This window comes from Oryctolagus cuniculus, chromosome 1, assembly GCF_051225735.1.
Source record: "Oryctolagus cuniculus isolate XC-2025 breed Fujian yellow rabbit chromosome 1, ASM5122573v1, whole genome shotgun sequence".
In the NCBI taxonomy this organism is placed as follows: Eukaryota; Metazoa; Chordata; class Mammalia; order Lagomorpha; family Leporidae; genus Oryctolagus; species Oryctolagus cuniculus.
Genome location: NC_142867.1, coordinates 11,198,328 through 11,251,668, shown reverse-complemented (window position 1 = coordinate 11,251,668; position 53,341 = coordinate 11,198,328). Strand labels below are relative to the sequence as shown.

The 53,341-nt window shown below is 45.6% G+C and overlaps 2 protein-coding genes across 2 annotated transcripts; both read left to right on the top strand.

Moving 5' to 3' along the window:
- Nucleotides 1-7,658: 7,658 nt before the first annotated feature.
- On the top strand, nucleotides 7,659-15,692 carry LOC149128286 (pepsin II-4-like). The gene is made up of 9 exons (XM_089308189.1): nucleotides 7,659-7,805; nucleotides 8,200-8,359; nucleotides 10,121-10,238; nucleotides 10,718-10,836; nucleotides 11,431-11,630; nucleotides 13,734-13,850; nucleotides 14,345-14,489; nucleotides 14,588-14,686; nucleotides 15,371-15,692. The coding sequence occupies exons 1-9, from the start codon at nucleotides 7,750-7,752 to the stop codon at nucleotides 15,518-15,520; spliced, it is 1,164 nt and encodes a 387-aa protein (XP_089164315.1). The 5' UTR covers nucleotides 7,659-7,749; the 3' UTR covers nucleotides 15,521-15,692.
- A 13,288-nt stretch (nucleotides 15,693-28,980) lies between these two features.
- LOC100328620 (pepsinogen III) lies at nucleotides 28,981-36,696 on the top strand. Its single transcript, NM_001171079.1, is given in 9 exon segments — nucleotides 28,981-29,065; nucleotides 29,414-29,573; nucleotides 31,432-31,549; nucleotides 32,578-32,696; nucleotides 33,373-33,572; nucleotides 34,483-34,599; nucleotides 35,120-35,264; nucleotides 35,363-35,461; nucleotides 36,369-36,696. Coding segments are annotated over 9 exon segments (1,164 nt in total). The 5' UTR covers nucleotides 28,981-29,009; the 3' UTR covers nucleotides 36,519-36,696.
- Nucleotides 36,697-53,341: the final 16,645 nt, after the last annotated feature.

Here is a 53,341-nt window from a genome sequence, read left to right as displayed (position 1 = left end):
TTAATTAGAAGTAAACAGGTATGATTCTATGTCAATAAAAACTTACTTTTCATTAAAGGAAGCTCTTATTAGGAAGTGGCATGTAGCAAACACAGCCTAAGCAGTGTGGGTTGGGAAAAGGAGCTAGGCTCTCTAAGTCCTCTCTCTCTCTGTCTCACTCTCTCAGATGTATTCATTTGTTTTAGAGGCAGATTTACAGAGAGCAGTTGAGACAGAGGGAGGCCTCACTCCCCAAATGGCTGCAATGGCTGAAGCTGGGCCTATCCAAGGCCATGAGTTAGGAGCTTCCTCTGGGTACAGAGACCCAAGCACTTGTTTCATCTTCCACTACCCTCCCAGGCCATCAGCAGTCAGTGGGATGGGAAGTGGAGCAGCCGGGACTTGAACTTGTACCCATATGCGATGCCAGCACTGAAGGGGAGGCTTAACCCACTATGTCACAGTGCTGCTCTTTGAGTCCTCTCCTTGCACCTGTTTCCCAATTTGGAGGCAGGAGAACAGACCACAAAAGAGCACTAGAAACTGAACTTACCAGAGCCTCTATTAGCCCACCTGCAAAACAGAGAGAGCAGCAGCATCTGTGGCCAGACACTGCTGTGAGCTTTTAGTGAGATAACACGGGCAAAATGCTCCAGACACACCAGAACATTGGCTACCAAATCGACTTGAGGGCTCTGGGAGTGTGATGGTGACCAGCTTGCCGAGGAGTGTACTCCCATTATAATGAAGTAAAATCATTAAAGGACCCACTTCTTAACCTAATGGATTCTGGCTTGGTGGTGGTCTCCAGCCCTGGAGCTCAAGCAGGAGTTCATCACCCAAAGAGCGGCAGAGTTGAGCATAAACAGAACAAACCTTTCAAAGATCAAAGGAATTTAATTGGCAAATTTTCTAAGAGGAATTTCCAGGTATCTATCAACAACAACAAAAAAATTCCCCATTTTCCTAAAAATTTACAAAGTGTAAAATCAGCCTCACTGAAGGTACTTTATGCTCATAGCAAATGGAAAGAGTTGAAATCCTAGCATCGAGGGCACATGGGGAAGGGGCACCAACCCAGGAGTTTCCTCTCCCTAGGAGCCCAACCCGGACTGTGCCATGGGCTCAAGGAACTGATCCTGATGCCCCTGACACAGTCACTGCCCTATACACACACGGTCCAGGTGAGCACTTGGTTGTTCACCACCTTCCTGCCCTCTTAGTTGCAGCCACAGAGGCACAGGACACAGGGGCCTGTGAAGGCCATGGCCAGCAAGGGAGCCTTGGATAGGGTAGCTGGTCTCATTCTGGCTTCACTCACCCTGGCATACTGAATAGTACTACCCATTAGGGTGAAAGGGTAGGGACAATTGATGGGGCAGTCCACTGGTGTATAGGCTTTTGAGTCCAGCTGTGGGACACAGAAATACACAAAGTCCTTGCTTATGGCAGTTGATGGACACAGAGGAAAGCACAGATGAAGAGCCTACGGGTGCCTGTAAGAGCAGCCAGGTCAGGGGAGATGGGCCCACAGGGTGCAGGTGTCAATCAGTGAGATCCATCTTCCCACTGGCACATGCACCCCATGATTGCAGGGTCCTGGCCCTGTCTGTGATGTCCCCTATCAGCAGGTGCCTGTGGAACAAACGCATGAACTGCCCGGGGAAAGTGAGCACCAAACACCCAGGAGAAAGAGGGGCCCAGGAGTTAAGTTCCCCAAAGCATTTGTCTGTGAATAAATGAGCCAACATACAGCAGGCCCCTTGGAGGCCACATGCATGAGAGCCCCGTGTTTCTCAGTCTCTCTGTGGACCCGGCCCCTTTCCACATATATAGACAGCTGGAGAGATGCAGCATCACCATTTCCCATTTCATCACAGCGGGGAACAAGGATCTGTTTTCATTTTTCCAATTAAAATTATGCTGGTGCCAAACACACTTTTTGATGCCGAGAGGCAGTCTGGTATAGGGGTTAGAAATGTGTTATGGGACTTCCAAAAGTTCATGGAAGGGAGAGCCTGTTTTAGTTCTTAGTGTTTGGCTTCCAATTTACCTTCATGTTTGTGTACCTGGGAAAGCAGCAGATGATGGCCCAGGTGCTTGAGCCTTGTCATCCATTTGGGAGACCTAGGTAGCAATAAGCTCCAACTTATTTTTTGCATTCTTTCCATGAAATTTAATTTCATCCTCATGTCAGTAAATTATTGATTATATTGTTGTAAACAAAATATGTACATAATTTCTTCTGTGTATGGTAATTATTTAAAGTACTAAATAGGACATAATTGTACTCAAGTGTTAAATTTTAATACATGATCATCAAAATGTAAAATAAAGCATATAGAAGTTTAAAAGTCAAAATTATTTTTCATGTTTTAAAAAAAGTAGTTTTCTTCAAAAATATGCAGCCAGTTAGATTGAAATTACAGCCAAAGTTGTAATTATAAGGCCCAAGCCATGCTCCCCTCTTTTGGAAAATGAACAGTTCAGCTGATTAAAACATTTATCCTAGGTAAACATCCTACTAGTCCAAGTGATCAATTTCAGTTCACAACTGATCATACTGATAGGTCTAAGAGTCAAAGGGATCACATAAACAAGACTAGTGTCTGCAAATACTAACCGATAGAATTAAAAAGGAGAGAACGATCCAACATGGAAAGTGGGATACACAGCAGACTCACAGAATGGCAGATGTCCTAAACAGCACTCTGGCCTCATAATCAGCTCTTAAGGCATGCACATCCAGCTAAAAAGCCCATGAGAGTATTTCAGGCATGGAAAGCCAAGACACTGTGGGGAAAAAATGACCTAAATGAAAGATCTCTGTGAGTGAGGTCCCAGTGGAAAGAATGGGCCATCAAAGAAGGAGGTACCTTTCTCTGAAGGGAGGAGAGAACTTCCACTTTGACTATGACCTTGTATAAATAAGATTGGAGCTGGCGAACTCAAAAGGCTTCCATAGCCTTGGCAACTCATGAAAAGAGCCTAGGGAGATTACTGATGCCATAAACAAGAGTGTCAATTGTTAAGTCAATAACAGGTGTCACTGTGCCCTTACTCCTCATGTAGGATCTCTGTCTTTAATGTGTTGTTCAATGTGAATTAATGCTATAACTAGTGCTGAAACAGTATTTTACACTTTATGTTCTGTGTGGGTGCAAACTGATGAAATCTTTACTTAATATATACTAAATTGATCTTCTGTATATAAAGATAATTGAAAATGAATCTTAATGTGAATGGAATGGGAGAGGGAGCTTGAGAGGGGAGGGTTGCCGGTGGGAGGGAAGCTATGGAGGGGAAAACCACTGTAATCCATAAGCTGTACTTTGGAAATTTATATTTGTTAAATAAAAGTTTTTAAAAAACTATGCACATATTTTGAAACATTTTTAGTGAAATAGATGTCTATTTATTCTATTTATTCTATTTTTCCATGAACTTGTTGAATTCCCCTCATGTTATGTGCACACTTGAACCAAAACAAAAGGGCCTGTAAATGGAATCCTAACACCTGCCTGCATCTCTGCCAGAGCAGAGGGTTTGGGGCTGAGAAGCAGAGAACACAGTGTTCCTGTGTGGTTGGACGATGGTGCCCTGAGCTAAGACCTTGATGGAAAGCTCTGGGTGATGGTGTCGCAAGCCTATCAGCTCCATAGCACCTGTCACACTTACGTGCTCCATCTCTGGCTTGCCAGAAATGGTTTGTTCAACCTCATTCTTTTGAATAATCTGATATGTTCATGGAACATTGTTGAACACCTGGGCCCTTGGCATGGGAGGCCTGCATTAGACTCTATGCCCAGTGCACCACAAGACCAGGCACTGGCACACTGAGTGCCAGGTAGGGCTAATGGCAGGGTAAACGTTCTTGTCTTATCTCTTTGCTGGGCCAGCCTGGTACAGTGAGATTACACAGCTTCTTTGCTACCAGCACTGGATCAGCCCTGGCTTCTGATCAGATGGCCCAGAGTCAGGATTCCCCTCAGTCTCTCAAGAGTTTAGGTAAAGGGGACATGAGGACAGCTTTTCTTGGCACCCCTGAGCTGGCCATCACAGAATGCGCAAAGTCCCAGTCACACTGGGAGGACTGGGTCCTGGTGAGGGGCCCACAGTGGATGGTGAAGTGAGTGCAGAAGGATAAAAAGGTGACCCAGATGCCAGAGAGAGTGGCCGGGTTGAAACTCAGGCTTACAGTAGCTCTATCCTGAGGGATGATTTCCACGGGCATAACCCAATGACCAAGGACCTCCTACCATGCCTCAGTCCTAATGGTTCCACCTCCTCCCAATAGCACCACCTTGGGGACCAGCATAGAACACATGGGAGTTAGGGGGTATTCAGCACCCAAGGGTTATCCAAATCATTTCATGGCCATCCTAGAGAAAGTCTGCCCTGCTCCTGGAATTGGTCCCTAAGCATGCCAGCCTCCCCCGGAAGTCAACATCTCTCAATGGGAAGAACTGATTGCCTTTCCAACCCAGGAGCATCCTTCAGTGTGACCCACAGCCCCTCCAGGTGGCAAGGTGAGAGGGTCCCTCCCTCTCCCCACACCATGCTCCTTAGCTCTTTTGCATGCAGTTTAGAACCCAGTGGCTTAACACAGAGACCCAGAGCCAGTCTTGGAGTCAAATTTACTTCCTGATCATTTCTCTTCCTTGCATTCCTAATTTGCCAAACCCTGTACAAACCCTGTTCACATTACTACAGACCCTTCTGTGCCAACCTCCACATGAGAGAGCATCTCTGACATCATTTTAGACATTCAGGTTATTTCCAGGGTCAAGATTATTTCAGTACCTCCAGTCACGGTGGTATTTTGACTCAAAGATTCACAACAAAGTAGTAAATGCCATTCAGAGGTGAATTCTCAAGTCCAAAATCCCAGTAGACATCGCTGGGAGGGGGCACACAGGCTGTTGCCCCAGGCTCGGTTTAGGCTGCACGTGGAGCCAACCCTAGAGAAGATGTTCCCTACCCCATTCCTTACTCCACACTCTGTGGATTCAAGCAAAGTTCCTGACTCCCAGATAGCACGTCCAGTTGAAATCACTGGAAGACAAGATTCGTGTGCCTACTGTTTTCAGTATCAGGTGGAAGAATATTCCCCAGTCAGATCTGATGTCCAGCCTATAATACAAGGGAAAGCTGTGCAACTGCTTCACAGGCAGCATTCCCTAATGTACTCACAAAATTTTATCTTATGCCATCAACCACCACTTTCCAGCCTGCAGCCTCTTGCAGGACTTCATCACCAGGTTCTGGATTACAACACTGAGAAAGGGAAGAACTTCTTGCCCAGAAAGACATCATATCTGTTTCCATCGGGTCTTCAGCTAAAGGAAACCCAACTTCTTCACCTAAATCCTATCTAAATACTCCACCTTCCACATCCTACCCAACACACTAGTGAATGTTCCAGTCCCATGGACTTCTCCAACCTCACTGAAAACCAAGAGACTCTAGTATTTCTGTCCATTGTTGCTTTGATTAATCTGCCTTGTGGCTGCACCAGACTATGTCAGAGCAGATTTCTCACTGTAATCTTCATCTTCTGAATTCGTATAACTCCTCCAAGTGATTGGAGTTGTCTAAAGTTAGGTGACCTGAAGAGTTCCCTTGGGTGCATCCCGCCTTCCGGTGTTGTTAAAACCATGATTATAGAGAAAGGATATGGATTTAGAGTAAGCAACCTGAAATCAGTTTAAATGATGCCAATAGTGTTGGTGACATCAAAGCATTACAATCAGAGGACGATGGAAACAGGGCCCTCTTTCCTCCATCGGGACTCATTGCAGGGTTGACCATGCCACATCAATGTCACAAAGCTTCTTCACAGCCTGTTTGATTTGGTGCTTGTTGGCCTTGACATCCACAATGAACAATGTCATGTGGTTCTCTGTCTTCATCGTGGCTGACTCAGGATCGCAGGGACTTGAGGAGGGTATCCATGGTCCAGGTCCAGGTTGTTCCTCCAGGAGGCAGTCTTTCAGGGATATCTGGGAAGTCTCCAGAGGCACAGTGTCTTGGGCAACACACATGGTTAACTGGTACACAGTAGCCCTTTGTGCTTCTACAGAGAGCAACAACCGGGGTATGGGAGTTTTGCACCTCCTTCCACATTCAGGGAACCAGCTCTCTAGGGCTTGTATCCAACATTATATTCCAATGGGATTCTGACCTCCAGCAATTGACTTAGACAGAACTGCTGCTGACACCAGAGCTGACCACGCAGTCATTGAAATCACAAGTTCTCATCTACATTCAGACTCTTTCCCTTCCCACACCCCGAGACTCTGGATTCAGGGCCATTCTCCTTAAACCCACTTCACTGACATCAAGCCTGTGTAGACAATGGCCACACAAACCCTCACTCAGTCACAGACTCAGTTTCTCACACGGCCCTTTCCCAACACAGCTCACAGCCGACGTCACATATGCGGGCACTTTCCCCACTCCCAACAACCAATTCTGCAGCAACTGACATGAGCTGGGTGAAATCTTGTTTCATTTATTGGTTCTGGGCCTATTTCCCTGGAGAGAGCATAAAAGCTCATTAGAAAGGCCAAGTCAACAGCATTGCCCCACTTTTGAGGCAGGAATAATACCCACAAGCTACAAATTGGGGTTCCTATGGACTAGTCTTAAATTTGCTTAATTTGCTGAGTGTCTTATGGGACTAAGGAACAGACTTTGCAGCACATTTTAAAGGACAGAAATGGCCATCCAGATGAGGAGATGTGGATGGTAAGGACTGGATGGGCCCTGAAAACATGCATTTGATCCTGAGAAGTTGGGTGCCCCTCCCAGTACATGAATAACTTTCTGCTTGACTTTATTTGACGTCCTCCTGACACGCTGTCTGGAAGTCCTGTGATCCCTGTGTTGGGGGAGGTGTGTGGGGACTTCATTTCATGGGCACGATTGCTAATAACTGGGGTGGGAATGCCACCATGGACTCTTCAGCCTTCCTTTCAGATGTGCCTGTGGCAGGACCCCTCATTGTGCAGTGAGGACCTACTATGGGATAATCACAGAGGAGAGACTTTCATTATGGCCAGCTGAAGGCAGGGAGATTGGAGTTCCTATGACCCAGCTTGGAGAAGAGAATTCTAGTTTCCGTGCCTTGAAGAGGAAGTGATGAGCCAGGAAACAGGGACAAAAACCAAATTTACCTGCACACACACAGATCCCCTACTGTCATACCTGTTTGAAGACATCTGCACAAGGAAGTGGATCCTGCTCCCCAAACCACTGACTGCCCACAAGCTCTGAGGTGGCAGATACAGAAACAGCACCCATGGCTAAGTTGGGCAGTTGTTCCTTAAGGGCCCCAACCATCTATGGAACTGGAACAAATCAGGGTGCACTGAGCTCCTGCAACATAATTTCAGTGCTGTGTTCTGTGCACTTCTGAACAATTCTGTCAAAACACTGAGCTTGGAGAGCTGAACGTGAATACATCTCATTCTAAAAGTCATAGCCAATACTCAACACCTGGTGGGCCCTGGGCAGTGCACTCCAATGGAAGGATGCGGTGTTAGTGGAAAGCTACTCCACGGGCCAATTCTCAGGACGTGACTCCAGGCGGGATTGTCTTATCAGGAACTGTTCTGCTTGGAGTGTGTCCCAGGTGGCACTAAGACACTGATAAGAGCTATTATAGTCAGAATTGGACCATGAGTATATAAGCAGTGGTTCCTGTCCGTTGCTGCACACCTTCCACTCGTCCTGCCTTCCCCACTGACTTGGGAGCCAGGAGGAACCATGAAGTGGCTGCTGCTGCTCGGCCTGCTGGCACTCTCTGAGTGTGTCATCCACAAGTGAGTTTGGGGTTGGGCAGTGGTAGGAGTATCTCAAGGGGCAACTTCCCAGCCTCCTGTCTGTCCTGAATCTCTTTCTCTTCTTCCCTGGGATCCAACTTCTTGAGTCCTCCTGGTATCTCTCTCTGCCTTTATGAGGAGGCCACACTGAGGCATGGTTTACAGCCCAGGTCCTGAGTGCAGCCAGGGCTTGGTTTTAGCCCCGCCCCTGGCCAGCAGTCACTTCTCTATGCGCACTATAAGGTAATAGATGGGAGCTTCCCCCCTTCCTTCCTTCCCTTCTGTGGAACCAGGTTCCTCACCTTTCTTGGGTTTCTGTAGCACCCTCTGAGCAGATTCCTTGCCCAGTTGTCCTTCCTCCTGTAAACATGCCTGCACCAATGCTCTGCCCCAGGGTCCCCCTGGTCAGAAAGAAGTCCTTGAGGAAGAACCTGATTGAGAAGGGCTTGCTGCAGGACTACCTGAAGACTCACACCCCCAACCCGGCCACCAAGTACTTCCCCAAAGAGACCTTCGCCACGGTGTCCACTGAGAGCCTGGAGAACTACCTGGATGTGAGTCATGGGCAGGTGGAAGGGGCAGCCCCAAGGACTGAGCCAGAGCATGAACAGGGAGCTTGGGTGACAGTCAGAGACTCCACCTGATCTCAGGGAGACAACAGTAAATAAAGTCATTGTTGGGTGGGGGAGAAAGACGACCTCACTTGGTCTCAGCATCTGGTGAGAAGCAAGACTAGGATGTGGGACACCAAATGATAGTGTCACTCAGTGAACCAGTGCCTTGAATGACAGAGATGACTCCTGGGAGCACTGAAATAAGAAAAGGGGTTTCCAAGTGGTTGAGGGACTCCAGAGAGCAGGAGGGCTCATGTAAACCTGTGGGCACAGGGAGCCAAGTACCTTTGGGGAAAGAAGAACAGAGTTCATGAAAAGGGTGGAGAAGAAAGGAGGGTTCAAGTGAGTATGAGGGGCCATGGGTGGGGCAGACCACAGAGAGGCCAGGGCATGAGCTTTAATTGCCACAGATTGATTTCAATCAGTGGGGAAATGCAATCAGATTTTAGTCTCAAGACCTCTTTTTATTTGGGATGCTTGGCACATACTGACCACCAGTAGACACCATGTGTCCTCTGTGTGAACAGCACACAGCCAAGGGCAAAAACACCATTACCAGTGGTCAAGGCTTCACCTGCAGGATCCACCAGACCTCTGCTAATGGGGGCTCTAATGCCTCCTGACCTGGTGATCTTGGCCAAGTCATTTACATTTCCTGAGCCTCAGGGTCCTGTCCTAGAGAGCTGACCCACTCACAGCCATTATCCACTGCAGCTGGGGCTACAAGTCATTAACACCATAGAGATGCTGGGAGTGCTCAGCACAGCCTGCAGGCCTTTGGTAGAACTCAGAGATATCGGCCCATTTATTCATTTCACATATATTTACTAAGCACCTGCTAGAGGCTGACACATTCTGAGATCACAACAGTGAGTGAGCCAAGGGCCTGAGGCTTTTATACAAGAGAACAACCAGACTGACAGATGAAGTGAAGTAATGAGACGGTCCACAGAGTAAAATGTATTATGTAATTAATTGCGCCAAAGCGATAAAGCAACACAGAGGAGCGGGCAGAACTGGTTGAAGTGGTAGGGCAGACTTTCTGGCAGAGCTGGCATTTGATGAGAGTGCCAAGTGATTCATAAGGAGGAAGCCAAGGGGAGACCCCGAAAAAACACTTTCCAGCTAAAGAATGGCCACTGCAAAAGCCCTAGCATAGGAAGGAGCTTGTTCTGGTCTGTGAAAGGCACAAAGACCAGGGTAACTAGAGCAGAGCTAGCCAGGGGGAATGTGGTGATATTGAGAATAAAATCACTGACAGGTCCATTTTTTTGAAATCTGCGGTCCACAGTGACGTTTGGGAATAAGAGATTTCCATTGGTTCTCATGCTTAAGTGACTTGTGTGTCTCCTTATCAGCAACTATTGTACAAGCATGTGAGGCCTGACTGGCTGGGTGCCCACAGGGTATGCTTCATCCTTTGGGAAGATCTACTCTGTAGAAGGTTCAGAATGACACAGGCAGGGCACTGGCTAAGAGGGTGTAAATGTGCTTAGCAGAGAACAGTCAGAGGCAATCAGGGAACAACCGGAGAAGACTTCAAGGAGGGAATGGAGGCCAGGACTGGGCTTTGAAGGAGGGTGCACTGGATGAGGAGGTTAGAATAGAGGAGATGATGGAGAGTTTGACTGAGGAGCTGGCCCCCAGGGAGGATGGATGGGGTGACCAGGTGCTTGAGCTACACTGTCCTGACCCCTGCAGGCTGAGTACTTTGGCACCATCAGCATCGGAACCCCCCCTCAGGACTTCACCGTCATCTTTGACACGGGCTCCTCCAACCTGTGGGTGCCCTCCACCTACTGCTCCAGTCTTGCCTGTGGTGAGTACCTGGGCCTGCCTGGCCTGCCTGGCCTTTGCTGCCCAACACCAGCTGACACTGGGAACCCTGACCACTCAGGGACTTCTCACAGCTCCAACTTCAGCCTGCTGCAGCCATTCAGACATTCACACAAGATGCCTTCTCTGGGCAGTTACTAGGATCAGTGTTTGGGACACGTGCTCTGTGGGATGAAAGGATGAATAGATGTGCTCAGATGGATTTGACCGTACTGGCTGCTGTACTCAGGGTTTGCTGGAGGAATCTCTGAAGGACATGGAGTAGCCTGGGACTCTCCACCATGACATGGTGTTGACAACAAAGTCAGGAGAGGACCAGGGTTCTAAAGGTCCTGTTGGGGCAAAGGTCACCTTTCTCCTCCAAACCCCAAACGAAGCCAAGAAACCCCATCAAAAAGGCATAAAGAGCCCACTTGCTTGCTTGTCCTTTGGAGGTTAATGATGTGGCTTCTTGCTTTGCAGCCCTCCACAAGCGGTTCAACCCTGAGGACTCCTCCACCTACCAGGGCACCAGTGAGACTCTCTCTATCACCTATGGCACTGGCAGCATGACTGGCATCCTGGGATACGACACTGTGAAAGTGAGCACCTGTGGTCCCTGCCCCCTCACTCTGCCAGTCCTAGGGCCAGCTTCCAGGGACATGGGGAACCACAGTGAATCCCCCAGAGTAATCCTTTCAGCAAGATGGGTTAAGAGATCATACGAGCAAACTAACTAGGTGGTGCAAGGGGTGATATGGCAAGACTGTCACACACCCTTGGGCTGAACCTTATGTAGATAAGGGGAGTGGTATATGTAGATAAGGGGAGTGGTATCCGGAGCATTCGGCCAATCGCAATGCTGCATATCATGGAGGAATCAGGGATTGGTGACAGAATGGCTAAAATGGCTAGTATCTTCTCTTCTGCCACCGCTCCATAGTCACATGAGCTCCACAAACCCCACAGGGCATGGCAGTGTCACACTGTAGCTATCTGGACATCAGCTCCAGGACCTATCCACTGGGGACCCTCAAGCATTCAGATAGTCCCTCTCTTGGCCTCCCAGCCTGATGCCGGGAATGCTGACTCCTTCAGGAAATGAAGCAGGATTGCTCTGCTTCCAGGACAAGAGATCGGCAGTGTTCTGTTGACAAGTGTTCATGGTGGACATCATCTCTGTCCCCCCTACACAGGTTGGAAGCATCGAAGACACCAACCAGATCTTTGGCCTGAGCAAGACAGAGCCCGGCCTCACCTTCTTGTTTGCTCCCTTCGATGGCATCCTGGGTCTGGGCTACCCCAGCATTTCTGCTTCTGATGCCACACCTGTCTTTGACAACATGTGGAACGAGGGCCTGGTGTCCCAGGACCTCTTCTCTGTCTACCTGAGCTCGTAGGTTGGCTATTTGGGGCCTCTCCCACATGGACCATTTTCACCTGGTCCAGGAAAGAACTTATCCAGGGCTGGGTGGGCTGGGGAGGATTTTAGAAGAATGAAATTTTCAAAGTCGGTGTCAATGTCTGGAGAAAAGAGTCTTTGGGCAGTAATTTTGCCAACTCTCTCTCCCTCACACACACACATTCTTTCTCTCTCTCTCTCTCTCTCTCTCTCTCTCTCTCTCTCTCTCTCCCCTCTCCCTCTCTCTCTCTCTCTCTCTCTCTCTCTCTCTCTCACACACACACACAGACACACCATCTTCATGCACCGTTATTTACCAGCATATGTCCTTGTCCCTGGACTTGACTTAACTCCAGCGTCCCTAGCCAGTTGCTTTCTGGAATTGGTTCCCTCATAATTGGCCTTTAAAACATGCCAAGTAGAGGGAAACTGCCTAAAGAAGGGCTCAAAAATCACAGCAAAATATCACAAGACTTGATTGTGACTTAGGAGGGGACTTCAACGATTATGGACAAAGAAATTCAAAGATACATTTAGGGAGTGGTGAAGTCTCTGCTCAGGTACCCACATTCCATGTGGAATATTTGGTCTGAGTCCAGATGCCACTGCTTGTTCTTCAGCTTCCTCATGCTGAGCACCCTGGTACAGTATGTGGTGACTAGGACTCGGGTCTCTTTCCCCAACCTGGAAGACTCAGACTGAGTCCTGGTGCCTGGTTCGAACCTGAGCAAATGGGTACAGTTGAGGACATCTGGGGACTGAACAAGTGGATGATACTTTTCAGTCTCTCCTTATCAGTCTGCCTTTCAAATTAAAAAAAAAGTTTACAATAGAACAAATATGCTTAAATCCAGGCATAGTTTTTTGTTAATTTAACACTAATTTTCCTTGAAAATTTTGCAAACCCATTGACTGCACAGATTCCAAAATTTTTAGCACTGATATAAAATTCCTTTAATGCTATTTTTCTAGGAGCTTTTTGATGTACCCTCATATATCTTGAACACTGAAATCATAAAGTAATGCGACAAGCTTCTTTTTTATTATCCAAATGTAGGGTCAAAGAATGAACAAAGAATAGACCAGGTAGGCTTTGGCTGAGTAGACTTTTACGCAGGACTCAAGGCTGTCAACAACTTTCTCTACCACTCAGTCTTCTCTTGACACTGCTGGTCACCATTCATGTTTTCCCTCAGGTAGTAACTAATCTGCTACATGCTGACTGCACACTCACGTGTTTACAGCAAAGCTTGGTGGGTTAAAGTCAGTGGAATTGTGTTTCATAAATGGCCAGTCGTTGACTAATTTCTTATTGCCCTCTATATTTGCAACCTTACCTACCAGAAATGGTGGAGATTTAGAAAATGGATTTTCCAATAACAAAGCTTCCAGTACAAGGGCTCTTACATTCTTTATTGCTCTAAAACACTCAGTATTCAGTTTCTCTTAAATATCACCTGCTTCCATAAAGGCCAAATTATTTCTGTGGGCCAGTGCATCTCCCCACTAGACAAAGGTGGCTCCAGCTCAGCAGAATGGACATTTTGGTTCAGAGCATTGTCCAGGCTGACTTATGCTCTGTTTACAGTGTGTGGCAGATCCCTGACCCTGACTATGACCCCTTACAGTATCCCTTCTACCCCCACACAACCATGACAATAAGAAATTTGTCCAGACATTCGAAACACCAGCCCTGGGCGAGAACCAGGGTATATAACATGGAGTCCTTAGGAATCAACCCTATCCTGTATTCACCTCTGTTGTGTTCCCCATGGCCTCTAATGGGTATCCAGGTACAAACTACACATTTGGGAACCACAATTTCTAGGCCTTGCTTTTGGTTGCCGTACCCCTCTGTGTGAACCTGAGCAAGGTTCCTTATGTTTTCGACCCTCAGAGTCTTTGTAAAGTGCAAATAATAATACTGACCACTGTGTAGACTTGGTATAACACGAAAGGAACTCATGTCTGTGACATATTCAGCACAGCTCCTGGCACTAATGACTATCTCTTAAAGGGTAGCTCCTAGGCTGTACATAAGAGCTATGCAAACCATGAATGAGTGAATTCCTGTATGTCTCCCTCTACTTTCCTCAGTGATGATGAGAAGGGCAGCCTGGTGATGTTTGGAGGCATTGATTCTTCTTACTACACTGGAAGTCTGAACTGGGTGCCTGTTTCTTATGAGGGCTACTGGCAGATCACCATGGACAGGTGAGACCACACTGCTGGATGACATCCAGTCCTGGGCCTGGTCCCATTCTTTATAGGTGAGGCCCTGTCTTGATTTGCTTGGAATACCCAGCACCGGAGGAAGCTGGAAATTGGCCAAGCCAGAGAGAGCCCAGGAAAGTCCCCTTATAGGAAGGGGAGGCAAAAAGGACTGACTTGGAACCAAGTTCCTCTACAAGGATCAGATAGCCAATTACTTGTGTCCAGTAGGCAGGCTTACCTCCTGCACTCACAGTGAGGCTTAGCAAACCCATATAGCCATACATCTCAGCATTTAGGGAACCTGGAAGCATCAGACAACATCACTCTCTAGGAAGAATGTCAATGCAGACTAGGATTAGGAACAAATGACATACCTGCCTTGGCCCTGTTGTAGTCTGACTTCCCAACTGCTTTGCCCTCTGAGCAGTGACAATCCGGGTCACAGGTGTAACTCCTGGGGACTCAGGGGACGCTTCTTTGCATCTCTCCCTCAGTGTCTCCATCAATGGAGAGACCATCGCTTGTGCTGATAGCTGCCAGGCCATTGTGGACACGGGCACCTCTCTGCTGGCTGGCCCCACCAGTGCCATTTCCAACATCCAGAGCTACATCGGAGCTTCCAAGAACTTATTGGGCGAGGCAAGTCAAGCCTAAAATGTTCTTCTCTAGATCAAGTGGTAGGAGTGCCATGCTGCAGAAGGAACCCCTGGTAACCCTCCCACCCTCCCACCTTTCAGAATGTCATCAGCTGCTCAGCCATCAGCTCCCTGCCTGACATTGTCTTCACCATCAACGGAATCCAGTACCCCCTGCCTGCCAGCGCCTACATCCTGAAGGTAAGGTGGCCCTGGGCCAGCCCCAGGAGTGGCCCACACATAGCTGGTCACACTACCCCTTGCACAAGAGAGATAACACTTTTCCCAGCTGAAGCTAAGAGAAAGACTAATACCTGCTCTTCATGGTCTGTAAGACTTCAGGGGAGTGACCACATCGTTACTCCAATGAGCCACAGAATTTCTCCATGCCATCCACTTACTGTCAGGTGCAAAGCCAGTTTTCCCAGTGAGCTGACTTCCCTCAGTGAGGACTCACATGTGGCCCTCCCCGGCGTGATTCTAACATGCAGCCCAGGCTGCAGCCCTATAACCCAGGGAGAGGAAAGGACTCACAGCTGCCAGTTAACCACTGGCATGGAGGAGAATACTGCGGAACAGCAACAGCATCAGGGTTTCCTAATGTCCTTAGAGAGAAGCTGACTTCCCCTAAACTCCTTTGCTAAGGTCAGGGGTTTGTGTCTTCCAAAGGCACCAGATAACACCCAGAATCCCTGTGCACCAGCAGTGCAGTAAGCAGCTGCTGCTACACCCCAGGTCTGCAACAACCACAGCCCGGACACGGAGCCAGGAAGCCCTCCTCTGCCTCGGCCTTGCAGTCAGACCAGGGAGGCCGTGATGTTGAATACCTAGCCCCTGTCACCCTGACCCTCCCTCTTGACTGCTGTGCTGCCCTCTGTTCTGCAGGAAGATGACGACTGCATCAGTGGCTTGGAAGGCATGAACCTCGACACCTCTACCGGTGAGCTCTGGATCCTGGGTGACGTCTTCATCCGCCAGTACTTCACTGTCTTCGACCGGGCCAACAATCAGCTGGGCCTGGCTGCCGCAGTCTAAGCCTCCAGCTTTGAAGCCACATCCAGAGATATCTGGCCCCAGCCCTGCACCCCTTAGATGGACAGGATTCTCCTGACTGCCCTTCCTGAAACACAGTCACCTTCAATAGTAGTAGATGCTGACCCTGTTCCCACCCATTCCCATAAAGTAGAATAAAAACAGCTCGTGAAAATGTGGGTGTGACTCCTCCTCATTAGGACGTCTCCTTCACATCACTGGGGTCACTACACCAGTCAGACATGCAGAAACAAACATGTCCACTAGACATGGTCAACCACAGTGACATTTCATAGCAGGGAAGGACGGCAAGTGGGCATTAACTGGTCCTGCTGGGAGTGTCAGAAAAAGACCTGGGAACCAGAAAGCCTGGGCTCATTTTCCCCACATAGAGGAGGGCACGTAGGCCTGTGCATGTGGGAGTCAAATTCTCACAGAGACACCAGACACCATGAGCAAATTCGGGAATCAAGGGGAGGAGCTACAATGGTGATGGTCCCCGTGAGCCAGGAGGAGGCTGTGCTGTCTCTAAGACATGGCCAGGAAAGCACAGGAGCCAACACTCAAGATCTTCCAGGCTACACTTTGAGATGAGCACTGAGAACAAGTGGAAACTTCTAAGATTCCAAGTGTAAGACCACAAACTGATCCTTTTCTCGCCTGTAATTTAGGAAGACAGTTGGTGGTGAGTATTTGGTACAACAGTAAGATGCCTCTTGGGATACAGCATCCCCTAGCAGAGTGCCTGTCCAAAACACAGCTATGATTTCAGTTGCAGCTTCCTCCTAACGCACACCTTGGGAGGCACGAGGTGGTTATTCTAGTGCGTGAGTCCCAGACACAGACTGAGGTCCAGGCTTCAGGCTTCCTTCTGGCAGATCCTCAGCTGTTGCAGGCATTTGGGGAGTGAACCCGCAGATGGAATGTATGTCTCTGTGTCTCTGGCTCAGTCTCTCCCTCTCTCTCTCTCACCTTCTCTCTCTCTGTAATCCTTCAAAAAAAAAAAAGGAAGGAAGAAAGGAAAAAAAAAGTAGGAAGCAATAATGTAAAGCAGATGATTCCACTTCCCGGGGTAGGTTTTTGATTTTAGAGTGACGTTCATTAGCATAAGTTCTTTGGGAAACATAAACCAGAGGGATTTAGAGTAACATTTCTTAGAGTGGGCTTTGTAGCAAACTATTTAATGAACAACACAGCTTCAAAATAAGTATGGAACATCCTACATTCTTCAAGTCTCTCAAGGCACAGGTGCCAAACACTAAGAAGCCTTGCCGAGATCTGTTTCATGTTAGCTCTCTTTCAGTTGAGTTCACTTCTTCCTCCTGTGCTAGGAAACCTACACAACTGGTCCTGTGCCCCTTGGCAACTACACTGGAAAAGTCAATACAGCTCCCTCACGTGCTGTCTATGACCCAGGCTCTCTGCCAGAGAAGCTTATCTGAGGGCTGCTGCTGGCCCCTGGGATGTGAACTCTGCAAACCAGTACCCAGGCCGTACCAGTGTCAGTCCCACCAACTCTACCCATATGCCAAGTGTCAGTGTCAGTCCCATCATCTCTACCATTTGCACAGGTACATAATGTTGCGGAAACGTAAAGATGATCAAATCCCTCCTTTGCTTAAAATTTCAATGAATGCCTTGCAATTGCACTAGGCACAAAACAACATATTTTCAGTTGGATTTCTTGTTTCTTCTGTACCTTCCCTGCCACACTTGACCCCCCCCCCCCCTTACCCAAGCCTCCATCACAGTAGTTACCTCAGCACTCTGCCAAGAATAAACCCTCATGCTTGTCTGAGTTCAGGCTGTAGAAAATTCACACTAGAGCTCATCTCAGGAAGAGCAGTTTATCCCCAGCCATGGTCCTCATGATGGTCTGGAGCCCTCTGGTGGTAGCCAGACTTGGGCAGGGAGCCATGTACACAGAGGTGTGCTACGGGCAGAACAGGTGTTCCATTCCCCTGGGAGGCCTTGACCCTGCCGAAGATCCTCTGCAGATGGCTCCTGCTCCTCTTCCCCATGAGCCTTCTTGTGCCAGGGAGGAGTCAGACAGGAAGCCAGCAGGGTCCTTGGGTGGTCCCTGCTACAGTCCTGGCAAGCAGGCAGCCCAGGAGCTACTGCTGTGGTTTGAATACAGTTTGAATACCTCTCGCCACCCACTCACACATGCAGTTTCACCCTCCCAAGTCACAAGTACCAAATTTGAAAGGGGTAGAGACATACTCAGATTTGGTGTTCAGAGGGGACCCCTTGGGAAGTGATTCAGTTTTTTTTAACTTTTATTTAATGAATATAGATTTCCAAAGTACAGCTTATGGACTACATTGGCATCCCCCTCCCCCCCGATGACTTCCCTCCCACCAGCAACCCTCACTTTCCCGCTCTCTCTCCCCTTCCATTCATATCAAGATTCATTTTCATTTTTCTATATATACAGAAGATCAGTTTAGTATACATTAAGTAAAGATTTCAACAGTTTGCACCCCCATAGAAACACAAAGTGAAATATACTGTTTGAGTACTCGTTATAGCATTAAATCTCAATGTACAACACATTAAGGACAGAGATTCTACATGAGGAGTAAGTGCACAGTGACTCCTGTTGTTGACTTTACAAATTGACACTCTTGTTTATGGCATCTGTAATCTCCCTATGCTCCAGTCAAGAATTTCCAAGGCTATGGAAGCCTTTTGAGTTCTCCGACTCTTATCTTGTTTAGACAAGGTCATATTCAAAGTGGAAGTTCTTTCCTCCCTTCAGAGAAAGGTACCTCCTTCTTTGAAGACCTGTTCTTTCCACTGATGTCTCACTCACAGAGATCTTTCATTTAAGTCTTTCTTTTTTTTTTTTGCCAGAGTGTCTTGGCTTTCCATGCCTGAAATACTCTCATGGGCTTTTCAGCCAGATCCGAATGCCTTTAGGGCTGATTCTGAGGCCAGAGTGCTGTTTAGGACATCTGCCATTCTATGAGTCTGCTGTGTATCTCGCTTCCCATGTTGGATCACTCTCCCCTTTATTTATTCTATCGGTTAGTATTAGCAGGTACTAGACTTGTTTATGTGCTCCCTTTGACTCTTAGTCCTTTCATTATGAAGTGATTCAGTTTTGATAAAGTTACCAGGAAAGCACCTGTGATTGATTCCCAGGCCTTTGTAAGATGATGAAGAGACCCCAGATAGAGACACAGACCTGCATGTCACCTCTCAGGGTGCCACACCTGTGCTGCTCCAGGTCTCTGCCAGCAGGAAAGTCCTCGTGAGATCTGAGACCATTCATAGGTCATGAACTTAAGCTGCAAAACTGTGAACCTAATAAACCTCTTTCCTGTATAATGTTACCTCTCCTCGGGGTTTTATTTAGAGTAATAAAACCCAGATGAGTACTGCAGACCTCAAAGAGTGTGGACAAGTATGTGGAAAAATCCCCCTGCCAGAGAATACTCCATCACTAGGGCTAAGCCAGTGGGAACTACCCCATCTTAGACTGTGGTTCTCCTGAAGCAAGAGCCAAAATAAATCTCTTTTCTGTGTAAAATTTTCTGGCCCCTGATACTTGTCTATAGTCACAGTTATCTGACTCATGGATGTTCTAGCTCTGAAAAATCCATCACATTATTCCTTTATGATATGTGCCTTTCCTGTGCAACTATTATGTTTCAAGAAAAGTTCAGGGTGTGGAGATGTGGCACAGTGAGTTAAGCTACTCCCTGAGTTGCCAGAATGCTCTTTACGTTGGTTCAAGTCCCAGCTGTTCTGCTTAAAATTCAATTCCATACTAGTATGCCTGGTAAAGTAGTGGATGAAGGCATGAATACTTGAGATCCTGCTACCCTCATTGGAGATCAAGGTATAGTTTCTGCTCTGACTCAGGGTGGACTAGCCTGGGACACTGTGGCCACTAGGAGAGTAAACCAGTGGATTGAACATTCTCTCTCTCTCTCTCTCTCTCTCTCTCCCATATCACTCCGCCATTCAAATAAATAGTAAATATAAAAAAATAAAAGCTTAAAAGTTGATATAGACTTACAAGAAATCATTTGGAAAGTAATAAAGCACTTTACTTTCCTTTTAAAAACAAGTGTGAGATGGTATTCTACATGATGTGGCCCAATTTTTGTAAAAAAATTAATATTCACTTATAATATTAGAAGTTGTTAGTTATGGATAATGGGGTTATGCATCATTTTTTTACATACTTTAACTTCTGTTTATGTGAAAGACACACAGAGAGAAACAGAGACACTCTGCAAATGCCTGCAACAGCTGTGGCTGGGACAGGCTAAAGGCAGGAGCCTGGGAATCCAGTGAGTCTCCCATATGGGGGCAAGAAGCCAAGTTCTTGAGGACTCCATCACCAGGGCTCCAAAACCATGAGCCAAAATACATCCCTTTCCTTTATTGTTAGCTTGCCTCGAGTATTTTGTTACAATAATGGAAACCTGACTAACATGAATAGAGGTGCTCAGTTTGTGAAAACCATCAATCTGGGCCCAGCATTGTGGCATAGCATGTAAAGTCACTGCTTGTGATGCTAACATCCCATAGGGAGCCAGTTTGAGATTTGGCTGTTCCACTTCCAATTCAACTCGCTGCTAATGTGCCTGCAAAAGCAGCAGCAGGTGGCTCATGTGCCGGAGCCCCTGCCCCAAAATGGGAGACCTGGAAGAAGCTCTGGGCTCCTGGCTTCTGCACTGCAGAACCTGAGCTGTGGTGGCCATTGGAGGAGTGAATCGGCAGATGGAAGAGCTCTCTCTCTCGCTCTCTCTCTCTCTCTCTCTCACTACCCCGCCCTGTGTGTGTGTGTGTGTGTGTGTCTCCTCTCTCTGTAACTCTTTCAAATAAATACAACTTAAATCTATTAAAGAGAAAGTACCTAAGTCTTATAACATGCATCTTCCTGTGTACATACTATATTTCAAGAAAAGTTTCGAGGCTGGTGTTGAGGGGCAGTGGGTGAAGCCAAAAGCTCTCACACTGATAGATCATATCAGAGCAGAGTTTCAAGTCCCTGCTGCTCCACTTCTCATTTAACACTCTACTAATGTGCCATGGAAACCAGTGGAAGATGAAAAGGTACTTGGGCTCCTGCCAACCACCGGGGAGACCCCAGTGGGGCTGGTGTCCTGGCTTCACCATGGGCCAGCCCAGGCCATTATGGCCATGTGGGATGTGAACCAGCAGATCAATGATTTCTCCTGCCACAACAATCATTCTGATTTTTAGAAAATGTATTTTAAAAATATTTAAAAGTTGCCATGCTGATTTAGACTTATAAACTCACTTGGAAATTACATGAAAATTTAATTTTTTAAAAAGCAAGTGATAGATAATAAACATTAAAAATTTAAAAAGCAGGAGGCAAGTATGTCTTCTACAGTATGGTCCCATATTTACAGGGAAATAAATAAATGTATTTACAACATTAATGTTGGTTTGTACTGGATAACAGGGTTTTGAGTCACTCTAAGACATTTTAGAAATGGTTTTCCAGAATGGTGGAATAGGGAGGGAGCTTACTGCTCTATTCTAAGGGAAGATAATTTTTTTAACTTTTATTTAATGAATATAAATTTCCAAAGTACAGCTTATGCATTACAATGGCTCCCCCCATAACTTCCCTCCCACCCGCGACCATCCCCTTTCCTGCTCCCTCTCCCCTTCCATTCACATCAAGTCCTTGGGCCCTGCACCCCATAGGAGACCAGGAGAAGCACCTGGCTCTTGCTTTTGGATCAGCATGGCGGTGTGCCGGCCGTAGCACGCCGGCCACGGCGGCCATTGGAGGGTGAACCAACGGCATAAGGAAGACCTTTCTCTCTCTCTCTCTCTCTCTCTCTCTCTCTCTCACTGTCCACTCTGCCTGTCGGGAAAAAAACAAACAAATAAATAAATCTTTTAAAAAAGAACATAAACATTAGTAAACAGTATGAATGGGAATAGGAGAGGGAGGAGAAAGTGGGGTGGGTAGGGCAGGTATGGTGGGAAGAATCTCCATGTTCTTAAAGTTGTAGTTATGAAATATATGAAAGCAGGTTTCCTTAAATAAAAGTTTTCTGTGGAAAAAAGGTATTCAAGGAATTCAGATCAAGAGAAACACTATAAAAGGCACCATAGCTGGCTTGAAGATGAAAGGAGAACCATGAAGAGCAATACAGGTACCTTAAGGAGCTAACAGACAGTCTGAAAACCAGGGATGAAACAGAGACCACAGCCATGCTACACAGAACTAATGAGCATGTGGCGATTCCCCCATACCCACAGACACACAGCCTCCAGATAAGAGCCTAGAACTGCTGACAACTTGATTTCAGCTTTGAACTGAAGAAGACAAGTCAATCAAGCTCCCCTAGATTTTTGATCACTGACAGAATTCTGAGATAATAAATTTTAATGGATTTTTTAAAAGATATTTAAATACATTTTTAAGAATTATTTATTGATTATTTGAAAGGCATAGTTTCAGAGAGTCAGAGGCAGAGAGACAGAGAGAGAGGTCTTTCATCTGCTGGTTCACTCCCCAAATGGCCATAATGGCTGGAGCTGAGCCGATCCAAATCCAGGAGCCAAGACCTTCTTCTGGGTCTCCCAGGCATACTCAGGGGCCCAAGGACTTGGGCCATCTTCCACTGCTTTCCCAGACCATAGCAGAGAGTTGTAGCCAAAGTGGAGCAGCCAGAACTCGAACCAATGCCCATATGGAATACCAGCACTGCAGGCGGCAGATTTTACCCACTATGCCACAGCGTTGGTGCTAAATATATTTTTAATTATTCAAAAAGAGTCAGTTTGAGAAACACACACACACACATGGAAAGAGAGAGAGAGAGAGAGAGAGAGAGAGTGCGATTCTTCTTCTATTGGTTCATGCTTGTGATTGAGCGAGGCTGAAGACAGCAGCCCAGAAATCAGAGACTGGTGGCAAGACCAAAGGGCTTGATGCATCACCGAATGGCTCTCAGGCTGTGCCCTTTCAGGAGACTGGAATTGAGAATACAAGGACTGGAACCCAAGCACTGCAATACGGGGTCTGGGCATCCCAAGCAGCATCTTAAACATTGCTTCAAACATCTGCTCCCCCCCAATTTTTATTTACTGATAAAACATATTCTTGGAAAACTGTATTACGAAAAACTATACACATAACTCAAAATTTTATGACTCACATAAATGTATCTTTACTTCTATTTTTTCCATGAACTAGTTGAAGTCCCTTCATGTTATGTGCACACTCAAACCAAAACCAATGGGCCTGTAAATGGAATCCTAACACCTGCCTGCATCTCTGTAAGAGCAGAAGGTTTGGGGCTGAGAAGTAGAGAACACAGTGCTCCTGCGTGGTTGGAAGACCATGCCCTGGGCTCAGAACAAGCTGGACAGTGCCAGGGACCAGCTGTTGCAAGGCCAGTCACTTAAGTTCCATAGTACCTGTCACAAGACTCCATCTCTGGCTTGCCAGGAATGATTTGTTCAACCTCATTCCTTTGCTTAACCTGAAACATTCATGGAACATTGCTGAGCACATGGGATGTTGGCATTGGTGGCCTGTATTAGAAACTCTATCCTCAGTGCCCCAAAGGCCAGGCACGGCACTGGCACACTGAGTGCCAGGGAGGGCTAATGGCAGGGTAAACTTTCTTGTCTTATCTCTTTGCTGGGCCAGCCTGGTACAGTGAGATTGGGTGGCTTCTTTGCCACCAACACTAGATCAACCCTGGAGGTGAATCAGATAGCCCAGAATCAGGATTCCGCTCTGTCTCCCAAGATTTCAGGTAAAGAGGACCATGAAGACAGCTTCTCTGGGTGCCCCTGGTGTGGTCATCACATGATGCCCACATACATTCTAACCCAGGGGCAGAAACCAGATAGGACATTCTTCTAAGGAAAGAGCTCTTCTGAGACCCAAGGTCCAGTCCTGACAGTTTCACACTTGGTTATGAGAACCTGCTCTGACCACCTATCCCCTCAACTACAAGATGGTGATACAGCAGAAACAGTAATTTACTTATTTTTTTAGAAAGCTTTTATTTAATGAATACAAATTTCATAGGTACAGCTTTAGGAACACAGCAGTTCTTTCCCCCATACCCACCCTCCCAACCCCTCTCCCATCCCACCTCATACTCCTTCTCCCATCCCATTCTTCATTAAGATTCATTTTTACTTATCTTTATATACAGAAGACCAACTCCATACTAAGTAAAGATTTCGGTACGTTTACCACTATAGCCTGACCTTGTACAAGGCATGTCCATATTACTACAGACCTTCTGTTCCTGGCCGCTGTATTATAGATTCCCTGACATCATCCTGGGCATTTAGAGTATTTTAGGGGTCAAGATCATTTCAGGTTCCTCAGTAATAGTCACAGTGGTAGCTTCAGTCAAGACCCACAACAAGGTGCTGGGAGCTGCTCATAAACTGTTGCCTCTAGCTCCAGTTGAGGCTGCACATGGAAACAACACACAGGGAGGGTGTTCCTCCAGTGCAGCACTTCAGCTACACTCTGTGGGCTCAAGGAAAGTTTCTGGCTCCCAGGTGGTACCTCCAGTGGAATCTCTGGAAGAGCAGATTCCCCTACCTCCTGATTTAGAACAGAATGTAAGGAACGCTAGAGTCAGAACCAACATCCATCCCATAACATAGCCGAGCAAAGTCAGGTGGCCACTTTGCAGGGAGCCTGTTCTGATTCCAGCAACCTGCACGTTAATGACCGCAGCCTCCAGCAGAACTTCATCACCAGGTTCTGGGCAACAATACCACATAAGGGAAGGGCTTGTTCCCCAGACAGATATCGTATCTGCTCCCATAACACTTGAGGTAAAGGAAACAACTTCATCCAAAGCTTGTCTGAAGACTGCACATCCCATGTCCTATCACAGGTGCATGTCTGTATGTTCCAATCCCATAGACTTCTCCAACCCCACTGGGAGCCAACAGACCTTGGCTCTTTTGTTCATCTCGTCTTGAAGAAATGACCAACAGCTGCCCCAGACGATGGTACAATAGACTTCCCATTGGATCTTCTGACTTCTTAAAGCTCCCAACTGTAGTTCTTGCAGCAAACTTGTTTGCAATCATCCAATGTCAGATGACCTGTAAGAGTTCCCTTGGGGACTTCTAGCCACCCAGTGTTGTTCTAAAACCACTGATATATGGGGAAACAACATGTATTTATCATAAGCCAGCAGTGCTCCATTTAGATGATGCCAATTACGTTGGCAACATAAAAATATCATAATCATCACCAGTGGAATCTGTGCACTCTTCCTTTAATCAGACCTCATGAGGGTGTTGACCTTGGCACATCAGTGTCACAGTGCAGCTTCTTCATAGTCAGTTTGAACTGACTATGAAGTCAGTTGGCCTTGAACTGTTGGCCTTGACATCTGCAATGAACACAGGTGTGTGTTCTGGCTTCATCATGGCTGACTCAGTGTCAGGGAAATGTGATGAGGACACTGGGGTCGATCCTGTCTCTCTGGGGCATGCTCTTCCAAGGACAGTGAGTAGTGTCCAGAGACCCAACTAGGCCATAGGAATATGAGTGACCTGTGCACGCAGGAGTCTCTTACCTGTTATTCTGATCTGCTACACAGATTAATAACCATAGGATGGTGCAAGATTTGTTTTGTTTTGTTTTTAGGTTTGCACTTTCTTCCACATCCAGTGAACCAGCTCTGCAGGGATTGGTCCCACCATAAAATTCCAATAAGACTTAGCATCCAGAAATTGCTGAGACAGAACTGCTGCCAAACCCAATGTGAGTGTGTAGCAACCCAGAAACCACATGTTCCTCCCCCTACCTTCTGACCTCCCAAGCCCTTAGTCTCTTGAGTCAAGGCCAGTCTGGTAGACCCCTCTACTGACACCAACTGTGTGCAGACAATGCCTACAAAGACCCTCGCAAGGTCTCAAATTGGTTTTTCCTAGAGCTTTCTTTAGACACAGCTCCCAGTGAAGCCAGATGTACAGAGACATCCTCCACACCCCAGAAACCAGTTCTGAAGCAGTTGACACAATCTGGGTGACCTCCCATTCAGCAGGATTCAGTTCTGCCCCCATCGACCAGAGGAGTGCACAGGATCCAATTATTAGGGTCAAGGCACCAGCCCGCCCAACTTCAGGGCCAGGCTGAGGACTGACAAGCTACAAATTTGTGTTCTCACAGCCCCTTCCTCAGGTTCAGTAATTTGATCATTGGCTCATGGGCCTAAGGGAAACCCATTTTGCTGCACATTTTTTTTTCAATTTTTTTAATTTTTTTTAACTTTTATTTAATGAATATAAATTTCCAAAGTACAATTTATGGATTACAATGGCTTCCCCCCCATACCGTCCTTCCCACCCACAACCCTCCCTTTCCCACTCCCTCTCCCCTTCCATTCACATCAAGATTCATTTTCGATTATCTTAATATACAGAAGATCAGCTTAGTATACATTAAGTAAGGATTTCAACAGTTTGCTCCCACACAGAAACATAAAGTGAAAAATAATACATGATTTTTTTTAAATGATGATGAAATCAGATCAGACCTATTGTCATGTATAATCCCAGTGAGAGTCAAGTTGGGAGTTGATAATTTCTTTTTTTTTTTTTTTACAGAGGATCAGTTTAGTGTGCATTAAGTAAAGATTTCAACAGTTTGTACCCCCATAGAAACACAAAGTGAAATATATTGTTTGAGTACTCGTTATAGCATTAAATCTCAATGCACAGCACATTAAGGACAGAGATCCTACATGAGGAGTAAGTGCACAGTGACTCCTGTTGTTGACTTTACCAATTGACACTCCTGTCTATGGCATCAGTAATCTCCCTATGCTCCAGTCATGAGTTTCCAAGGCTATGGAAGCCCTCTGAGTTATCTGATTCTTATCTTGTTTAGACAAGGTCATAGTCAAAGTGGAGGTTCTCTCCTCCCTTCAGAGAAAGGTACCTCCTTCTTTGAAGACCTGTTCTTTCCACTGGGATCTCACTCACAGAGATCTTTTTGCCAGAGTGTCTTGGCTTTCCATGCCTGAAATACTCTCATGGGCTTTTCAACCAGATCCGAATGCCTTTAGGGCTGATTCTGAGGCCAGAGTGCTATTTAGGACATCTGCCATTCTATGAGTCTGCTGAGTATCTCACTTCCCATGTTGGATCACTCTCCCCTTTATTTATTCTATCGGTTAGTGTTAGCAGGTACTAGACTTGTTTATGTGCTCCCTTTGACTCTGAGTCCTTTCATTATGATCAATTGTGAACTGAAATTGATCACTTGGAATAGTGAGATGGCATTGGTACATGCCACCTTGATGGGATTGAATTGGAATCCCCTGGTATGTTTCTAACTCTACCATTTGGGGCAAGTCAGCTTGCGCATGTCCCAAATTATACATCTCTTCCCTCTCTTATTCCCACTCTTATGTTTAACAGGGATCACATTTCAGTTAATTTTCAACACTTAAGAATAACTGTGTATTAATTACAGAATTAAACCAGTCATATTAAGTAGAACAGGCAAAAAAACTACTAAGAGGGATAATGTATTAACTTTTATTTAATGAATATAAATTTCCAAAGTACAGCTTATGGATTACAATGGCTTCCCCCCTATAATGGTCCTCCTACCCACAACCCTCCCCTTTCCCACTCCCTCTCCCCTTCCACTCACATCAATATTCATTTTTGATTCTCTTTATATACAGAAGATCAGTTTAGCATACATTAAGTAAAGATTTTAACAGTTTGCTCCCACACAGAAACATAAAGTGAAAAATACTGTTTGAGTACTAGTTATAGCATTAAATCTCAATGTACAGCACACTAAGGACAAAGATCCTACATGAGGAGTAAGTGCACAGTGACTCCTGTTGTTGACTTAACAAATTGACACTCTTGTTTATGGCATCAGTAATCACCCTAGGCTCTTGTCATGAGCTGCCAAGGCTATGGAAGCCCCCTGAGTTCACTGACTCTGATCATATTTGGACAAGGCCATGGTCAAAGTGGAAGTTCTCTCCTCCCTTCAGAGAAAGGTACCTCCTTCTTTGATGACCCGTTCTTTCCACTGGGTTCTCACTAACGGAGATCTTTCATTTAGGTTTTTTTTTTTTTCCCCCAGAGTGTCTTGGCTTTCCATGCCTGAAATACTCTCATGGGCTTTTCAGCCGGATCTGCATGCCTTAAGGGCTGATTCTGAGGCCAGAGTGCTGTTTAGGACATCTGCCATTCTATGGGTCTGCTGTGTATCTCACTTCCCATGTTGGATCATTCTCTCCCTTTTTGATTCTATCAGCTAGTATTTGCAGACACTAGTCTTGTTTATGTGATCCCTTTGTTTCTTAGTCCTATCATTATGATCAATTGTGAACAGAAATTGATCACTGGGACTAGTGAGATGGCATTGGTACATGCCACCTTGATGGGATTGAATTGGAATCCCCTGGTATCTTTCTAACTCTACCGTTTGAGGTAAGTCAGCTTGTTGCTGCACATTTTAAAGGATAAAAATAGGCATCCAAATGAGAAGATGGAGAGGGCAAGGGCTGGAAGGGGCCCAAGGCCCAACCATCTGGATTGGGGAACACCCTCCCAGCAGAGGGATAACTTTCTGTTTACATTCACATACTCCCAATAACCCATTGTCCAGAACCCTGAAACACTCTATCTGGGGAAGTGTTTGGGTCTTCATTGGCTTGATTATTGGTAGGCTGAGTGGATATCCCAGCATGGATTCTTCAAACTCCCTCCACCCAACTCACAGGAACCCTCTATAATGAGGTGGGTCTTAGCACATACTATGTTACAATCACATAGCAGAGAATTTCATTATGGCTGGCAAATGGCAGGGAGATTAGAGTTACTATGACCCACCACGGGAAGAATAAGTCTAGATTCTGTGCCTTGAGGAGTTAGTGATGAACTAGGAACCAGGGAGAAGAAACCAAATGTATCTACAAATAGTCAGGTCCCATAATATCACATCCAAATGAAGTCATCTAGAGAGGGATGAGTCCTGATCCCCAAATAACCAAATGCTCACAAGATCTGGAGTGGCACATACAGCAACCCAAACCATTCCTAAGTGGGCAGCTGCTCTCAAAGAACCCCAGCCAGCAAGCAACAACATCAATGCTGTGTTCCGAGCACTGCTGACCAATCTTGCCACAACACTGAGCTTGGGAAGTTGTACATGGACCCTCTCATTTCATAAGGCTCAGCCACCACTTAATGGATGTCTAGCTCTTGCCAGGTGCACTCCAACTGTGCGATGCAGTGTTAGTGGAAAGCTACTCAACTAGCAACTTCTCAGAACGTGACTCTGAGCAGAAAAATCTTATCAGGAACAGTTCTGTTTGAGATTGTGATAACAGGTAGCATTTACAGGCTGATAAGGGCTATTACAGTCGGGACAAGGGCCATATATAAGCAGCAGCTCTTGCCTGCTTCTGCACACCTTCCACTTGTCCTGCCTTCTCCAGTGTCTTGGGAGCCAGGAAGAACCATGAAGTGGCTGCTGCTGCTTGGCCTGCTGGCGCTCTCTGAGTGCATCATCCACAAGTGAGCCTGGTGACCAGCAATAGGAAGATGCCTCAAGGGGCAACTTCCCAGCCCGCTGCTGCCTCCCTGTCTATCATATTTCACCTTCCATTCTTCTCATATGCAGTCTCCCTTTCTTGTCTCTGTTTCTACTCCCATGGGGAGGCAGCCGTGGTTTGGTTTCAGCCCCATCATGGTGATCTGTAACCTCACCTCTGCACTGTACGGAGCTTCTCCCCTCCTCCTAACTTCACTTCTCCTAAACCAGTTTCCTAGTCCTTCTCTGGCTTCTATAGCATCTTCTGAGCAGGATCCCTACCCAGTTGCCCCTCTTCCCCTAACGATGCGTATTCCAATGCTCTGCCCCAGGGTCCCCCTGGTCAGAAAGAAGTCCTTGAGGAAGAACCTGATTGAGAAGGGCTTGCTGAAGGACTACCTGAAGACTCACACCCCCAACCTGGCCACCAAGTACTTGCCCAAAGCTGCCTTCGACTCAGTGCCCACTGAGACCCTGGAGAACTACCTGGATGTGAGTGCATGGGCAGGGGGAAGGGGCAGCCCCAAGGACTGAGCCAGCAACAGAGAGGGTGTCTGGGGGACACGAATGACAGCCATGTTGTGCTCCCTGGATCTCGCAGCCCATGGCAGTCGAGGAAACTCACAATCATAACTGTTGCTGTCATTTGTTCATCATTCATTCATTTGTTCTTTCAATGTTTATTTATCCTGAATGTCCTGATAGGTGTCAGGCCTTGCGCCTGGTCCAGGGGGCAGCAGGGAGCAGTCACAGTTCCATAGGGGGAGAAAGATGGACTCACTGAGCATCAACACCTAGTGACAATCATGGTTAGGAAGAGGTCCTCCAAAGGAGGAGTTACTTGTTGAGTGAGAGGTTCCTGGAGGACAGTAAGTCCTCCTGGGAGCTGCCAAAGAATAACAGGTATCTCCAACAGGAGGGAGGAAATTCTAGAACAGGAGGGCTTGTACTCAGCCTGTTCCCATAGTGAGCTATGTGCATTTGAGGAAGGAATAAAAGAGTGTGTGATAATAGTGGAGTAGGAAGGAGGGTGTGCCAAGTAAGGTTAGGGGCCTTGAGTGGGACCAGTCACACAGAAGCCAGGGACTGATATAGCTGAGACCCTAATTGCCACAGATTGACCCAACACACTGGAGTGGTACACTCAGACTCTTACTTGGAACTAGTGACATACTCTGGTCTACAATAGACATTGCCTTTCCTGTGGTCAAGGGCTTCTCTTCTGAGATACATAAGACCCACTACAAAAGGGGGCTCTAGTCCATACAGACCTGGTGATCTTGAGCAAGTTGTTCATATTCTCTGAGCCTCAGCATCCTCGTCTACAGAACTGACCCACTCACGGTCACCATCCATGGGTGGTTGCAAGTCATTACCACCATAGAGCTTCTGGGTGTGCTTCCCACAGGCCCCAGGTGGTTCTTGGTAGAGCTCAGAAACACCATCCCATTTATTCATCGCACAGAGATTTATGAAGACATACTAAATGCCAGAGGCTCAACATTTGCTGTGGAAAGAAAGCCAAAGTTTCAGGGCTTATATTCAAGAAAGGTAGACAAACAAACCAGCATGTGAGATGAATTATGATCATGAGAGGGGTCATAAAGCATAATTATTTAATTAACTAGCGGGAAAAGGAGAAGAAGGGGAGGGACACTTTGGTTAAAGTGGTCAGGAAGTGCTTGGCAAAAGTGACACTGGACAAGAGCTCTGAATGATGAAGGAGTCAGCCAAGGGATGGTCCAGGAACATACATTTTCACAGCACAACAAACAGCCAGAGCAAAGGCCCTGGGGTGGGATGGAGCTTGTCATTGTCTAAGAATAGTATAGAAATATGGAAACTGGGGACGATCTACCAAAGGGAAAGTGTTAGCATTGAGAATAAAACACTGAGTTTCCTTTCTTAAAATCTGCTGTCCACACTGAAGTTTGGGAATGAGAGATTCCCATGGGTTCCCTTGTTTAACTGACTTGCATGTCTCCAGATCAGCAAGTTAATGGACAAGCATCTGAGGCCCAGCTGGTTGGGTGCCATAGGTTACACCCTACCCTCTGAGAAGGTGTGCTCCCCAGGAGGGTGAGACTGACATGGGCAGGGCACTTGCTGAGAGAGGACAGCAGATCTGCCTGGGGAATGAATGTTCTTAGCAGAGAACATCAGAGGCAATCAGGGAGCAGAGAAGATATCAAGGAGGTGTGAGGCGGGCTGGGATGTGAAGGAGTGTGCACTTCATGGGGAAGTGAGAAGAGAGGAAGAGACGATGGAGACTTGGATGAGGAGCTGCTCTGGAGGGAGGCCCAGATGGGGAGTTGCAGGTCTTTGAACTGTGCTGTCCTGGCCCCTGCAGACAGAGTACTTTGGCACCATCGGCATCGGAACCCCCGCTCAGGACTTCACCGTCATCTTTGACACTGGCTCCTCCAACCTGTGGGTGCCCTCTGTCTACTGTTCCAGTGCTGCCTGCAGTGAGTGCCTGCCATGCCCAGCCCTGTTTTCCCATGCTTTTCCTGACGACTCAGAAACTTCTCACAGCACCCACTTCAAGCCTGAAGGAGTCACTCAGGGATTCAAGGGACAGGTTTCCCCAGGCAGCTTCAAGGAGCTAGCAGTAGGCACAGGTGCTCAGGGCATAAAGTGATGACTCGGAAATGCAGAGTTAGACTCCTGGAGGAGAAAGCATATAGTATTTTTTAAAAGATTTTTTATTTTATTTATGTATTTGAGAGGTAGAGTTACAGACAGTGAGAGGGAGAAACAGAGAGAAAGGTCTTCCTTCCATTGGTTCACTTCCCAAATGGCCACTATTGTAGGAGCTGCACCAATATGAAGCCAGGAGCCAGGTGTTTCTTCCTGGTCTCCCATGTAGGTGCAGGGGCCCAAGCACTTGGGCCATATTCTACTGGAAAGCCTGTAGAATTTTAAAGCAAGGAAGGGATGAAGTGCTGCTTGTTGGCCAGCCATGCCGAGTCCCACGTGACACAGTGGGCTAGAAGCTGGACTGAGACTCTTGAGATGAGTGTGTAACTCAATTAAGAACACAGAGACAAATCACTGCTCTGGTAATGAAGGAAACATTGTCGTTGGAAGTCACCACAATGTTTAAAGTTCCAAACTCTTCCTGCTTTCTGGCCGAGTTTTAAGAAGAGTTGTCAGTAGAATCAGGGGTGCCCTAACAAGAGCCTTGGCTGTGAAAGCACTCAGCACCATGGACAGCCACACTGCTGTGCTCAGTGCTTGCCTGGGTGCCTTGGGAGGAACTGTGGTAGGCTGGCATCATCCACCAGAGAGATGGTGCTGACTGCCAAAAACTTGCGATTGGAACCTGGAATTTCTGCCATCCAAAGGCCACCTTAAAGGTCATCCTGTAGCAAAGGTCATCTTTCTCCTCCATAGTCCCACCCAAGCCAAGAAATCCCATCCCAGGAAGACATGCCCATTCCACCACCCTTGTTTGCCCTCTGGAAGTTAATGATGTCACCCTTTACCTTTGCAGGCGTCCATAACCAGTTCAACCCTGAGGACTCCTCCACCTTCCAGGCCACCAGCGAGTCTCTCTCCATCACCTATGGCACTGGCAGCATGACAGGCTTCCTGGGATACGACACTGTGAAAGTGAGCACTTGGGGGCTATGCACCCTCACACAGCCTGTGCCTCGGGCCATTTTCCAAGGACTTGGGGACCACAGTAAATGTCCCAAAGCAAGTTCACTCTAACAGTATGGATCTCAGAGATCACACAAGAAATCTAACAGGCAGTGCAGGGAGGATGTGGCAGAGCTGTCACACACACTCAGGGGTTAACCATATGAGCATAATGGGAGTGCTGCCTGGGAAACTCAGCCACGCTCAGTGCTGAATGGAGGAAGTGGGGAGAGGGGACACAGTCGCTCAATTCTCTTTCAGCATCTCCTCCACAGCCTCCTCCTTCCTCTAGTCACATGAGCTCCACAAATCTCCAGGGCATGGCAGGGGTAAAGTGCTCCAGGTTGCTGGAGTCTGCCTTCCATCTGCCCAACCGAAATCCAAACGCACAGTGACTATCCATCCTGCAGCAATATCTCACAGTGAGTCACACACTGTGGCCACCTGACAGCAGCTGCCAAGGTTCTGCCCAATGGAGAGTCAAGCATTTCAGGGGATAGTCCCTCTTCCTGCTTTCTGTCTTGTTCCCTGGGAGCTAAGTCCTCCAGGAGATGAAGCAGGATCACTCTGAGTCCAGGGCTGGAGCCCAGAAGTGCTCCATGAACAGGTGCTCATTGTGGACCTCCTCTCTGTGCCCCCTACACAGGTTGGAAACATCGAGGACACCAACCAGATCTTTGGGCTGAGTGAGTCAGAGCCTGGCTCCTTCCTGTACTACGCTCCCTTCGATGGCATCCTGGGTCTGGCCTACCCCAGCATTTCCTCCTCTGATGCCACGCCCGTCTTTGACAACATGTGGAACGAGGGCCTGGTGTCTGAGGACCTCTTCTCCGTCTACTTGAGCTCGTAGGTTTTGGCTAGCCTTGAGCCTTTCCCACACGGACCATTTTCACTTCCCTTCCTCCCTCCCTCTCTCTTTCTCTTTTTCTCTCTCTCCTTCCCTCTCTCTCCCTCTCTGACAAACAAACAGTCTTCATTCATTGTTATTACCAGCATAAGTTTTTGTCATTTGATTTCTTCAGTTTCAATAATCATTAGCCATTTGCTTGCCAGGGCCAGTTGCTTCAATCTTGGCCCTCAAGACACTACTTAAAGTGAACACGCTTAAAAGAGTGTCAAGATTCACAGAAAAAAATGAAAAGACATGATTAGAGCATATGAAGGGACATAAAAAAGTTCCTGGAAAGTGAAAATAAAAAATACATTTAGGGAGTGGGTGCCTGGTTCAGTGTTTAAGTCACTCTGTGTGGTGCCCGCATCTCTTATCAAGTGACTGGTTTGAGTCCTGGCTCCTCTTTTTAGATGCGGCTTCATCATACTGCCCACCCAAGGAAGGAGCAAGCAAAAACTGAAGTACTTAAGTCACTGTCATCCAACATAGAAGACCCAGATTGAGTTCTGTGATGCTGGATTCATTCTGGGTCAGCCCTGGCTGGTGCTGACATTTGCATAATCAATCAGTAGATGGAAGATGCCTGAATGTCTCTCTCAATCTCTCTTTCAAATTAAAAATACATAAAATATTAGTTTACTTTAGTGCAAAAATTTTGAAACACATCATGGTTTTTTATAGCATGCATTTTTCCAGGAACATTTTGCAAATTTCTTGTATGCACAGACTCCAATATATATTTTGCCCCAATATGAATTATTTTAATTCTATTTTTCTAGGAAAAATGAAGTATCCTCATAGCAGATATGCAAACCATGAATTAATGAATTCCTGTCTTCTCCCCTACCCCTCCTTTTTCCACAGTGATGACGAGAGTGGCAGCGTTGTGATGTTTGGTGGCATTGATTCTTCTTACTACACTGGAAGCCTGAACTGGGTGCCTGTTTCTTATGAGGGCTACTGGCAGATCACTCTGGACAGGTGAGAGTGCCCTGCTGCATAGCATCCTGGCCTGATCCCATATCCCACTTCTTTATGGACTTGTTGTCGATCTGATGTCCAGATCTACCTGGAACAGCCAGTACAGGGGAGAACTGGAAACTGGTCAACCCACGGAGAGCCCAGAAAAGGCACCTCACTTGAAGGGGAGGAAAGGGCGGTCTGGGAGCCCAGCTCCACAAAAAGGATGGGACAGCTACTTCCGTGTGGTCAGGAGGCATGCCCTCACCCAGCACATTTGGGAGGATACAGAAAACCTACCTGTCCATACCTCTCAGCATTTAAGGGACCAAGAATGCATTACACAAACTGCCTCTGTAGCAAGAATATCACTAGCAGTCTAGGATTGGGGCAAAATGGCTAGGAAACTGTCCCAGCCAAGCATGCCCTGACCCATTGAAGCCTGAATTCCAGTGATTCTGACCCCTCAAGAGGGTCCAACTAGGGTCACCACTGTAACCTCTTGGGATTCAGGGTACCCTCCCTTGCCTGTCCCACTTAGCATCACCATGGATGGAGAGACCATCGCTTGTGCTGATAGCTGCCAGGCCATTGTGGACACGGGCACCTCTCTGCTGGCTGGCCCCACCAGCGCCATTTCCAACATCCAGAGCTACATTGGAGCTTCTGAGAACTCTGATGGCGAGGCAAGTCCAGCCCCAAATGCTCTCTGCTAGACACTGGTGGGGGGAGTGCCATGCACAAAGAATGAACCCCTTCTAACCCCCACACTCACACCTTCCAGATGATCGTCAGCTGCTCATCCATGTACTCCCTGCCCAACATTGTCTTCACCATCAATGGAGTCCAGTACCCTGTGCCCGCCAGTGCCTACATCCTGGAGGTAAGGGAGCACTCGGCCAGGCGCCAGACGGCCACACAAAAGGAGGCTGCACGCTGCCCTCTGCAGGAGGGAATTCACACTTCTCTCTGCTGATGCCAAGAGGCAGACTGACCCCTGCTCTGCATGGCCAGTAGACAAAAAGAGCCTATCACAGCCATGCAGGAGTGAGAATTGGAGGAAGCCCCTAAAGGAAAAGTGAGGCAAAAGATGATGGTGGGAAAAGGGGATTCTGATATTTAGACCTGTATCTGACTCCCTGGTCTCAATCTGCTGCCCATCATTTCTGATCAAGGTGCATGTCCTCTCAGCATTCATTTCCTCAGCTAAAACCGGAGGTGTCAGCTCATCCCCCCATGTGTGCACTTAGGGGGTTTGGTAAGACTGAGCACAATTCAGTCCAACAACCTTCAAGAAACTCCTGGCTTCCTACTACATGGGCTGAGCTTACTCTGTGAGAAGTATTCATACCTGGTGCCTTCTCTAGGAAAGTGCAGCCTTGCAGCCAAGGCTGAGCAGAGTAACACAGGGAGGAGGAGGAACCCCTGGCTGTCAGCTGTGCCACGGGTGGCAACAGAAATAATGAGAAGTGGCTACGCCCTCAGGGAATCCAAATCTCCTTCCCAGAATCTGACTTCAACTTCTGCCTAAACCCCGGTGCTGAGGTCAGGGTTCCTGTGTCTGCCAATGGCAGCATACAATGCCTGGCAATCCATCCCATCAAGAGTGCAGGGATCGGTTTCTGCAGGCTGATCCCAGCCCAGCAACAGCCACATCCCTGGAAAATGAGCCACAAATCCCCTCTTGGCATGGCACTTGCAGCCAGAGGCAGGAGCCATTCATGGTTATCTCCCAGTGCTTGTAACCCTCACCCTGTTCCCCATCTCCTGTGCTATTCTCTGCTCTGCAGGAAGATGACGCCTGCATTAGTGGCTTCGAGGGCATGAACCTCGACACCTACACTGGCGAGCTCTGGATCCTGGGTGACGTCTTCATCCGCCAGTACTTCACCGTCTTCGACCGGGCCAACAATCAGCTGGGCCTGGCTGCCGCAGCCTAAGCCTGCAGCTTTGAAACCACGTCCCAGCAGATTTGGCCTAGTCCTGCAACCCCTGTAGGTGGACGGACTTCTCCTGATTGTTCTTCCAGAAACACAGTCAGCTTCCAATAGAAATAGATGGTTGGCCCTGTTCCCACTCACACCCATAATGTAGAATAAAACAGCTGATGAAAACATGTTTGTGGCTCCTTCTCCTCACTAGTATGTCTCCTCCCGTTGCTGGGGTCAGAACACCAGGCAGACAAGCAGAAATGACCATGTCTCCTTGGACAGCAGCAAACACAGTGACATTTCGTAACTGGGCCAGAAGCAATTGAGTGAGAGGCAGAGTGAGAAAAAGGACATGGAAGGGGTGAACGGGACACAGATGCCATTTGGGAGTATTCAAAAGCTGGAATGATTCTATTCAAAACACCTTTGAAAGGCTGGTTGCAAATTCCGTATATAGGCTAAACTAAAGGGCATGACACAGGAATCCTAGCTCAGAAAAACTGTTCTCTCTATATATATGATTTTCAATAATTAGAAATTAACATTTCAGATTCTATGTCAATACAAAATTGCTTTTCATTAAAGGGAGCTCTTGTTAGAAAGAAGTGTGCAGCAAACACAGCCTAAGCAGTGTGTTCCAGGGAATGGTGCTAGGCTCTGTAAGCCTCTCTCTCTCCCCCTCTCTTTTACTAAAAATTTACTTATTTATTTTAGAGGCAGAGTAACAGGGACAGGGAGAGACAGAGAGAGGTCTTCCATCTGCAGGTTCAACAGCCAAATAGCTGCAATAGTGGAGCTTGACTAATCGGAAGCCAGGAGCCAAGAGTTTCTTCTGTGTTTCCCACGCAGGTTCAGGGGCCCAAGCACTTGTGCCATCTTCCACTGCCCTCCCAGGCCATCAGAAGGGAGGGAGGCAGACTGGAATTGGAGCAGCTGGGACTTGAACTGGTGCCCATATGGGATGCCAGCACCACAGGCAGAAGCTTAACTCACTATGCTACAGTGCCGCTCTCTAAGTCCTCTCTTTGGGCCTCAGTCTCCCAACTTGGTGGAAAGCAGAGCACAAAAGAGTACCAGGTCAGGAATAAGAAAGACAGAGGCCTGGGCTTCAGTCCAACCCTGCCCACCACCAGAGCCTGTGTTTGCCCACCTGCAAATAGACAGAGTAGCAGCATCTGTGCTAGACACTCCTGAGAGTTTTTGAGTGATATAACACACATAAAATGCTTGGTATATGCAGCACCAGTTCATCTCAAAAACTCTGGGGCAATGACAATGACCAACTTGCAGTGGAATGTTCACCTGTTATAACAAAGCCGCAGAGAAAGCATTTGATAAAATACAACACCCTTTCATGATGAAAACTCTAAGCAAACTGGGTATGGAAGGAACATTCCTCAATACAATCAAAGCAATTTATGAAAAACCCACGGCCAACATCCCACTGAATGGGGGAAAAGTTGGAAGCATTTCCACTGAGATCTGGTACCAGACAAGGATGCCCACTCTGACTAATGCTGTTCAATATAGTTCTGGAAGTTTTAGCCCGAGCTATTAGGCAAGAAAAAGAAATTAAAGGGATACAAATTGGGAAGGAAGAAGTCAAACTATCCCTCTTTGTAGATGATATGATTCTTTATTTAGGGAATTCAAAGAATTCTACTGAGACTATTGGAACTCATAGAAAAGTTTGGCAAAGTAGCAGGATATAAAAGCAATGCACAAAAATCAACAGCCTTTGTATACACAGGCAATGCCACGGTGGAGGAAGAACTTCTAAGATCAATCCCATTCACGATAGCTACAAAACAATAAAATACCTTGGAATAAACTTAACCAAGGACGTTCAAGATCTCTACGATGAGAATTACAAAACCTTAAAGAAAGAAATAGAAGAGGATACCAAAAAATGGAAAAATCTTCCATGCTCATGGATTGGAAGAATCAATATCATCAAAATGTCCATTCTCCCAAAAGAAATTTATAGATTCAATGCAATACCAATCAAGATACCGAAGATCTTCTTCTCAGATCTACAAAAAATGATGCTGAAATTTATATGGAGACACAGGAGACCTCGAATAGCTAAAGCAATCTTGTACAACAAAAATGAAGCTGGAGGCATCACAATACCAGATTTCAGGACATACTACAGGGCAGTTGTAATCAAAACAGCATGGTACTGGTACAGAAACAGATGGATAGACCAATGGAACAGAATTGAAACACCAGAAATCAACCCAAACATCTACAGCCAACTCATATTTGATCAAGGGTCCAAAACCAATCCCTGGAGTAAGGACAGTCTATTCAATAAATGGTGCTGGGAAAATTGGATTTTCACGTGCAGAAGCATGAAGCAAGACCCCTACCTTTCACCTTGCACAAAAATCCACTCAACATGGATTAAAGAATTCAATCTATGACCAGACACCATCAAATTATTAGAGAGCATTTGAAAAACCCTACAAGATATAGGTACTGGCAATGACTTCTTGGAAAACACCCCAGAAGCACAGGCAGTCAAAGCCAAAATTAACATTTGGGATTGCATCAAATTGAGAAGTTTCTGTACTGCAAAAGAAACAATCAGGAGAGTGAAGAGACAACCGACAGAATGGGAAAAATATTTGCAAACTATGCAACAGATAAAGGGTTGATAACCAGAATCTACAAAGAAATCAAGAAAATCCACAAGATCAAAACCAACAACCCACTCAAGAGATGGGCCAAGGACCTCAATAGACATTTTTCAAAAGAGGAAATCCAAATGGCCAACAGACACATGAAAAAATGTTCAAGATCACTAGCCATCAGGGAAATGCAATTCAAAACCACAATGAGGTTTCACCTCACCCCGGTTAGAATGGCTCACATTCAGAAATCTACCAACAACAGATGTTGGAGAGGATGTGGGGGAAAAGGGACACTAACCCACTGTTGGTGGGAATGCAAACTGGTTAAGCCACTATGGAAGTCAGTCTGGAGATTCCTCAGAAATCTGAATCAAGCCCTATCATACAACCCAGCCACCCCACTCCTTGGAATTTACCTAAAGGAAATGAAATTGGCAAACAAAAAAAGCTGTCTGCACATTAATGTTTATTGCAGCTCAATTCACAATAGCTAAGACCTGGAACCAACCCAAATGCCCATCAACAGTAGACTGGATAAAGAAATTATAGGACATGTACTCTATAGAATAGTATACAGCAGTAAAAAAACACAATGAAATCGGTCATTTGCAACAAGATGCAGGAATCTGGAAAACATTATGCTGAGTGAATTAAGCCAGTCCCAAAGGACAAATATCACATGTTCTCCCTGATCGGCGACAACTAACTGAGCACCAAAAGGGAAACCTGTTGAAGTGAAATGGACACTATGAGAAACAGTGACTTGATCAGCTCTTGTCCTGACTGTTGATGTACAATGTAATACGTTATCCATTTTAGTATTTTTTATTTGTTTTGTTCTAGTACTATTGGTTGAACTCTGTAATTAACATACAATTATTCTTAGGTGTTTAAATTTTAACTGAAAAGTGATCCCTGTTGAATATAAGAGTGGGAATAAGATAGGGAGGAGATGTACAATCTGGGACATGCTCAATCGGACTTGCCCCAAATGGCGGAGTTAGAAACGTGCCAGGGGATTCCAATACAATCCCATCAAGGTGGCATGTACCAATGCCATCTCACTAGTCCAAGTGATCAATTTCAGTTCACAACTGATCACATTGATAGGTCTAAGAGTCAAAGGATCACACAAACAAGACTAGCGTCTGCTAATACTAACTGATAGAATTAAAAAGGGAGAGAACAATGCATCATGGGAAGTGGGATACATAGCAGACTCATGGAAATGGGAAATTTATATTTACTAAATAAAAAAAATAAAAACAAAAAATCACAAAGCAGTATCTAATCATTTTTAACCTAAAGGATGTCTAGACTCATTGTTGGTTTCCAGCCCAACAGCGCTAACAGAAATCCATCACCCACAGAGCTGCAGAGTTGCCCACAGACAGAATATACCTTTCAGATATCAATGGAATTTACATGGACAGATTTTCTAAGAATAAATTCCAGCTATCAAAGAAAAAATTCACCATTTTCCTAAAAGTTTACAAAGTGTAAAATCAGCCACACTGAAGGTACTTTATACACATAGCAAATGGGGAGAGTTGAAATTCTAGCACTAGGGCCGGCATCATGGCTCACTTGGTTAATCTTCCGCCTGTGGTGTCAGCATCCCATATGCATACTGGGTTCTAGTCCCATTTGTTCCTCTTCCAGTACAGCTCTTTGCGGTGGCCAGGGAGGGCAATGGAGGATGGCCCAAGTGCTTGGGCCCCTGAACCCGCATGGGAGACCAGGAGGAAGCACCTGGCTCCTGGCTTCGGATTGGCATATCTCTGGCCGTAGTGGCCATTGGGGGCGAACCAACAGAAGGAAGACCTTTCTCTCTGTCTCTCTATCACTGTCTAACTCTGTTAAATAAAAAAGAAATCCTAGCGTGATTGGCACATGGGGAAGCGGTGTCACTCAGGATCCCTAGAAGCCCATCTGGAATTATGCTATGGGCTAAGGAACTGCTCCTGACATCCCTGTCACTGCCCTATACCCACATGGTCCAGGTGAGTACTGGCTGGTCACCACCTTCCTGCCCTCATCGTTGCAGCCAGCAGAGGCATAGGACAAGGGGATGATGAGAGCCGTGGCCTATCCAGGATCCATGGACAGGGGCAGCTGGTCTTACTCTGCTCACATTCACCCCAGCACACTGGGCAGCACTGCCTGTGGGGCAGAAAGGGTAGGGGCAGGTGATAAGGCTATCTATGTGTGAACAGGCTTCCGAGTCCAGGTGAGGACATGGAAAATGCACAAAGTCCTTGCTCATGGCAGCTTATGGGCACTCAGGGAGCCCACAGGTGCCTTTCAGAGCAGCCAATGTCAGGGTAGACAGGCATACGGGGTGCAGGCGTCAACCAATGAGATCCATCTTCTCACTGGCACATGCATCCCATGAGTGCAGGGTCCTGGCCCTGTCTGTGATGTCCCCTATCAGCAGGTGCCTGTGGAACAAACGCATGAACTGCCCAGGAAAATTAAGCACCAAACACCCAGGAGAAAGAGGGGCCCAGAAAAAGCATTTGGCTGAAAGCCAACAGGGCCAAAATACAGCTGGCCCCTAGAGGCTATATTCATGAGTGCCCTGTGGTTCTCAGTCTCTCTGTGGACCTGGTCCCTTCCAGCATGTAGGCAGCTGAAGCTCCAGACACCTGGAGAGGTGCGGCGTCTGCATTGCCAGTTTCACCACAGCAGGGAACAAGAATCTGTATTCATTTTTCCAATTAAAAATTATAATGTTGCCTAACATGCTTTTTCACTCTGAGTGGCAGTCCAGCTTAGGAGTCAGAGATGCATGATGGGACTTCGATAAGTTCAGTTATACCTCTGCCCATCCATGCCTCCCCTTTCCCTCAACCAGACCTGCAGCTGGCTGGGAGAAGCCATATTCTCTCTTTTTTTTGTTTGTTTGTTTGTTTGTTTTTGTTTTGTTTTGACAGGCAGAGTGCATAGTGAGAGAGAGAGAGACGGAGAGAAAGGTCTTCCTTTGCCGTTGGTTGACCCACCAATGGCCACTACTGCTGGTGTGCTATGGCCAGCGGACCACGCCGATCTGAATCCAGGAGCCAGATGCTTCCTCCTGGTCTCCCATGCGGGTGCAGGCCCCAAGGACTTGGGCCATCCTCCATTGCACTTCTGGGCTACAGCAGAGAGCTGGCCTGGAAGAGGAGCAACCAGGACAGAATCTGGCACTGCAATCAGGACTAGAACATGGTGTGCCAGCGCTGCAGGTGGAGGATTAGCCTATTGAGCCATGGTGCCGGACCATATTCTCTGTTTACATCTCTGAATGTAGACCGGATGCTACTGCATTTGCCTCTCATGTGCATGCCCATCAATTGTGGGGGCCACTTCACCACACACTCCCCTACCCAGAAACAAGGATGACAACATTTCAGAGTAATTTCTCCCCACCACCACACAAACTGTACACTAGGAAGAAATTCTAAACACTGAAATCCCTACCTCGTTTCATACACCAGAGCCTGGCCTAAGTATGAGGGGCTTAGTGTACCAGAGCTCTCCTATATGCCCCCATCACCATCCAGAAGTGAGCAGGTCTTCCAGAGGTGGGGATACATATTCCCAATGGCAATGCACAGACACATAGCAACTCATAGCAGAGGGAAATCTTGCCACAGGCACCAAGACACATATTAAAGATAAAAAGAACCAGAAATACTGAAAAACAAGGGGAAAATTTTTAATAAGACTAAGGAAGACAGTATTAGCCCCAGAATGGAACACTATATCACCGTTTCAATAATAGAAGCAGAAAAAGAAGAGATTGAGGATATACCAGAAATGGAACTCAGAAAATTAATCGTCAGATTACTTAGAAGCAATCAGAAACAGATTCACAACCAAAATGAAAAGTGTTCCCAGGAAATTGAGAAAAGAAATCAGAATGAAATTCTAGATATGAAGAATCCAATAGAGCAAATAAAAATACAGTGGATAGTCTCAAAAATAGAATAAATGAAACAGAAGAATGAATATCAGAACTACAAGACAAATTTCTGCAAATAATACAGTCAGACCAAACACAAGAAGAAGAAATCAGGAAATTGAAAAACAAGTTGGAGATCTGCAAGATTCTATCAAACGTTCCAGCATGGGGATCCTAGGAATTCCAGAAGACATTGAAAGAGAGAAAGGATTAGAAGGCCTTTTTAATGAAATAATAGCAGAGAACTTCCACCCTCTGAAAAGAAAGAGACATTCAAGTTCAAGAAGTACACAGAACTCCCAACAGACAAGACCAGAAAAGTTCCTCGCCTCGACACATAGTGACAAAGCTCTCCTTGGTAACACATAAAGAAAAGATCCTAAAATGTGTTGGAGAGAAAGCCAAATCACATTCAGAAGAAACCCGATTAAACTCACCCCAGACTTCTCACCACAAACCCCACAGGCAAGGAGAGAATGGTGAGACATACTCTATGTCCTAAGAGAAAAAATTGTCAATCCAGATTACCGTACCCTGCAAAACTCTCATTTATGAATGAAGGAGAAATAAAGATCTTCCATAGCAAACAGAAGTTGAAAGAATTTATAAGTACTCACCCAGCCCTAGGAAACATGCTCAAACACACGATACACACAGAAACACAGAAACAGGAACACCACTGGAAGAGTAGATAATTACCCAGCAAAAGAAAAAGTGACTCCAAAGTACATAAACAGAACTATTTACAGAAATATGGCAGGGCAAAGTCGGTACTTAACAATAGTAAAACTGGATGTAAATGGTCTCAACTCCCCAGTTAAAAGACACAGATTGGCTGAATGGATTAAGAAAGAAAACCCACCTATTTCCTGCCTAAAGGAAACACATCTTACCCACGAAGATGCTCTCAGACTGAAAGCGAAAGGATGGAAAAAGATAATCCATGCTAAAAGAAAAAAAAAAGAGCTGGTGTGGCCAACCTAATATCAGACAAGATAGACTTTAATACAAAAGCCATCAAGAGAGACAAAGAAGGACACTATATAATGATCAAAGGATCAATTCATCAGAAAGATGTGACCATTATAAATGTATATACACCAATCACAGGGCACCTGGCTATTTAAAAGAAATGTTAAAGGATTTAAAGCAAGATTTAGATCCAAATACAACAGAAATGGGGGACTTCACTACCCCAATCTCAGCAATGGAAAGATCAATGAAACAGAAAACCAGTAAGGAACACAGAGTTAATCGATACCATAGACCAACAGACCTGGAAGATATCTACAGAACCTTCCAACCTACAGCCAAAGAGTACACATATTTCTCTCTGGTACATGGAACTTGCTCTAGCCTTGATCACATTGCTAAGCCATAAAGCAAGTCTCACCAAATGAAAAAAATTAAAGTTATACCAGGCATCTTCTAGAATCACAATGCAATGAAGCTAGAAATCAACAACTCAAGAAACCACACATCATATTCAAATACATGGAGAATGAACAACATGTTACTGAATGAACAGTGGATCATAGAAGAAATCAAAGGAAAAATCAAAAAATTTCTGGAAACAAACAAAGATGACAATATAACATATCAAAATTTGTGAGATACAGCAAAAGCAGTGTTAAGAAGAAAATTTAATAGCGATCAGCACCTACATCAAGAAACTAGAAAGGCACCAAATAAATGAACTATCTATGCACCTCAAGGATCTAGAAAAAAAAAACAACAGAAAACTAAACCCAAAACCAGTAGAAGGAAAGAAATAATTAAAATTAGAGAAGAAATTAACAAAATTGAAACAAAAAATACAAAAGATCAGCAAAATAAAGAGTTGGCTTTTTGAAAAAAAAATAAACAAAATTGATACATCATTGGGCCAGCTAACCAAAAAAAAAAAGGAGAGAAAAGACCAAAATCAATAAAATTAGAGATGAAAAAGGAAATGTAAAACAGACACCACAGAAATAAAAGAATTATCAGAAATTACTACAAATAGCTATATGCCAACAAACTGGGAAACCTAGAAGAAATGGACAGATTCCTGGAGACATACAAACTACCTAAATTGAGCCATGAAGCCAGAAATCCTAAACAGACCCATCACTGAGACAGAAACCGCATCAGTAATAAGAGCCCTACCAACAAAGAAAAACCTAGGACTGGATGGCTTTACTGCTGAATTCTACCAAACATTTGAAGAAGAACAAACTAATTCTTCTCAAGCTATTCAAAACAATTGAAAGGGAGGGAATCCTCCCAAATTCATTCTATGAAGCCAAAATCACCTTATTTCCTAAATCTGGAAAAGATGCAACAGAGATAGAAAACTATAGACCAATTTCCCTGATGAACATAGATGCAAAAATCCTTAACAAAATTCTGGCCAAATTGAATTCAAGAACACATCAGGAAGATCATTCACCCGATCAAGTGGGATTTATCCCTGGTATGCAGGTATGGTTCAACATTCACAAATCAATCAATGTGATACACGACATTAACAAACTGCAGAAGAAAAACCATATGATTATCTCAATAGATGAAGAGAAGGCATTTGATAAAATACAACACCCTTTGATGATGAAAACTCTAAACAAATTCAGTCTAGAAGGAACACTCCTCAACAAAATCAAGGCAATTTATGAAAAACCCATGGCCAGTATCCTATTGAATGAGGAAAAGCTGGAAGCATCCCCTTTGAAATTGGAACCAGACAAGGATGTCCATTCTCTCCATTGCTCTTCAATATAGTCCTAATAGCTTTAGTCAGAGCCATCAGGCAAGAAAAAGAAATCAAAGGATTTCAGATTGGTAAAGATGAAGTCAAACTATCCCTATTTGTAGATGATATGATTGTATAATTAGGGGAACCAAAAGACTCCACTAGGAGACTACTGGAACCCATAAAAGAGTTTGGTAGAATAGCAGGATATAAAATCAACACACAGAAAACAACAGCCTTTGTATATACAGATAATGAAAAGGCTGAGAATGAACCTCTAAGATCAATCCCATTCACAATAGCCTAAAAACTTAAATACCTTGGAATAAATTTAACCAAGGAGGTCAAAGATCTCTAGGATGAGAATTATAAAACTCGAAAGAAAGAAATAGAAGAAGACATAAAAAAATGGACAAGACTTTCATGTTCATAGATTGGAAGAATCAATATCAAAATCTCCATTCTTCTGACAATAATTTACAGATTCAATGCAATACCAATTAAAATACCAAAGACATCCTTCTCAGATCTAGAAAAATGATGCTGAAATTCATTTGGAAACACAAGAGACCTAAGATAGCTAAATCCATCTTGTACAACAAAAACAAAGCCAGAGGCATCACAATACCAGATTTCAAGACATACTACAAGGAATTATAATGAAAACAGCCTGGTACTGGTACAAAAAAAGATGGATAGACCAATGGAGTAGACAGAAACACCAGAAATCAATCCAACCATCTACAAGCAACTTATATCCGAGTAAGCAGCTAAAACCATTCCCTGGAGCAAGGACAGTCTATTCAACAAGTGGTGCTGGGAAAACTGGATCTCCACATGCAGAAGGATGAAGCAAGACCACTACCTTACACAAAAATCCATTCACATATATTAAAGACCTAAATCTATGGGTCTGGTGCCATGGCGCACTAGGTTAATCCTCCACCTGCAGCGACGGCATTCCATGTGGGCACTGGGTTCTAGTATCGGTTGCTCCTCTTCCAGTCCAGCTTTCTGCTGTGGTCCAGGAAAGCAGTGGAGGATGGCCCAAGTGGTTGGGCCCCTGCACCCACATGGGAGACCAGGAAGAGGCACCTGGCTCCTGGCTTTGGATCAGCGTAGCTCCAGCCATTGCAGCCATTTGGGGGGAGGGACATGGATCTGCTGATGGAAGACCTTACTCTCTGTCTCTCTCTCTCTGACTGTCTGTAACTCTACTTGTCAAATAAATTAATTTAAAAAATAAAAAAGACCTAAATCTACAACTGAATACCATCAAATTATTAGAGAACATTGGAGGAACTCTGAAAGACATTGCCTAGGCACAAAAGTTCCTGGAAAAGACTCCAGAGGCACAGGCAATAAAAACCGAGATTAACAAGTGGGATTACATCAAGCTGAGAAGCTTCTGTACAGCAAAAGAAACAGGAAAGTAAAGAGGCAACCAACAGAATGGGAGAAATTAATTGCAAACCATGAAACTGATAAAGCCTTAATAACAAGAATATATAAAGAGATCAAGAAACTCCAGAACAACAAAATAAACAACCCAGTTAAGAAATCAGCAAAGAACTGAAACAGAAATTTCTCAAAAAAGGAAATCCAAATGGCCTAAAAACACATGAAAAAAATGCACAGGATCACTAGCCATTAGGGAGATACAAATCAAAACCACAATGAGGTTTCACCTTACCGCAGTTAGAATGGCTTTCATACAGAAATCAACAAACAACAAATGCTGGCAGGGAATGGGGGAAAAAGTACCCTAATCCAGTGTAAGTGGGAATGCAACCTGGTAAAGCAACTATGCAAGACAATTTGGAGATAGCACAGAAATCTGAAGATAGTCCTACCATACAACTCAGCATCCCACTTCTTGGAACTTACCCAAAGAAAATGAAATCAGCAAATAAAAGAGTCTTCTGTACCTCCATGTTTATTGTAGCTCAGTTCACAATAGCCAAGACATAGAATCAACCTAAATGCCCATTAACAGAAGACTGGATAAAGAAATTATGGATATGAACTCTATGGAATACACCACAGCAGTTAAAAAAATGAAATCTGGTCATTTGAAATTAAATGGATGAATCTGAAAAACATCATACTTAGTGAAATAAGCCAGTCCCTAAGGGACAAATGCCATATGTTCTCCCTGCTCTGTGATAACTAACAGAGCACCTAAAAGGTAACCTGTAGCAGTTAACTGACACTACGAGAAGCAATTACTTGAACAGTCCTTGTCTTGACTCCCAAGGAACAGTTTATTATTTCATTTTATTTATCTTTTTATTCTTTTTTTCTCTACTTAATATCATTGATTAAACTCATTCCTTAACATAGAGTTAATCATAGATGTATTAAGTCAATTGAAAATAGATTCCAGTTAAAAATAATAGTGGGAGTGAGAGAGAGAGGAGCTGAAGAGAGAGGCACACAATCCCACAAACTTACCCCTAATGGTGAAGCTAAAAACTTTTCAGGGGACTCCAAATACCTTTTAGCTGGATGGAACTTATCCCACCTTATGTAATAAAGTGATCATATTAAGTGTGGAATTGATTATATAGATAGGGCCAAAAGTCCAAAGGATCACATAAATAAGACCAAGTGTCTGGTAATAACAATAGATATAATTACAAAGGAGAGAAAGTTTCAACATGGGAAGCAGTCCACACACCAGACTCATAGAATGACAAACACCCTAAACAGCACTCTGACCTCAGAATCAGCCCCTAAGGCATTTGTATCTGACTGAAAATATCATGAGTGCATTTCAGGCATGGAAAGCCAAGACACTGTGACAAAAATGGCTCTGCATGAAATATCTCTGTGAGTGAGACCCCAGTGGAAAGAAGTGGCCATCAAAGAAGGATGTACTTTTCTCTGAAGGGAGGAGAAAACTTCTACTTTGCATTTGGCCTTGTCTAAATAACGATGGAGTTTGTGGACTCAAAAGGCTTCCATGGCCTTGGCAGCTCATGTCAAGAGCCTTGGGTGTTGACGTCAAAAAACAAGAGTGTTAATTGTTAAATTAACAACAGGAGTCACTATGCACTAAATTTCCATGCAGGACCTCTGTCCTTAATGAGTTGCATTATAAGAATAAATGGTAAAACTACTACTCAAATAGTACTTTATACTTTAGGTGTCTGTGTGGGTGCAAACAGTTGAAATCTTTACTTAGTATACAGTTCGTCTTCTGTATATAAGTCAATTAAAATGAATATTAATGGAAAATGGAATGGGAGAGGGAGTAGGAGGTGGGATGAGAGTGGGGGTGGGAGAGCAGGAATGGGGGGGAAGAAATACTATAACCATAAAAGCTGTACATATGAAATCTATATTCATTAAATAAAAAACTTTAAAAAAAACTCTACAAGAACCAAAGGAATGAAAAAGTGAATCAAGTTTTGCCAATTCTATGGATAAAATAATGGCATCTTATTATTATTTTGATTTGCATTTCCCTAACTAATACAGAGAATCACACCTATATATGTTTTGCTTTTGAATTTTCTTTTCATGTTTTAGCCCATTTTTCATCTCAGTTATCTTTTTCATCTTATCAGTCTGTAAAACTCTTTTGGATTTATGATGGAAATTGACTCTGTCTATTAAACTTACTACAACTGCATATTAAAATAAACATAATATGTCTGTAAAAAATTCAAGGTGTGGTGATGACACAGTAGGGTAAGCCAGAATGCCCTCTTTAAGAATCGGTTCATGTCCCAGACACTCTGTTTAAAATTCAATTCCCTACAAATTTGATTGATAAAGTAGTGGAGGATGACTTGTGCCCCTGCTACCCACATTGGAAACCAAGGTAGAGTTTCTGCTCCTGGCTCAAGCTGCACTAGCCTGGCTCTTCATCTGTGCTTTCCTGTGTGTCCATCAAGTGCCATAAGCAAGGACTTTGTGTATTTCTGTGTCCTACAGCTGGACTCAAAAGCCTACACACCAGTGGACTGCCCCATCAATTGTCCCTACCCTTTCCACCCTAATAGGTAGTGCTATTCAGTATGCCAGGGTGAGTGAAGCCAGGGTGAGACCAGCTACCCCATCCAAGGCTCCCTTTCTGGCTATGGCCCTCACAGGCCCCTGTGTCCTGTGCCTCTGTGGCTGCAACTATGAGGGCAGGAAGGTGGTGAACAATCAAGTGCTCACCTGGACCGTGTGTGTATAGGGCAGTGACTGTGTCAGGGGCATCAGGATCAGTTCCTTGAGCCCATGGCACAGTCCGGGTTGGGCTCCTAGGGAGAGGAAACTCCTGGGTTGGTGCCCCTTCCCCATGTGCCCTCGATGCTAGGATTTCAACTCTCTGCATTTGCTATGAGCATAAAGTACCTTCAGTGAGAGTAAACCAGTGGATTGAAGATCATTCTCACTCTCTGCTACTCCTCTCTGTCTCTCTTTCTGCATTCAAACAAATAATAAGTATTTCAAAAATTAAATGCTAAAGGTTGATGCAGACTGATAATAAATTACTAGGAAAATACATAGCCCTGAGCTAAGACCTTGATGGAAAGCTCTGGGTGATGGTGTTGCAAGGCCTATCAGCTCCATAGCACCTGTCACACTTACATGCTCCATCTCTGGCTTGCCAGGAATGGTTTGTTCAACCTCATTCTTTTGAATAATCTGATATGTTCATGAAACATTGCTGAACACCTGGGCCCTTGGCATGGGAGGCCTGCATTAGACTCTATGCCCAATGCACCACAAGGCTAGGCCTTGGCACACTGAGTGCCATGCAGGGCTAATGGCAGGGTAAACGTTCTTGTCTTATCTCTTTGCTGGGCCAGCCTGGTACAGTGAGATTACACAGCTTCTTTGCTACCAGCACTGGATCAGCCCTGGCTTCTGATCAGATGGCCCAGAGTCAGGATTCCCCTCAGTCTCTCAAGAGTTTAGGTAAAGGGGACATGAGGACAGCTTTTCTTGGCACCCCTGAGTTGGCCATCACAAAATGCACAAGTACACTGTAACCCAGGACAGAAACCAGGTGGACAAGAACCTTCCCAGGACAGACCTCTCTGAAATCCAGGGACCAGTCCTGAAGTATCACTACTCGGTTATGAGAACCTTCACTGAAGAACTAACCACTCAACTGCATCAATGGTGATAGAGCCGTGGTGATTTAAAAGGGAAAAACAGATAGCAAAGTATTCAGAAAAACAGTAGGGTCAATGAAATTCAAATATTATGTTCAAGAAGGTGTACAGATAAGCCACCGATGATGTCACCTCCCTGTTCTCAGAACGCTCACATACTCTGGAAATGGCCCCAAGGGGAAAGACTGCAAGGCATCCCAGCGGGCCTTCTAAGACATCTCAGGAGGTTGCCAGCCCTTGGAGATTTCTTAGGAGTAGTTAATTGCTGATGACAAATTAACACATGTTGTAACACCTCACATTTCTGATCTCACAGCATCTGTGCCCAGGAATCCAGGCCCAGAAGATGGGTTCACTCTGTCAGGATCTCACTTGGCTGCAACCATCAGTCAGCCAAGGCTGTGGTCTCATCTGCAGTTTAACTGGAGAAGGATCTACCTCCATGCTCACTGGGTGTGGGGAGAATTCAGTCCCTTGTGGATTGTGAGACCAGTTTCTCTGGCTGTTCCAGGAGGACACCCTCAATGTCTTGATGTGTGGACCTCCCCACAGGGCAGCTTGCTTCCTCAGAGCCATCCAAGAGGAAGGCCATAAAAGAAGTTTTGATCCTACAGGACACAACTCCAGGATGATGTCTCATCTGTTTTGCTTTTTTCTATTGTTTAGAAGCAAGCAAGGGTCCTGCCCATGTTCAATGGGAGTGGATTCCACAGATGCATCAATACACATTGAAAGGATAATTCGGGCAGTGGTAGTCAGCTTCTCACTACTACAAGATATTTTAGCCAAGCCTCTTACGAGGTAGAGATTTATTTAGCTCATGTGTTAAATATTCAAAGTCCCAGTCACACTGGGAGGACTGGGTCCTGGTGAGGGGCCCACAGTGGATGGTGAAGTGAGTGCAGAAGGATAAAAAGGTGACCCAGATTCCAGAGAGAGTGGCCGGGTTGAAACTCAGGCTTACAGTAGCTCTATCCTGAGGGATGATTTCCACGGGCATAACCCAATGACCAAGGACCTCCTACCACGCCTCAGTCCTAATGGTTCCACCTCTTCCCAATAGCACCACCTTGGGGACCAGCATAGAACACATGGGAGTTAGGGGGTATTCAGCACCCAAGGGTTATCCAATTCATTTCATGGCCATCCTAGAGAAAGTCTGCCCTGCTCCTGGAATTGGTCCCTAAGCATGCCAGCCTCCCTCTGGAAGTCAAAATCTCTCATTGGGAAGACTTGTCTTTCTGATCCAAGAGTGTCCCTCAGTGTGGTCCTCAGCTCCTGAAGGTATGAAGGCAAGAAGGTCCCTCCCTCTCCCCACATCACCCTTTCCTGAGTTCTTTTGTATGCAGTTTAGAACCCTGTGGCTCCCTACACAGACACAGAGTCCATCTTGGAGGCAAATGGACTCCCTGCACAGTTCTCTGCCTTGCATTACCACTATAGCCAGACCCTGTACAAACCATGTCCACATTATTATGGACCCTTATTTGCCTAACAGCCACATGAGAGAGTTTCTCTGACATCCTCTTAGACATTTTGGATATTTTAGGGGTCAAGATCATTTCAGGACTTCCAGTCACAGTGGTATGCTCAGTCAGGGATTCACAACAAGTAGTAAATGCCTTCAGTGGGTAATTCTCCAGTCCCAGTAGATGTTGCTGGGAGGGGGACCCAGGCTATTGTCCCAGGCTCAGGCTAGGATGCACATGGGGCCACCCCACAGAGAGGATGCCCTGTACCCCAATGCTGCTGCCTCTACTCCACACTCGGTGGACTCAAGCAAAGTTCATGACTCCCAGGTAGCACGTTCAAATGAAATCACTAGAAGAGAAGATTCTTGTGCCTACTGTTTTCAACATGAGGTGGAAGAACATTCCCCAGTCAGATCTGACATTCATCCTAGAACACAACAAGGGGAAAGCCGTGCAACTGCTTCACAGGCAGCATGCCCTAGTGGACTCATAGAATTTTACCTTGTGCCATCAACACTCACTTTCCAGTCTGCAGCCTCCAGTAGGACTTCATCACCAGGTTCTGTGTTATAACACTGAGTTTGGGAGGGGAATTGTTCCCCAGCTGGACCTCATATCTCTTCCCATCAGGTCTTCAGCTAGAGGAAACCCAACTTCTTCACCTATAGTCAGTCTGAATATTCTACCTTCTATGTCCTAACCAACATACTTGTGTATGTTCCAGTCCCATAGATTTCTCCACCCTCATTGAAAGCCAAGAGACTCTAGCAAATCTGTCCATTGCTGTTTTGATTAATCTGCCTAGTGGCTTTACAAGACCATGTCAGAGCAGATTTCTCAGTGTAATCTTCATGTTCTAAATTCATTCCTGTATCTCCTACAACATGCGGCACCCTTGATTGGATATGTTTAAAGTTAGGTGAACTGAAA

Excerpts from the sequence above, each read along its gene's own strand:
- LOC149128286 (XM_089308189.1), top strand. The coding sequence starts at position 7,750 with ATGAAGTGGCTGCTGCTGCTCGGCCTGCTGGCACTCTCTGAGTGTGTC. Across the intron at positions 11,631-13,733 it reads TTCTCTGTCTACCTGAGCTC|TGATGATGAGAAGGGCAGCC; the intron begins GTAGGTTGGCTA and ends TACTTTCCTCAG. Across the intron at positions 14,687-15,370 it reads CCAGCGCCTACATCCTGAAG|GAAGATGACGACTGCATCAG; the intron begins GTAAGGTGGCCC and ends TCTGTTCTGCAG.